The 72,089-nt window shown below is 37.7% G+C and overlaps 1 protein-coding gene across 2 annotated transcripts; it reads right to left on the bottom strand.

Annotated features, from left to right (window-relative positions):
* Positions 1 to 5,088: 5,088 nt before the first annotated feature.
* KITLG (KIT ligand) lies at positions 5,089 to 57,438 on the bottom strand. 2 transcript variants are annotated; one of them, XR_008437172.1, is made up of 11 exons: positions 57,381 to 57,438; positions 32,915 to 33,028; positions 23,869 to 23,931; positions 19,248 to 19,427; positions 17,228 to 17,390; positions 16,260 to 16,355; positions 9,505 to 9,614; positions 8,906 to 8,982; positions 7,606 to 7,689; positions 6,609 to 6,727; positions 5,089 to 6,401 (listed from the first exon to the last, which is right to left on the bottom strand). XR_008437172.1 is itself a non-coding variant. In XM_053977950.1 (10 exons), exons 1-9 carry the CDS (start codon positions 57,393 to 57,395, stop codon positions 7,650 to 7,652), a joined length of 858 nt encoding a protein of 285 aa, XP_053833925.1. In that variant the 5' UTR covers positions 57,396 to 57,438; the 3' UTR covers positions 5,089 to 6,405; positions 7,606 to 7,649. The 2 variants fall into 2 exon arrangements, 1 of the variants encoding a protein (XP_053833925.1); XM_053977950.1 differs by lacking the exon at positions 6,609 to 6,727 and having other exon boundaries at positions 5,089 to 6,405.
* Between the last annotated feature and the right edge of the window lie 14,651 nt (positions 57,439 to 72,089).

A 72,089-nucleotide genomic window follows, 5' to 3' on the forward strand; every position in this document is an offset into this window, starting at 1 on the left:
TCTTGTTAAGATGAAAACATATTATTTATTATCATTCAGAAGCTTTGGGCAAAAATATATTTAGTAACACACATTTGTTAACATGGAATAAACTTACACTGGAGTGTAGCATGGAGTGTATGTGGAGTGGGCATATATCCAGCTCATTTAAAATACAGTCATTTCATGGAAGTGTTAAGCTGTTAAAGCATATTGCTATAAAGAAACAGTTGTTTATTATAATAAGCATTGTTTTTCTGCATGACAGAAGTAGGAAAATGTCATTATTAATGCTGTCCATGATTTGGACAAAGATACCCTTTGTTTCCATCTACTGAACGACATATTTCTATTCATTGTTTTGGAGAAACTAGAATTGGAAAACTGAAGGTAAATATTTCTCTCAATCCTTTAGCACATTTAAATCTGCAGGGTTCAGATTAAGCAGTGATGGTAGTGTGCAGTTAGTCAGCATTATGTAAGGCACCAAACATTGTAAAATAGACTACCAAAAATATTATGGTAATGTCATTTTATCTGAAGAGCTGCACATTTTTACAGACCTTCCCTCTTGCCCTTTACTCCATCCGCATACGGTACAATTCATAGAATCATACATTAATTTGGCTTGGACAAGTCCTTTAAAGAAAATCTAGAACAGTCCCCCTGAAATGAGCAGGGACACCTTCAACTAGATCAGTTTGCTCTGAGCTCTATTCAACCTGACCTTCAATGTTTCCAGGGAACCTCTCTGGACAACCTGTTCCAGTATTTCACCTTTCTTACTGTAGAAAATTTGTTCTTTATTTCTAGTCTGAATCTGTCCTCTTTTGGTTTAAAACCATTGCCCTTTGTCCTATTCCAACAATTCCTACTAAAAAGTCACCATCTTTCTTGTAAGCCCTCTCTAAGTACTAGAAGGCTACCATAAGGTCTCTCCAGAGCCTTCTCTTCTCCAAGCTAATTAGCCCCAGTTCTCTCACCCTTTCTTCACAGGAACATATTTCATCCCCCTAACCATTTTTTGTCCCTCTTCTGGACTCTTTCCAAAAGGTCCATGCCTCTTGTGTGCTGGGGCCCCAGAGCTGGATGCAATACTTCAGGAGGCGTGTCACCAGAATGGAGCAGAGCAGAGGGCTAGAGTCACTTCCCTCAGCCTGCTGGCCATGCTTGCCGTTTATGCAGCTTGAGGTACATTTGGGACCACTCAGCTTGTGTTTTCTGTAAACATGGTGAGGGAGCACTTGATCCCACTAACTGTGGCATTGACAAAAGTATTAAACACTACCCTTCTCAATACAGACCTTTGAAGGACACCCCTCACCACCAATCCCCATCTGGACATTGAACCAGATTATGAGTTACCAGCTTTTGACTTCAGCAAGGGTTGTTTTGTTAGCTGAGAGTCTTCACATCTCATTTCTAGGTACCCTATTGTTACTGCTGCCTTCCTGAAATTCCAGGTCAAATTGGAGATTTTGTTGCATTAATACAGCTTGCTCATGAAGTAGACTTGTTTCCAACTCTGCAGCTACATGATGCTCATGGAGCTCCATGGTGCTCATGGAGCCTTAGCTGAATCGAGTGCCATCCTACTGCTGACCCACCTGAGCCACCAGTGCTGCTCCTCAGGGCATGACACCTGCTACAACATCAGTGAGTGCTGTTTCATGGCCTTCTTCAAGCCATCAACTCTGCACTTCTGGCTGTGTCCAGATCAGCAGCCACAGCTTTCATTCATATCTATACCCCAAATTCTGGCATCTCCAAATTCTGTTCCTCTGTGTCCCAGTCCGTTAACCCTGCTCTACTCTTCTTCATCAGTCCTGTCTCTACTTTATTCTTATTTACAAATCCCTCTGTATCTGCCTACTGCAACCCCTTTGTTTTCTGAGGCTCATTAATGCTCTCTGAGGCAGGCTGAAAGTCTCAGCAGGTTTGGCTGCTTCGTCTTTAGCTGGCATCTTTTCATTCTCTCTCAGGATTGGAGAGGTGCCAGAGCTCCCTGAGAAGCTCAGTTTTTTTCTTGCCAAACTCATCCCATCCCAGACTTCTTACAAAAAAGCCACATTAAACTGCTGAAAACTTAAAGGAAGGATGCCGTTCTTACCAGGATAAGCTCTGGTTTCTACTGAAAGATCCTGGTAAATACTACTCCCTGCAGAAGAAGTGCATCATCATGAAATGTCTGCGTCAAGTGAAGGAGTTTGCATCAAGTGGCATATGTTCTGACAGAGAATTCTTTTCAGATGATGACAGGACTTAAAAATGTCCTAACTGGGACTGACTGACACAATGCAATGTATTAATTATTTGACAGTGCATAATATCTTTATTTAGAACAATAAAGCATATGTATATAATGTAAATTCCAAATCTGAACTGGTATAAAAAGGGATCTGGGAAAACATCTATCTTTAAGAGGACACATATGTACATACACATCACATTTTATAAATTTTGTTGATTACCTTCAGTCAGAATGTAACTATGCAAAACTGTGCTGACATTTACATTGAAATAAATGAATTTGCCCATAATGCAACCAGCAAACATCTGTGTCTCTACCTCTAAAGAGTCTGAAGTTTCCATGTTCCATTAATTTGATAACAAAATAGCAACATGCCACCATTACTGTAAATCTGCATTTAAGACAGTTGAATCAGATTCATGAATTTAAAAATGTTGGATAACTCTTAAACATAAATCAAACTCAAAATAACAGTATTTTATATGTACTGTTAAATTTTCAAATTAATAATTCTGTTTTGTGTACTGAACAGTTTCAGCATATTACGTAGAGCAACAGAGAAAACAGAGCTGCTGCAGTTGAGAATCTAAAACATGTGCAGGTTGTACACATACTCCATAGTAAAGCACATTTTGTATGCTTATAAAATGACCTCATGATGAAATAAGTACCATTAATTCATTCAAGTAAACACACATCTAAAGTAGAACAGTTACTCAGTATAAGACTATCTCCTTTTTTATTCTCACAAGGCCACTAGTAATTGCATGCAAAGTTCAACTATTTCAAAGGAAACCTAAAAATGTTACATTTCTCACCAAACCACAGATACACAAAAGCCAAATTTGGTTGACTTTTATGCAGAAAAATAAAACATCCCTTTTTTCCCCAGTTTTATTCTAAGAGGGAGTGTGTTGCTTTTCCAACTCTGTTAATGCATAGGCTCTGTCGACCCAAAAAGAAGACTGAAAAACTGATCACTATTTAGAAGTTAAACTTCTTTAGAAGTTAAGAAGCAATTAAAGGTTTATTTCTGCCACCCTATCTCCAACTGAATCAATTTCCATTGATTTCTAAGATGTTCCACAAGTCAGTAGTCTTTCAGAATCTCACTGTGTCCAAAGTAAAGATCTCCTCAGTGGGCACAGAAAGTTTCCAGTAAATTCACGATGCCACTTCAAAGTGCCCTGCCACCTAGTGCATCCTCGAGTTGTCCAGAAGTCTCCTTATGGTTCGCAAAAGGATTGAAAACACCCAATCAGATCTCTCTTGTGTTCAGATCAAAGTGAGGGCAAAGAATGGGAAAACCATGTGGTCCAACAGCAGTTCTGCTACTCCAGGTCACATGACTTTTGTGCACATTCAAAGAACAATGTTTGTGATGTGAAGGTCAAAAGTATACATGAGCTTTCTTTCTGTTCTCAAATAATTTAAATTTACCTTGCTCCACGGAAGAGATTAAAATGTCTGACATTATTTGGAAGTGACTTACTTTAAGATGTTGCTCCTGGAAAGTGAACATTTTGTCATAGTCAATTTTTATTTATGTTACAATTCATAACTGATATTTTCTATAGTATAAAGATTAATAAGCCTAAAATATCATGCTTTGGAATATCAAAGTATAATTTGGGGCACACCAATGTGACCCAAATTAAATGTTATTGAGTATTTGATTTTCTGGAAAGAATGCATTTAGAAAAATGAACATTTTTTATCAACGAAGAACATTAATAAATATAAGATTTATGTTTTACTGAAGCTAAGGAAAAAACCCAAACCCTCAAATGCATAAGCTAGCCTCAACAGTACATTGTATGAAGTATTCAAGATTTTCGTACAATGTGTAAGGATAATTGCTTCCATTTAGTGTGGATACTTTTCCATTCAGTCAAAACCAATACACAGTTATTCTCTGCATTACCAATAAGGTGCAAATTTCCATCACTTAGGTCATACTGACATTTCTTTTAGGGCACCTCTTAAAAACATTTGAAACTCAAAGTCTGAGGGCCTTGTGAGTAAAGAACTACATAGAGTCAAAGGAGACTCAGCTTTATATGGGTAATTCCATTGTTTGAGGAATGCACTTGATTTTTAGAAGTGATGAGCAACCCTGGTTATTAACTGGTGAGTGCTCCAACATCTTCAGAATAAACATGAAGGCCTAATTCTGACACTAAGCTGTTTCTGATCTAGTCTAAGAGAAGTTCCTCAGGTGATGCAAACCTCCAAGTTCTATTATCCTTAATGGAATTATGCTAATTTATACCAGCTGAGTAGGATTTCAAGACCCTTTTTTGACAAACAGAAAGTGCAAAAAGGGCCTGAGTATAAATAAAAATTCCGCATGATCAAATCCTTCCATCAGTGAATTCATGAGAAATTTCAACCTTATTGCAGTAGGGTCAAAATTCCACGCAGTGCAGCTACATGCCACATCATCAATTATGGTAAGGTTCTGAGATTTTTTTTCTTTTCACAAGTCTGAAAGACAGTTTTACCACAACACACACACACACACACACACACACACACACACACACACACACACTCACGCGCGCACGCACCACATACACACATATATATTATATGTATGACATATTCTTTTTATGCATGGTTCTCAGAAAATTGAGCAGAAGATTAAAACTTCCACAAGGACTCTTAAAAAATTTAGTAACTATACATTTTAAGGGGAACTCCAACTTTACGCAAAACTTCAAAAGGGTTGGTGGGTTTTGTTGTTTTTGTTTTTTTTTGTTTGTTTTTTTTTTTTTGTTTTGTTTTGTTTTTTGTTTTTTGTTTTTTTGTTTTTTTTTTTAAGTTTTCAAGTTATTTAAACTAAAAGTCTTGCTGACCTGGTCAATATCACGATAGATGACAGTTTGTCACCTCATGAGAGCCTTTACCATTTACCCTTCTGAACTACAGCCCCTAATACAGGCAAATAATTCATACTCATTATTTGGGAAGAGACAAGATGAAAAGATGCACAACTACATTTGTAACTTTTATCGTGGTATTTTTAGGATTTACTTGAAAATGCACATCTGTACATCAGTCGTGTTCATGTTCTATGGATACTGTAACAGTAATAGATGCAGAAACAGGTGAGAAACAAAGCCTTTCTCTTTTGTTTCAAAAGAATTAACTTTCAAGAGTGGAGAATGCCAGGATATTAAAGCTTATTAATCACTTAAAACACAATGCAAACATTAATTACAGCTGATGTAAGTAAAAGCTAAATACACTTTCAGGACCTTTCAGATTTTCTATGCTATACATTTACAGACAAGGTATAAATGGCATGCATCTTCAGAATTTAAAATGCATTTCATGGGTTTGTCTTTATTGTGATGTTTGAATGCAATTCAGACTCTTTATTTTGCCTTAGCATGACTGGAAATTTCACCAGTGTTCACATACGCAGCAGTTACATTTAATTCTTCGAAGCTCCACGAGGTACATTCACCTCCTGTTTACTTTGTCTTCATCCAGTATCTGGCTCTCCTGAACAGAGACCACCAACGCTGATGAATTCTTGAGGCTTTCTGGGGTGGGCAACCAGCCACCTGGCACCCGATAGAGACCACGTGTTGCTGTGCACACAGCCTTTGACAGGCATAAACACAGCTCCTTATAAGTCTAAGTCTAGAACACGAGCTCAGGGCATGACTTTGCTTTCAAGTTTTATATACAATATTGAAGAGTATGTTATCTGTATCCATTTCTGCGTTTTCTCTCAGTTCAGAGACCTTCATCTGAAGACATCAATTTAAGGTAGAGGACACAGAATTTAAATTAAGGATGCAAAGGTATTTATGACTTGCAACGATTACACACTGTTGGAGGCATTTGAAAGATGCTTTTTTTGTTCAGGACATACTTTTTTGCCAGAGTCAGCTGGAAGTATTAATGCAATTAAAAAACCTCAAATGTCACACAAGGTAGATATTCACATAAGATACAGTCCTGCTAAGTGCACACTCCTCTTGTCATTGTTCAGTTCAGTGTTGGTTTCACAGTAACAAACACAAATTGTCCTCATTTCTGTATCATGTCTATGGAGTCATGGGCAGCAACAACAGATGCAGACTCAGTCTGTCACTCCAGAAGGAATACGGATGTGCTTAAAGCTGCTTCATTTATGAAGCAAACATAGAACTGTTACCTGCCTGAAGAGAAAAACAGAAATTCTGATTTTGCTGATTAGTTTTCCTTTCTGTATTACTAAACAGTAGATCTTTTCAAAAACATACAACATAGACATTTTTTTCTTATAATTTTGAAAATAAATGTAATGACACTTGCATAGGGATTTCTTTACTCTCAGAAGGAGAAATGTTGTAAGATGCACTTTCCTGATGAAAGAACACACTTGCCTGCAAAAGCTCATTGATGTCATCTAAGGTAATGGAACCACTCTCATGTTTTACAGAACTGTTTAGGCACTTTGGTATTGGCAATCTCTGGCAGCAAACTTCCCTTTGAAGTCATCTGGACAAACCAAACTGAGTTTACATCTTTGGAAAAATGGAACAACTTGTCCAATGTAGTGACAACTTTGCTTCTCAGTTAGCATATGGTAGAACAAAGTGGTTAAGGAGAATTAAAAACCTCTCAAGTTGTAGCTAACTCAATCATATCGAACACCTGAGAGTAACTGTAACAGGATGAACTGCAAAACTGAGATTGTCTGTTACAGACTGTTACAGTCTACGCTGCTCTTTCCACTCATGATAAAAAATGAAGAGTTCAGCGCTGTCTGAATTTTCCAGACATCTTACACAGATGCCATGGGTTAAATACAGCACAATTTCAGTGGTAAGAAGCCTCTTGTGAGAGAAGTGCTGCTCTGCAAAGGACAGCTGGGACTGAGAAACCTCATTCACCTTTGCTGCTCACTCTTACATACAAAAGCAAGACTGATGGATCTGATAAGGCTACAGAGACTACAGAAATGTGCTGACTAAGCTACAATTATATAAAAGCTCAGCTCTACTTGACCTGTTCTACACTCACCTGCTAATTTTCCCAGATTGTGTTTTTTTTTGCTTTGAGACAGCTGTATTGTAACAGCTGAAGGCTTCTCTGTATCAGCTCTAACACCAAAAAGGAGAAGCAGTAGCTGTCCTTTATTCTGGAATTCTTGTAAATTTCATTTTGAAGCATTCAAGTTAAAAATCAAAATCAAAAGTCTACATTAATGATACAGGATTAATTAAATTAGCTGCTAAAGATCTTACACACCTACTAAATGATAAATGAAACCTACTGATAGCTTTTCTTCCTGAAAATGGGCTCTGAATCACTTTATATTGAAGCATCTGAAAGTATTTAAGTCTATGGTAAAACTCTCACCATAACCAACTTACCAGTACATGAAACAGTAACAGTGTAGGGAGAGAAAAAGCAACAGCTACACTTGTAGATGTTCCTTTTCTTTTTGCTGCAACATACTAAAAAAAAAAAAAAAAAAAAAAAAAAAAAGGTACTTTATTGCTACAGTAATAGCCTTCAAAGGAAATAGAATAGAAGGGTTTATAAGTTAGTTAAAATTTAAAGAATTAAAGAAGGGACCCCAAAGAATTATAATTTTTATTTGATATTAGTTCTTCCTACTTATAGATGAATATTCCTAATTTCTCAGGGAGGAGAAATTTGCAATAGTCATCTATGCCATGTATGCCAAAACACATGCCATATATATATATGAAGACATCTGATAGAGAATGCAGTCTGGTTCAAGTTCCTGCAAGGGCCCTCTGCTGCATTTAACTGTGTCATCTTTTCTTCATATAAAAAATGTTTTGTATTTTCTGTGAAGTAAAAAGTATGTTCCATTTCACAGGTTTTAACACCTATGAGGGATGATGTGCAGAATGACTTCTTTGCAGGAACTAATAGACTTGGTGAAATGAATACACAGCCTTCCATTCTATATACTGTATATGAAGAAAATTTGTTTTAAGAATTTATTACTTTAGCAAGCCTAAACACGGAACATTTCAGCTCCTGTGACCAAACTGCTAGATCAGAACCTTGCCTATTTGTCCCTTCACCAATGGGCAGCACCAGGCATTTCACACAGTGTGAGAACACTACAGGACAAGTCCTTCTGCCACCTGCATCAGATCTTTCCCTAAATCATAGTTCAAATCTGACCAAACATCATTAAATATGAAGTTAAACAATACTCTCAAAATGCTTTAGCATGGACTATTCTTACTTAAAATGTCCCTAAGTCCTTTCTTGGATTTCACATAATTTCTTGCCCAAGTCATGTCCAAGGAACTTCAAAGCTTTGAACTGTTATTTCTAAGGTATTTTTGATTTGCTGAGAACTTTTTCTCTTTAAAAATCAGATAAATAACAACATTTACTTTATTTTGTTGGTTTTCATATAGATCTCATCAATCCTTTCTCACAGTGGGAATAAAGACAGACAAAATAATGTCCCCATAATAAAATGTTGTATGCAGAACTATCTTCCCTATCAATTTCTATGTTTAAACCAGAAAGTCCTTTAAATTGCACACTCTAAGCACATATTTTACCTCTGCATCAAGACCTTGTGTTTGGGGTTTTTTTGTGTTTGTCACACAACTAAACAGAAAGTAGTTCTCAGAGATAAAATTACATCTGTAAATACAAATTTTAAGTGAAACAATATACCTTATCTCATTTTCCTCTTGATAGTCATGACACTGTGTAGTTTCATCACTTTCTGGTCTGGATTTGGGATGTATTTTCTAGGAAGAAAATGCATTAAATATAAATATTCTAAAGCCATAAATATTCTAAAAGTATAAATATTGTAAAACTTTCTTTAGTAACCAAAAAATTGTATGTTTCAATTTGCCTCCAATGTTAACAAAGTCATCAAAATGTAGGCCAAACCTTGTCCTCTAACATACATCTACTACTGATAAAAATTTTACTATTGAAATTTTTGTATTGTAGGTGGGGGCATAGGGGCCAAAAGCAAAAAAAAAATCCTTTCTCAATATGCAACAGGAGAAATGGAAAATTGGGTGAGTCACACAATTTTTGTTTCTAATTAGAGAATGATCATGCTGATAAAACAGGATTTGCACTTTGATGGTAGAATTCAAGAATTTGACACACAGATTTACATCTGCAAGTCACAGTTAAGTGGAGATCAAAAGGGGTATCTCTTGCTTTCAAATACAGAATGGTTCTCTTATTCCCATCTCCCCACAGCTAAAAAATGAAGCATCACTATGTAAACAATTATATGTAGTATCTCTTACCTTCCAGTATATGGCTCCCAAAATAAAGCCAATAAAGAGAGACAGCAATGATGTCAGTGCTATGCTGATCCCTTGCAGGCTGGAGCTGCTAATGAAGCCAAGTGCTTCTTCTGTAATTAAAGATACTCTCATTAGTGAAGACAGATTGATAGCAGAAAACTGTCTTCCGGGCAACACTATTAGCAAGAGCACTTTCATGCACCACCTACATAACAGCATCCTAAACAGCAGAACAGATACTTCAAAGTGCAATGTACATGAGATGCACTTCATACAAAATCTTACAGGAAATTTTTGACCACAAGAATGCTCCAGCCACTTCTGAAACAACATTGTTGAAAAATATCAATACCATTTCTCTTTTTGCCATTTGTAGAGAATTATCTCTTTCTCACACCATAAAGTTTTGGATTTCTTAAGTTTTGTAGGTCTTACTTTGAAACACAAAGCAATTATTTGGAAAAGAATATATGTCAATTCATGCATTTGCATTATTTCCATCAGACAGCTTCCACTGATGGCAGGCACTCTGCCTTGCCACTAATCAATAACTAACACGAGGCTCTCAGGGGAGGTTAATTTAACAGAATAAACCTGATCATTTCTAAAGCTTCCTGGAAAGGTACCACTGACTTCAGCACGATGAAACCCTTGTACCTTGATGTTTAACTCTGTGTTATTTGGTTATAACCATTCCTTGATAGCTTTTATTGTTTTGTATAGAAGAGCACCAAATCTGATCTTTTATGTATACAAACAATTCCATTCCCCTCACTGGGAGCTGCATGCATACTGAAAATAAAATTTGTCCCTTCAGTTATTTCATCAAGAGCAGGATGTGGAAAGTCCAACAGAGTCACCTGGGGACCCTCCTTCTGAAATGCAAAGTGAACCTCAGCAGACTGGTATTTAGACGTCGTCCACTCAGGTTTTGTTCATTTCAAACTGGGTGTATATAGCTCAAATGGTGGGTGTATTGACAGATTACAGGAAAAGAACCAAACTGTAAGCACTGGATATGTGTAGGTGACTGGATACATAGAAATGAAAATGAACTGACAGCACTCAAAATTTGCGTGAGTCATGCAAACAGCAAATGTCTAGGCACATACAGTATGATAGTCTGGGTCAAACAACATGTGTTTAGTACATTATTAAACAGCCTCCAAGAAAATATGTTAGTTTAGAAAGAAGTGCTCTTATAATTAACTAGCAATTCATTTTCAACTCTCAGATTTTCTTGTTGACATTTTTCAAGTTTTAGACAGATATTCTTTTTATCTCTGAAATTCAGCTGTGTTTTCTAGGCTCAACGTAGATAGAAATAACAAGACAACATGAAGTCTGTATCTTATATATGCATATACTATATATATCTCTGTGTCTCATACACTGTTTACAAAGTCTAGGTTCTGACTGTAGGGGCTTGAGTTTCACTTATATCTGGTAGATTTGGCACACTAAAAGGAAACATCAGTCAAGCCGAACTGATGCCAGCTTACCATGAAAGAAATCTGTCTACAGAAGGGAAAAAAAGCAGACAAAGTTCTACAGAGGTGAACATCAACTGAAAAAGAGAGGCTATTGATTAGTCTGCCTCTCTCTGCTCAGACATTAAAGCCAAGTGCAGACATTAACTGGAGAAATATAACCTTTCTAACTTTCTGTCTCAGATTAGGCAGAGGATGTTTGCTCACAGAAGTGATCTGCAAGAAAACTGGGCAAAATCAAGTGGGTAGAGCCAGCCTGAACAACTCTAGAAATGCTCTCCTGTTGTTGTTAATCTAAACTGTATTCTCAGAAGAAAATTCTGATATTGCTTTTGTGCTCTAAGCAAGTAAAAAGCAATCCTCATTTGCCTAATGCCATTCTTCTCAGTGAGAGACTGCTGAGTTTTACAGCTAAATTATGTAAATCTATGGGGATGGCTATGTTTTCTGAAAAACTTCAGAAAAAAATTAAAAAGTGAAATAAAAATCAAAGGAAAGACTCTTCAGGTCATGTAGAGCATAATGTGTTTGATAGCATGTTATGGTAGAGTGTATAACCACAAAAACTCTTTGCCTACCCACAGTGCTGGGCAGCATGTCATGGCAAGCATGCTGTTTTTTACATGAACTGCTAGAGAAATGTATGCATTTCTCTATGATTATCCTGCATGCAGGATAATCAGTGATAATTTTGTACCTTTGTTTTTATCAGTATTTTTCACAAACTTAATGCAATTTAAGACAACAGAAGAGACCCCTTTACAATGAGGCATCTAAAACTGGAAAAATATGATTTCTGAAAAGTTATCTCCAATGCAGATGATTTCTTAATCATCTATGCAAAACTGAAAGGAATTTATAATTATCTTTCCATGTATGGACATGCAATACAGGGATCAAGCCTAAATACAGGCCCATTGTGACACTCTACTTAGCCTACCTTTTAAAAATCACAACAGATTTTCTTTTCCACAACCTGACAGTGTATGAATTAATTTGAAAGTTAAGTAATCCATAACTACTTTAAAAAGCAAGCAAAATCAGATTATTTAATTTCACTTTCAAGTCCAGAAAAAATTCTCTTGAAAGATCTGGGGAGAATGAAATGAGTCATGGCAGGTTTCTTCATGTGCCTTTTATTTATATTAAAATTTAAAACAGAACAGGCTGTAGAATTTTCAGTCTGGAGTACCTCCCAGGGACTTGTCTTAGTGAAGAAAAGGGAGAGAAGGAAAGAAAGCTGCCTACCACAGGGACCTTTTCCAAAGTTAGAAACTTTGGAAGTCTACACAGAAAGATTCTAATTCACATCAGTTGTAAAGGCAGAGCAGGAGAAGGAATAGCAGGAACCAGGTCTACCAATAACTTTATGAACTCTTTGGGCAATGCCAGAGGAACTGCTGACTCTATCCAGCAGAGTGAAAAAGGGGAGTGGATGCAGGCCAGCATCTCTCAGAGCTCTCACTCTGCATCTTGTGGAAGATTCCCTAAGGAAGTGAGCTCATTTGATGCTGATTTATGTATAGTCTTCATGGACATTGGGATGTTTAGCTGCAAACAAACAAAATATATTTACATTAAAAGCCACTCAGCTACACAATGAAGTTATTGAGCCACTTCCTACCTTGAGCCATGTGTAATTATGATTGAAAGCACTGGCTTCTTTTTTTTTTTTTTTTTCTTTTTTTTTTTTTTTTTTTTTTTTTTTTTTTTTTTGCCATATATGTCTCAAAGGAATTTCCAGTTTACCACTGCTCAGTTCTAACACAATTACCACAAGATCTTATCTGTAAAAATGCAGAGCAGCACTCACCTGTTCATTAGGGTTTTCCATTAACTATTAAGTTAGAACAAAGGAACAAAGGCACAGAAGGCAGTATCAATTGCATTAAGCCATGGGTGAACATTTTAAAATTGTTGTGCAATTACTGAATTAAACCATGGTATTTTTTGCTTAATTAAAAAAGGAGACCTTCTTCCTAAAAACAGTTACAGAGATCTCTGTTTACATATTCTTTGAGCTTCTCAGTACTAAATAATAGGGCTAAATTACTGTGAGGAAATTACAGACAAAAATGGAAGGAGGTAACACTGAACTCTTCATGAAACTATAAAGAACGTTATGGCATTCAATTGAAGGAGAAGTTTTACTCACAGCTAGTATGTTCAAGCTTTGATCAGAGCAACATGAAATTCATCTGATGGCTTCAACCACTGAAAGAAGAGATTAGGACTCAAGACTTCTTATCCTGAATCTTCTTCTTTACATAGGAACCATCTCATCTACATTCTCCAGACAATGTGTGGTACAATCACTCAGAGAAATATGAGCAAGACTGAAACTTTAACAGCTAATTGGAACTTCAGTGGATTACAGTCAGGTAACATAAAGAGGAAAAAAGAAAGCAGCCTAAATAAATCTGGGATGGTGGTGGTGGTCTTTTGAGAATTTTATGAGAAATAAGAAAAGATCTTTCTGCTTTTGAGTAAAGATGAAGCAGAAACATGTTACAAGTCTACATTCAATTTACAAGAATTAATAAAGCACTATTACCACTCAAAACCAATTAGAATAACATAATTGTTCTATTTTTCATTTAGCCAGGCTAAGATTTTTTGTGTATATTTAGTTGAGATTCTCTTCTATTATTGTAGTTTAATTTTATTGTTATGTAAGAGCAATGGAGTCATGAAATATGACTCAATAAAAGCAGCAGAAATAAAAATCCCTAACTTAGCTAATTTATATACAGTTTCTATGATATTTCACACATTATTTTATTGGATGATGCACTTCAGGTTTGTCTAAGTTGAATTTAGAACTGGGGCAGCTCAAGTGATCTGACTACACAGACTGTATTAATAGATTCAAAATATATTAATCTGGAGGGGGTCTTTTGCAAACACTCAATGCTTCTAAATGCTCTACTAACTATTAAACGGAAAAATAACTCAACTTAAAACTGTTTAAAATTAAAGTGTTAATTAAAAAAAAAATACCGTAGTTTGTGTCTGAAGATGCTTTTTTTTCAGGCTTCCCCTCTTCTCAATGCTTTCCTTTTTGAAATTTGAATTTAGTGGTGCTTTTCTGAGAACACTACTGAAGCCAGGAGAATGCTATGCTGGGGAGTCTTCACAGGGGAAGTACTAAGTTTTATTCACTGTTGTTCATTCCAAGAAGGTAAGGATTAACTAAAACCAAAATTTCCTCAGCAATAAAGTCAAGACAAAACTACAATTGGCACTAATGACCATTTCAGGGGAAAAAACAGTGATGTCAATAAAGATTCTACAGCTCCCTCCCTGCAAAAAACCTCCAAACGAGTAACTACAGTGTAACCAGTCAGCATCCAAATTAATGTAATTTAATCTCATTATGAGTTCAAACTGTCCCCAGACCCAGCCAGACATGCAGTCCTCATGTAATTTCTACATAAGGCTGTTAACTGATATCCAATTTTCCAATAAATTGCTTAAGAGAATGATAATCAGTTAAAACACACCTGTACAGCATATGGTAGCCAAGCAATTTACTGCATTATTTTAATTAGGCTTTTTTCCTACTTGATTACCAGTTCCAATTATAAAACAAGATTAATAATCCTGCTTCTGCACTCTCCTCCACAGTACAGACACAGGTGCCACACTCCACTGCACTGCTCAGCACCCCTCCTGTTACTGTACTGAGTCAAACTCCTTTCATCTGAACTGCTTCTGTAATCTGTCTGTCTTTTGGCTTCTTGATCCATTACCATTGCTTCAGGCAGTGACTGAATAGTTTTCCTCTAGTAATAGCAGCAAAAATTATCACATGTTCAAACCTGAGAGAGAGACAGGTATGAATTCTTTAACCCCTTCCTAGTGCCTCAGAGTTGGCCCTGGGCTCATCAGTTTATTTGCAGACAGCTATGTGACCTCCTGGCAAGGAATCTATGGCAATGAGTCTTCTCTTTTCCAAAGACTCAGGCTGGCAGCCAGGAGTGGAGGGGGTTTTTTAATTCCTTCTACTCTGAGGGTTCTGGGCTATGATGACTTAAGACCTACTCTTAATTAGAAAGCAATCAAGAAGGGCTTCAAATCTGATAGCAGCTGTGAGCCAATTCCAAGGTAGCATGCATGGTGCTAAAAGCCCAGAGGGTAACTAGATTACATTCCAAAGAGAAGGAGCATGAGAAAAAACTCAGGCCTAGTAGCAACTGTGTCACCACCAGAAGCTACCATTGTGCCCACTAAACTGCATCAGGCTGCCCCTCTGCACGTGTTTCCTTAAGCACAGTCACATACAGTACCAGTCACATACTCCATCATCACACATTCAGATAACATAAATGTTTGTGAAGTGAAAAGGGGAAATTGTAAAGAGAGCTAGATATACACATTGTCATCTTGATGTGTCTGGGAAATGAGAACAAGGAAACAACAAGGTTAAACTTTGATCGCCATTTCAGCAACCTCTGAGGAAAATCCCCTCTTGTTCATGTGGGAAGCTCCAGATAGTGTTCACCTTGTTGTACATGATGTCACTAAAAGCCCCTGAAACTTCACTGTGTCCTTTCACCTCAGTTGCCTACACCCTTTCTGACCTCATGACAGGTAATGTTGAGGCTCTTACAGCAACCATTCTGGAGTCTTATCAGGGAGGTGTCATGTAATACAGTGACCAAGACAGATAAGAAAGATGAACATGAGTATGGCAAGGAGAAGATTACAGCCGGCCAGAAAGGTACTGACTTTGTCACTGACCCCAAGCGAAAGCATGCTGTCAGTGGAGGTGGTCCTACTGCAACTACACAAAACAAGCACGGGGACTGTCCTCAGGGCTGGTGTAAAGCTTGGTTGGGATTGACAGCACTCTCAAAATGCAATGTACAGGTATCCTCTTTGTTCACATGAGTGCCCTCATCCGATTAGGATAGCTATTCTGCTCACTTGGAGCAACTTCCTTTTCTGAGAGTTAAAATGAGGTGTCTGGCCAAATTTTCTGAGGCCATATGACTAGTGAGACCTCATGACAGCCAAAACGAAGAGGCCTGCCCTCTCCAAGTTGTAGATTGCTGTCACATAATTGTAACTTGATAGCAACTCTATATTTTGATTAGATAAGTTCATTGCATTTCAGTATGACAGCTGAGAAACACATGGTACACCATCAGGAACATGTAACTTCCCATTAATTTGCACAATTAATGACATTCTTTTCCTCTGAGCTCTCACAACCAGCTACCAGAACAAAATGGAGACATATATTCAATCACTTGTACTTACTGTTATTGCTAGTGCTACTGCCAGTGCTGTCATTCCTAAGAGAGCTGGCAGCAACAGGAGGAAACAAAAATGTTTTTGTGACAGCGACTCTGGAATCTAAATAGAAAATGAATGTGTCAGAATTATGAAACTTAAAATACAGTTCCCTCTATATAAGACGATGGCCTACAGGACTACTCTGATGTGGCCATAGGGCTGTTTCAAAAGCTGGCTGTAGGACAGTTCATAAAGTGGATTAAGCCAAAAAAGGCAGTTTTACTATGAGGCAGAAGTGTCTACATGCTGAGCTGCTGCTGAATAGCTAATCTGGAAAAGCAGTTACTGCTTACAAGTTCTTAGGTTATGGCACTGATCTGCTTCTAGCTACTACTGATGGAACTGTACAACCCTAATTAAAAGGCTAATATCAGTCACTAGAGAGAGTAAAAGAAAAGGTAATACAAACCCTCCATTTACTGGAAGGATAAGAAAGAGCTGCAGGAGCTTGACCTGAGCTTGTTAAAATGTTCAAATGAAGTAAACATTTCCCTGTTCAGGAAAAGTAGGATGAAATTAAAGGTGACTTGAGGCTGCTGCAATTTACAACTTATCCTAACTTCCTCTCCTTTCAGTTGTGCAATCTTAGGCTCTTTTACCGCCTTATAAAACTAAATAGAGCATTAAGAGAAGATAAGAAGAACAGTGTAAAAAAGACAATTCAGGATATATTTTGGATGAATAGAAACAGAGCAGCATAATGCAGGTTATTTTGATTATACTGAGAAATTATGTATCTAGGAGTGATGGCACTAGAACTTGACTTTGAACCTTCAGTGAACAAAAACCTTCAGTGTCAGTACTCACTTTAATTTGCAGTAAAAAGGTGACATGGAGGCATGGTATCAGATCTTTAGCATCTCTGAAATCTAAGGAAAATCACACATTTATATCTGCCTAGATTCTGCTCCCCCAAAGGAGACCCTTCTTACCATTCTCCGGTGTTCCTACTGTTGAAGGCAGAATGCAGTCATTCTTATCCAATCTGTCTGCAGACTCTTTGTAGACCTCAATGGTACTATTAAAGTGCCTAAAAAAATCCTCAGGAATGAAGTGACCCTCTTCATAAAGGTGACCATTTTCTTTCACAAAATCCTAGAGTAAAATATAGAATTCAGCTTGAAAGAAGGTCAAGGGAGATGTTCATTTCAACACCTCAATAAATGATAAAAATCCCCAAAGATGATACAAAATCATTTATATTTTTAACCTGCAGACAACCAGATTCGCTGTATACAATCTTCATAAAACAAAGAAGCCTTCTTATCTGAGGATTCCAAATTAGCTTTGCAAATAGAAATTAATTATTAATACAGTGTTGCAAAATTGCTCAGGAATGAAAGACAGTCTCCCATCTTATAGTGAAAACCAAGAGACTTTTTAAAATTCCCCTCATTAAAAAAAAAAAACAAAACAAAACCTTGGTTTCACAGTACTTTGCAAAGTTTCACATGAGTCTTTTAATCTGAGCACACAAACACAACAATCATTGGTATTGTCATCAAGAGAATGGGGAACAGAATACAATAGCTGGGGTACACCACTGCTCAGAAACAGGCTGAGATCCCTGATAACATACCTAAAAATAAGAGCAACGATAAACAAGGAAGCCCAGTCCCTCTGAGGTCTAACTGACAAGTTTGTTATGACAGACTAAACAACATGATCGAGATCCATGGTGATGATTGACGGTTTTCTTCTTCTTTTTTTTTTTTTTTTTTTATGTCAGCAAGTCAAATTTGGCCTGGGGTTACTCTGTACTTTTAAGAAGGAGGACAGTGGGAAGAACATGGTCCAAGTATGTCCTAAGGAAAATCTCTTGGTGATGGCTCCAAAGTTAGTTTATGTTTGATGCTAAAAGTACTAGACTTAAGATCATCATTCTCTAAGGAAAACAATAGCTAGTTGTTTTACTGAATGACAGGATATTTACTTTTCCATTCTACAAAATAAAATTCCTCTTCCCCAACCACATCCCAGCTGAATGCTTTGAATCATCTGGACAAAAATAGAAAAGAAAAAAAATATATACACTAAATGTTGGAGATAACTCAGTTTGAAATGGAGAAGTAGGGAATATTTAAATACTCACAGCAAATACATGGCAAGCTTACAAGGTTATTCCACTCTAAAGGCACCTGAGTGTTTTACTTATTTGATTCATTCTGGGTGTTGAAAAGCTGCAATTACAAAAACTAAGGACTTAGCTGATAAAAATAACTGTATATGGAAGATAAACTACTTGCTCTGAAGGACATGATGGATTTTACCTGTTTTATTCAGTGGGACAAAACCTTCAACTACAGAACTTATTTTTAATTACTGATAGTCTAGTCAGATCTGGGTAACAGACTATAAAATTAATTTCTTCCCCTCTTCCCTGCCTGCACAGATAATCAGACATCTCTTGAGCGAGAATCCTTCCAGCTGCTGTCAGAATCCAGAAACACATGGAAATGGACAAATATCCTCTGGTCTTTGCTGTGCCTTTATATAAAAAGTTAATTAAACCATGGAGAAGCTTTCAGAGCTTCACACACTGTGATACATACTAAGAGTATATTAATAATTTTAACCAAATAATTTTTAAATTTACATTAACATCACTGGCAAAATATATAATTTAACCTGGATACACAAGGAAGATTTCTGCTAGTTTCAAAAAGATTAGGATGGATTAATTATCTTGACTTTAAATACCTGCATACAGATCATTGTATATACTGCAATGCCTTCTAAGCCATTTTTCTTTGAAACAGGAGATAAAAATTAACCAATGTTAGCACAGTGCACTCAGTGCATTTCTAAACAAAGTGGGATTTCAGATGCACAGGAATAGAAATGAAAACAAATCTAATAAATCCTTGGAAATTCCTAAACTATTACTGAATATTGTGCAACAGAAAGTAAAAATAAGTATCTAGTACAAAAGCTGAAACTGTATAAAATTACCTTGTTTTTATCAAAAGCAAGGCATGCCATAAGATCATTAATTATCCTTGTGAGATTATTGATGATTGAATAGTTGCTTAAAACATCCGACATATCTGGAATATCTGAAAATTTCTGGAGAAGATTATGTAGACTCCTTGAAAATTCAGGCACCATCAAATGCAACCAACAGTGACTAGGCTGTCAAGGGATAAAAAGAGAAAGAGATGTAAATTAAATATCAGACATTTGTAAAGACTGGTTAAACATCTCAGTGTGCAAAAGTAAATTAGACTGTTCTTTCCAATTTAAACTATCTCAAAAATATAAATTACAATTCTTCATTTTTAATGTGACCAATTTTCTCTTCAGTGCTTTTGGTAATATTTCTATTCTCACTGATACTGACATATCTATGGTTGTCTGTTAAATGCCATCCCTTCATTAAATTCTCAATGAATGCCAAGTGTCATTGTGTTGAGCATTTCAGCATTGGAACATGTTACTGTGAACCTTAGTCCATGCTTTCATTAACCTATTTGTTTTCTTTTCAATTCCTACTGCCTTAACAATTATTTAAATAGCAGTTTTCATTTATTGCTGTTACCTTACATGACTCAGTTAACCCCAAAGATCCTTGATTTAAATTTCTTTTCAGGAGGGTTTCCATAAAAATTTTGCACGAAATCTCTGTATGCTTTATCCACCTTTAAACTAGTTAGCTGAGTTAATAATTTTTCTTCAGCTTTTTCACTAAATGCCATTACTGGGAACAGTTTCTAGATCTAAAGGCCTTTCTTCTTCCTGAGTCTTTGATAACAAAAGTGTTCTGCACAGCCTGTCACTGTATACACTAACACCTATGCAATTAGTTTGCAGACAAAGTTTGTACAGCTGTTCACATGACTGAAACCTGGTAATTCATCTTGCTGTCTTAGAGGAAGTAAATAACTTCATAAGTCAGAACTGCAATTTGTGTCTGTAAATACCTTATCAATAAAAGCTAATTTTTTAATGGAAAATGTTATGAGAATTTATTCCATAAATAAATATGACATAATTTTTCCAATACTGAAAATGTCTCATTAAAGCCTTCTAGATACAAAGATCTTGGCCCAACAAACCCTAAGTACTCTCAGTATCACTAAACCAGTTTCCAGTTGCTGCCCAGTGGATAGGCAGCACCCACTGAATCCACTTTCTGCAACACACAGCAAATGTTTGGCAATGTACACACTTCTAGGCATAATCTCATTTACTCAGTTTCTTCAATAAACCTGCATACAGATTCTTAAAAAAAAAAAAAAAAATCCACAGGTGTTGTTCTGCTTTGATGTGTAAATGTTTCTGACAAGAAAAAATACACTTCACATTTCTGAAGACTAATCAGACTATTAGGCTTCCAGGCTTAGAGAACCAAATGTAAATACATTGTTCGGCTCCACCTGAATTTCCACTTCTCTGTACAACTCTCTCACACAATGATAACCTGTGGCAAGTCAGTGATGCAACCTTTTGCAATTATCTCAACAATGACTTAAAAAAGAAAGAAACAGAAAGTAAAATGGATAGCATTTGGCTTGAGTCTGCTTCCCCTTTTTCCTTCGAGGACAACAAGGTGAGGCAGGGAGGCAGAAGCAAATAAATCAGAGAAAGCTTGTTGAAACATATTCTGTTCAAGCAGTGTATGTTGTGCTGCATCCCACCGCCCCCACAAGACAGGCAACACATTTTCTTTCCTATGCTTTGGAGTAGGAACACTGATACAGAACTAACTACTGTGCTTCCCTGAACTGGAAACCTCGAAAACCTTTTCCTTTGAGGTTTTGTGGGTGAGCATTCTCCTATGGCAGGGACTAGCATAAGCTTGCTGTTCTCCTAGTGAGCATTTGGCAATTCCAGCAGGGAGTCTATTTTGTTGCTCCTGTGGTTTAGCATGTGTGTGGGAGTCTCCTCTAACTGAACTGTTCTGACCTACAAAGCTGTATTTCATAAAAGCTCTAAGTTCTCTTTTCAGTAATGTCAAGCTGTGCAATCATTTGCTATGTCAATACCTACCAAACACAGGGATAAAACTGCTCTAATTGAAAAATATGACATTATTTGCGAAGAGAAATTGAGGCTCAACTCTGATATTTTGTGTAAACTTTGACCAAGATTAATATTCTAAGGCAATTGCAAATGTGATTTCCCTTGTACTTCCGTGTAGCTCTCATTTGGCTTTTACTTTCTACATCTGTGTAAAAGTTTGAATTTTATCTCCTCTTTGCATTCAACCCTTTGCTCTCATCTCTGCCTTTTAACCTTCAGGTTCGACTACACAGTTTACTCTATACAAGACTACTTTTAAAGCCACTCAGTTGCCTTGAGCTAGTGCATAATGCAACAACCCTTCTGTTTAATGGATGGGTCAGTCTGTTCCTGTTACATGCACTACACTGGCTTCCCATCTGCTTTGCGTTCACCCTTCCTTCCTGCCTTTAGTCATCTACATTTGGGACTTGCTGCCTTGGGTACACTTCCCACTTTATGCATGCACTGAAGATTGAAATCTATTGAAAAAAATTGCAGAGCACCATTTCAATCCCTTCAGAGTTGAGCAAGGGCATTTACTTTAGGCAAAGCCATGGGTTTCCCAGCTTGTGTGGACCAGAGCAAAGCCTACGTATTCAGCAAGCCTTGCTGTTGTATGCATAACACAAGCTGAAATTCCCAGAGAGGAATTTGGCAAAGTGGGATCTGAATACTGCTGAATACTTTCTCCTGTGAGAAAGTATTCAGCAGTATTCAGATCCCAATACTTTCTCCTGTGAGAAAGTATTGGCATGTAGCCAAGAGCTGTACCTGACATTACTATGACTGAAAGTGGTGTGCAAATGAAACACGGAAGTCTCAGCTCAACTTCTCTTCTTCCTTTTTATTTCTTGGCTGCTTATTGTAAATGTAAACTGGATCTAAATTTCTGAATATGATGCATCAAGATGACACAGCACTGAAAAGAATGGAAAAGAATCTGCATACTGGCAGTGAAACCTGAACCATGGAGAGAGGCAAGAGTGAGAACAACTAGGACTCATTGCTCAAGCAGGTTCCCTGGCCTTCTTCATCTGCCAGCACTCCCAGGAGTGTATTGTAGGGAACAGCCTCAATCCAACCCAAGAGTGAATGGGCTGGAAGCTGGGGAAACAGCACTCAGGCTACAGCTGTCCTCCACAAATGTGAATATCATCACATCAGACACCAAGATCAGTGAATTTCAAAAAGCCCAGCAGTCAGGGAATAGTGGCAGCCAGTCTGGCATCCTTTTTCTCTAAATATCCGATATTCTAAGAAATGGAAAATTTTCCATTAGTTTTATATATAGAGGATCTAGTACCTAACTTCCATAGCATTTATTCTGCAGAGCTTTCCTGTCTAAAGAACCAACTTTAAACTGGATTTTCCAAAGTACTCTAAGTTTTAGTGAAAGTCTCAAGCTTCCAGCGAAACTCTTAAAAAAACTTCTACATCTGACATAACCCTTCATAACCTCATAACTCAGGACCCTTCACCATCCTGCAGCCTCCTTTTCCTCCTCCAATCTTCTTGTTATTCAGGACTGAATGTTGCTTCTGGCATCATTTTCCAATATCAATGGGGAATATTACTAGATTTGCCACATTGTTGTAGGGTAGAATGCATTTTTATATGTGTATCACATACAACTTGTTTTTTTATGGTGAAAACTGTACAGACACAAAAACGGCTCCTTACATCTAGCAGATAATTTTCAGCTACTGATGTATGTGTACAATGATTAATTCTTAAGAGAGGCACAGTGTTGTTCAGTTTAACTGACAAAATCATAATTTTCTTACTTTTTTAAGTAACAATATAGCATTCAGCATAATTTGTACTTTCACCTTGTTTCCTTTTCTTCTTTTTAGTGCAATTGTATGCAACAACCAAGTTTTCAATACATAATTTCAAATTATTCTTTTGTTAAATTGAGGAAAACCAAAAAATATTTAGTAGATTGAGCAATAAAATAATGTGACTTTTAAAGAAAAAATGTTATAAAATTTTAAGATGTATAGATAAGGCTTATTTGAAACTACCACTATGTATTAAATATGGGATTATATAGAAAGAATAACACAAAGTACGTTTGAAATCCTAATGGTTTGTTTAGTTACTGACGCCACCATTTGCTGAACTTGGCTGGCTACTGGCTACTTAGTATTTATTGTGCTCTAATGGCATTTCCACTGGCTGAAACAAGAAGAACTTCTACAGTATGTTCCAAAGTACAATTACAGAGAACCTATTTCTTTAAGAAAGCAATATTTTTCAATTGACACAATGAAATAATATTGATGAAATAATAACACAATGAAAATTTGACTTTTCACCAAAAAAAAAGTTAAAAAATTTAATATGAAGAAATACTTTCCTAGAATTCCTGTAATTAAAAAAGTTTTAAGGGACTGCAGGAATTTCTCTACATTTCTTATAAATAAATACTTGGGAACCATATGAAAAGTGAAATAAACATTATTTAACTGTAATTTGCTAAGACATAAGATTAGGTACAAAATGTTTCAGCCATCACTGGTTCCAGTGGGCTATTTTATTGGGAATAACTTGAAGTGGTTGTACATACCAGACTATCCATCTTCGGGACATATTTAAGGGTTATCATATAATCATTTGGGAGATTTCCAACCTACAATAAACAGAGAATAAAAAATTATATTACTTAGTATACAAAGTAAGACTTCATTTCCATTACTCCATTCAACAAAATCTACCAAATATTCAACAGAAATTTTCAGTAATTTACCAGGTGCAGGCAAAAACGGTTACTTACATACTCACTTTCCTGTGGAACTGCTATTGACACTTATTTACTCACAAGTGAACCAACCATCTTTCCACAGCTCTGCAATATGCCCAGATCTGATTTGATCACGGTCAGTGCTACTGCTTCCCAGCAGAATTAAACTCAACAATGGCTTGAGAAGAAGTGATCTGACTTTTTCATTACTGCAGAAACTCCACTGCTCTTCCTACTTTTAATGCCTTGAAGTGTTCATATGACAACTTCTACTGTAGACAGTAGAGGACCCAGAAATATCTAGCCCTTTTTCCTTCAAATAACATCCAACTTCAACATGCATCTGAACCTAAATACTTGCCTTGTGCTTAGTTATGTACCAGGTCAGAAAAACACTTGAAAACAACTTTAACTTTGGAGTTGTGCTTCTTACTAATGATGAGCAATATCATTATATCATAGCAATGTCCTGGGGCAAAGGAGAGCTTCCACACATGCAAGCTGCAGCTTTGCAGATGAGGTAATCATGAAGTGTGCTGCAGCAAAGACAAGGAGTGGAAGAAGGGTTCTCACTGAATGATCCTATACAATCAGCCACAGGTGGGTTCGAACACTACTGTGAGACACGGTTGAACATCTGGGAAATGTGCTGGCTTGGGAGATGAACAGTCCAACAGTCACTGGACTGCCACAAATCCACAGTCTTTTGAAATATTTTTTTCAAAAGCATCATAATATGATGCTTAATGATACAATAAACCTATCTTCTATCAATGAAAATGTCAATTGATATTTCTCATCCTGGTTTGAAATCCACGTAGTCAAAAACAATATGCACAGATGTAGCTCCTTTGGTGCAAAAGCATTTCTGCTTCAGGTTAAAGATCATTCTGTTATGGCTGCTTTTGATTCTGCTGCTATAGCAACCAGCACAGGGATTTCTTTTCCTCCTGAGCAGTTTTTAGGTAGTATTTTGTTTGGCAAAACATAATGTTTTCTTTCTTAATTAAAAGTTTGTTTCAGTTGAAATTAAACCAATTATTTCAAAACATTATGGTTCTAGAAATGATCAAGGGCAATGCTTATACACAGCCAAACACAAGTGAATTCCAAACATTTTTTAATTTATGTGGGCTAAGCTACAATTTTTTAGCTCAATGACATCTATCTTTCTCCTAGAGCTTTAGAACAGTTACTGCATAAATGATCCTTAAAAATTCCTTCACATAAATCAGTTTTGTTTCTTCTTTTATTTTTATACCTACACATTCCCAAAGCAGAAGCGCCACTAAAATTCTCTATATCAATTTCTATTCACCTGGCATTTTGGGAAGTTGATTCAAGATACTATAAATACTGAAAAATATTTCAATACATTGGTTCTTTCTTTAGAGCATCAGATATTCTAAATCCTCATCCAAAATTTTTGTCTATTATTGCTTTCTTTAAAACATCATGGCATACTAATAAGTATTTAATTTTTTTTCTAGCTTCCTTTGCATGCCTAGAGAGGTAGGATTTGTATCACTTTAAGCAGCACAGATAGTGAAGATGCTACTCTATGTGCAAAGTTTCCCATATTCACTCTAGGGGGATTCCACACTTAGCAATGCTAGCAAAACCACTGTTCTTTAAGAAAGGTCACTGGAAGATTAAATTTGTTCCATATCAATGAACACTACAAGAATTGATATGCATTATGTATACAATCTACTTTCCTGGCATCAGAGCCTTTCAAGCACTTTTCACGCACAGTTAAAAAAATTTAAGTGCCCAAGAGCTCTTACACCTTCTCAATCAGAGCTGGAGCAAACAGCTCAGCCTCAGATATTTCTCTCCTTGACAGACTGTGAATCAGATAAGATATTTTTGAATTTACTACTAAAAATGAAGAGCACTGGGAGGAGGGTGTCAAAGACAAAATACATGCACTGCCTCAAGACGAAACTTGTTAAAGTTTTGTTGACTGAAGTCCACATGTCAGATGCTGTGCTGGTAAATGATGGATCTCAGTCAAAGCGAGGGAGTTACATTTGCGTTGCACTTGGACTTCCCAACTCATACCCTCAGAAAATAGGGTAAAGCCCCTGATGTAAGAGTGAAAGATACGTCTATAATAAGTCTGCATTTTGTACTCCCTTGCTCTGCTGAAATGTATCTTGAAATTTTGTTGAACACTAACCACCAAGACTCTGATCCAAGCCCAACCACTGGAATGAATGAATGGACTCTGCACACCCACTTGGTGCAGGGTGCCTGACTGCTGTGGCTTCCAATAAGGAGCAGATGACAAGGTGGCTCTGACCTGCCTGAGCAAAGGTGTTTGGAAAAGAACTGTCCCTTGAAACCACCTGAGACCTGGAGTGGCTTTTTTATTATTCCTCTGCTCAACTCCATGAGTACAGTAATAAATCTGGGGGGCCACAAAACACCTGCCTGTACAACTTACCTTGGTTTAGACAGAAGTTAACAGTTTTGATTATTATAGAGAATGTCAACTGATAATCTTGCAAAGGAACATATAGAACCAAAAGCATTGAATTGCTATTAAAATGTAATGAATTTTTTCTCTGATTTAGTGGCTGTGTGTGATTGCAGATATTCTAACAGGTTGAGAAGAGTTGAAGAGCAGGGAATCTAGACTTATGTCTTTAAATCCATATAAAACCAACAGAAAGTGCTGTATTCTCAGTTGTAACAAAATCTCAAACTGGGGAATGTAAGATTACTTTTGTCATAGAGAGGTCTGAATATTTAATACAGCACTGTTAACATTGCATAATCCAAACATGTTTTAAAAAATGCTCACGGCCACATAGATGTGGAGATGAAAAAAGGATATAAAAGTGATTTGGGTTCCATAAACTACTCTTTCATTGCAACAGCAGACATGAGAGATGACCTATCTGCAGTCACATCCTTTGAAATGAGGGCTCCTGCTCTTGAAAATTCCTTTTATTGTGATTGTTATGAAAATTATAAGCAGACAAGCACAGATATATATTTTTATACACATATAAAAGATAAAATATGTTAATAAAGTAAAATTACTGTTTTCCATTGTCATTGTTTTCTTTTTTACTCTGAAGCATATGATGGGAAAAAGACATATTTTCCTTTTGGATATAATATCTACCTTGAATTTCTCTCTATTTATTTCCCTTTTCCTGTTCTTTTCATAGAATAATATAATGGATTGAGTTGGAAGGGCTCTTACAGACCATCTGCTTCCAACTCCCTACCATGGACAGGGACATCTTCCACTACACCAGGTTGCTCAGAGCCCCATTCAACTTGGTCCTGACACTTTTCCAGGGAAGGGCCACCCACCACTTCTCTGGGCAACCTGCTCCAGTGCCTCACCACCCTCACAGTAAAGAATTTCTTACTTTAATCTAATTTTTTCCTCTTTCAGTTTAAAGCCATTTCCTGTTGTCCTAGCATTACATGCCCTTGTCAAAAGTCCCTCTCTAGCTCTTTCGCATTGCTTCCCTGCCTTTTCTTTTCCTGCAGGAGCTTCCACTGTCTGTCCTTCATCTCTGCAATCCACTCTATCTCATCTGCTAATGAAGCAGTTAATAAAATCTTCATCATTTGGCTTAAGACAACATGCTAACGATTTCCGTTCACACTTTTTACAGTCATAGTGGCAGATTATTTGCAGCATAACAACTCTGGATCATTTTTTACAACCCCTTCACTCAGGAGAGTTAAATCCATTTAAAAATAAAAATAAAATGTGGCAGAGAGTACATATTTACAACAAAGATGTAATGTGAAAGCAAAGTATTTGACAGCATGTCTCAAGCAAGGAACTGGTCCGTAAATCCTGACTATTGTTTGGGCTTCCAATATTCCAAAGAAGAAAATTGCTTTAGAGAAGTAGTTCAAGGGAGAAGAGGTATTTTAGATTTTGTTAATGTCGAAACAAAAATATGTAGGTATATTCTGTAATTACTGCACAGCTCAGTGAAAATTCTATTTATATGTAGGTTTCGATGTTCATATTTAACAAACATATATATATACAAATGATTCCTAATTCTTATGCAAAATCAAATGCCCAATTACAGAGATGCAGCTTTCTGCCGACTTAGTGTGCTGAAAAGAACAACGGGGACAGACTTTATTGACAGATACTGCAATTACAGTTTCATAATATGGAACATTTACTCATCAAGTAATGTGCTTCCCTCCAGACATCTTCTTTTGTAAAAGAAGCAGGAGATAATGTGATGAGTAGTGCAGAATGAATACTCTCTAAATACTTTCATTCTCTATAGATATGAAATTATGCTCCTTTAAACTTCTCACCATTAAAAACCAAAAATGATTGTTCAATTGTTCTTTGCTTCTCAAGATCATTTTACTTAGGATATATTCTTCATATGACAAAATTATATTACCTAGATGTGAATAAATTTTATCTTAAAGTATATACAAGTCATTTTTTTATGAAGAGATACTAGTCTGGTTTGGTCTTACATTGATTAATGCTCAGAAACCTTATAGTTAATTGAATTCATTTCTCTCCAATTCTTTCTTCTGGTGTGAGTCTAGCATGGTGCTAGATTACGACCACTGAAAACAAGTTGCACCACACATCTGTCCTCTATTTATTACTCAAAACCAAGTTTATTAGGCAAATTACCCACATTTCCAGGCACTGTAAAGCATGCCTTACTTATTCTCCAATAGCTGAGGCTTAGTAGACATCTAACGTCTATATTCACTGAGGGTCTTGACTGAGGCATGTTCTCATATCCCTATAGTACAATAAAGTTGAACAGAACATAACCACAGCCATGCTCAGGAGATTTCTACAAGTGATGTAGAGGGTTTACAGTACTTGGAGCAAGCACAGTACTAAATAAACAAAGACTAGGTAGGGAATTGTGGCACTGTTTAGCAAGCTGCAGGTGCACTGCAGTAGAAGTGTGTCTGTGGTGGGGAAAACATACTGGACAAAAAGCCAAATGAGGGATATGGATTCATACTGCAAAGAATTTTAGCAGGAGATAGGAAGAGGATGGGAATCTACCTGGAGTTCATCAAGGAGCATTTTTCCTGCGACCACAAACAGTGTAACAGAAAAGAAGCTGAGGGCAAACTCAGCATGTGTTATGACAACACAGGCAGTGTTAATAGTACCTTTGAAGATAAACCCAAGAAGCTTGCCATTGATAGTGGGGAAAAAAGGAGGAACAGCTTGAAGGAAATAAGTAGAAGATAAAGGGTCAGAGCAGCATGTGAACAGACAGAAGAGCAAAATTACAGAAGCTGAAGCTAGAAAAAGATTTTTCATAGACTGGATTTTTATCCACCAAGAATTTGAAGAAAAATATACTTGTTTGCCCAGAGAACTACAAAAAAATTTTTTCTCATATTATGACAAGAAAAACAATGCAAGTTTTAAAAGTGAACTTTGAAGGGTCTGTGAAGTATCATGAGCCAAATCAGACACCTTTGTTGAAGACCTGAATAACTGGGGAGAGATGGTGATGCAACTTTACAGTGAGGAGAAATGGCCCAGGACAGACTAACATTCTGAGGAGATGAAAGAGGAGAATCTTCCTCTGCCTCTGAGGAGGATTCATGCCAAACTGAATCTAGGCTCTAGACTAGTTATGTTTGATAATTTGTGATGAGACAGGAGGAAGAGAGGCCAATATCCTTAAGTGATGGGATTTGTGCACTACCACTGAACAGATAGTTTATTGCACACAAAGACGGGACTATACTCACAAATGTGGACAAAAAGGGTTAAAGAACATGACAGTTTGGCTGAGAATAAAGCATTTAGGAACAACTACACACTGTGTCCAAATGTGACAGTTTGTGGATAACATCATAATAACTATGAGCAATAACTGTACACATAACACTTCTGTGAAATCCTCCAGGCTACAATTTATTCTCAGTGTGAAAGAGAAGGATATTTATTAAAGACCCTATGTTCTACAGGCACAGATTCTTTGGATGAGCAAAGAAATAAAACTTTTACTTAAAGGCCCATAGAATCTCCAGACAAAGGGAAATGCTCTGGATGTTGTCTACCTGGAATTCAGTAAAGTCCTTGATATTGTCTCCCACAGCATACTCCTGGAGAAGCTGGCAGCTCATGCTTTGGACAAGTATACCTTTCACTGGGTAAAAACTGTCTGGATGGCTGGGCCCAGAGACTGATGGTGAATGGTGCCACAACCAGGTGGTGACTAGTGTTCCCCAGGGCTCATTATTGGGGTCAGCCACTATCAGTTTATTTATTATCTTTATGGATGATCTGGACAAGGTGACTAAGAACAGTCTGTCATTAAGTTGGGTGGCAGAGTTGACCTCTCTGCAGAAGAGAAGGCTCTGCAGGGGAAGCTGGACAGGCTCCATCAGTTGACTGGGACCAGCTGTCTGAGGTTCAATAAAGTGAAGTGCCAGGTCCTGCACTTGTCACAACCACTCTACCCTGTGCTACAGGCTAGGGGAACAGTGGTTGCCTGGAAGAAAAGGACCTGGGGGTGCTGGTTGAGAGCTGGCTGAACAGGATCGAACATGCGCCCAGGTAGCCAAGAAGGCTGTTGGTATCCTGGCCTGTATCAGCAATACTGTGGCCAGCAGGACCAGGGAAGTGATTGTCTCCCTGTACTTGGCATTTGTGAGGCCACAGCTCAAGTCCTTTGTCCAGTTCTGGGCCCCTCACTTCAAGAGGAACAAGAGAGAAGGGCAACAAAGCTGGGGAGGGGTCTAGAGAGTGAGTCATAAGAAGAGTGGCTGAGGGATTGGGTTGAATTTTGAAGATATATATAATCAGAATATCACTCCTTAATTCAATGTGTATATTGTGTTTCAAAAAGCAGAAATGGTACAAAATTTTTACTTCTATTTGCAAGAGTTATAGGGTCTCCTGAACCATATTTTTAAAGTAATACGTTGGAGTCCTTTTTATATGTACTAAGGATATAGTTCATAGAGCATAAAAAAACCTGCACTAGCTACAAAGTAGTGTGATCAGTCAGTATTCTCTGTAGGCTTCTCCCTTCTCATATTCACACTGTCAGCTAACAAAGTTTTGTTTTAAAAGTACTTTAAACCTTATTTTGTATTTTTAAAATTTTGTTCTTAATGTATAGTTGCCATGTAGAATTTCAAAAGAGAATGATCAACATGCAATTTAGTCACATTAATTGAAACAAAGAGTTCTTATAATAAACTGATGGTACTAAACTTATTTTCACCTTATCCTTTTAATTCTCAAGTGACTTCATTGAAATTATTTCTGCAAATATTAACATAGACAAAACATGGAGACAGACTTTCCTCAAAAGACTGTCAGAACAACTCATGCAACTCAAAACAGAGAGAATCTATGTGTCTGGGGCTTTGTACTTTCTGCATCTCTCTGTTATTTCTCCAACCCAAAGTATCTTTGAACTTGCTTGGAAACTTGACCTCAATTTTGCATTTGTAGGGTGAACTGAAAGATATGGGTCTAAATCAGGAGAATGACCACACAGCATCCTCTTGGAGGAGTGTCCAAAGAAGCTCAGTTCAACCTCACTCTACTCAAGCTTGGCAGTAGCAAAAGAACAGTGTAACCTGGACAGTGTGATTATTCAAGCTGCTTGCACATTTTTTGTAATCTGTATTTATAGAACTTGAAGTTTAAATTGTACTAAAGGGAAAGTTAAAGCATTTGTTCTCAGGACACAAAATTGACAAAAAGTTATTTCTATCCCTGCACTACACAATTTCACCAGCCCTCACAGGAATTCTGTTGTTCTTGCATACTTTCAACAGGTTTACATCAAAGCTTAATACTCTTCCAAGAGAAGAAATATTACCTGGAATAAATATGCCAATACTTAAAAATTCTGCCTAAAGCGACTAATTAAGCACTAAACATTTAAGTAGGACTATAGAGCACCCCTAGAGATTTACACTATGTGCCAATGTATATAAAAAAGGACTAAAGAAAACAAGTTAATAACACTGCACAGGCAGCAAATGCTAGGGGTTTTAATATAAGTGCTTGATAATAATAACACTGATGTTGCAACTTTTTTCCCACAGTGAAGCCACAATTTTCAGCTAGATTCAATATGCAGATGAAGATATGTTTGCTAATGTATTATTTCTTAGAAACTTTGGTGTTATATCCTGCACTACTGTAAAATAGCATAATTATTAACTTCAGTGGAGCTAAACACCAATTGACTTCACAAGCAGATGCTGTTTTTCAGGTTAATGCAGTGGTAAATTAAGTAACAGTTAAAACTTCATTAAATGAATTTTTATATGAAGCTGTGAATCCTTCAGACTTAAACTTCTGGGTACAGCAAGCAGAGAAACATATAATGCGTGTAACCCGCTCACACCCAAAGACTGCAAAACCTGTTCAATTGTTATTGCTTTGATTGCTACAATGATGTCTAATATCACACTATTTTTGTATATGGCACTTGTCTTTCATATATCCGAGGTAAAGACTTCTGCTTCAATTCAGCTCTCTTTGCTGCCAGTCTCCTCCATGCAAGTCAGTAACACAAAGACAATAATCTTTCATTTGCACAGGGAACAATCTGCTCTGAAAGAATGTTTGAGGAAATAAAGATTTTTGGCAATTTTTACTGAAGTTTGGAGTCAGGAAACTACGTATGTACATATACTCCATTTTGGTCAAGGTAATCTCTTCAATTAACACTGGAACTACTTTCATGGCAAAAAATGGTTTTGTTCAAGTGACAGGTGTTGTTGGATTTTCTTTTAATATTCCCCTAGTTCCAATACAGATTTACTAGCTTTGCTTAGAAATGTAAGTGCCCTTAGACACTGACTGTTTTTTTAACATAGAGAACAATGTAAAATAAAAGGTCCTTACCAATTTTGCAATGTCATTCACATCATCCGTGACTGGATTCCCGCAGGAACTCTGGGCTTTGACAAGAGGATTAAGTAGGAGGAGTTGAAGACAAAAGCAAGTGATAATCCAAGTCTGTTTAGTAAAAAATAAACAAGAAACAAGAAACCCCAAGTAAGCAATCACCAAATATGAAGTAACAAGAGATTGTAGTAATGTTTTTTATATGTGCAGACTAGAGGCAACGATATTCTTTATCCTTCATGGAGGCATACTTGTACTATTACAGTATCATCTTCATAGCAGGACTCCACTAAAATGCACTTAATTGATCTTTTCTGGAACCAAATATCTTTAGAGTGTTAATGGAAAACCTAGTGTTGAGCCATTAGGTTACTCACACAGGATCATGCAAAGCTGGGTTTTTGCAAAATTTATGGATATCAAAGAAGAGAAAGATACAAACCTTGCAATATTCTTTATCATCACAATAGAATTGATTACATACTTGTCATTCACTTGATAGATCTGTGGCTCTAACGTGATAAATGATAAGGACAAAATTATACCAGACTACATCAAGACAAAAGGAGAAAGTTCATAATCACAGCCATTTCATTTGAGTACTTAAACTGCAAGCAAACCCACAACTGGACTCTGCCCAAATACTGACATCTCAAGCAGCAATACAGTACATCTTCTCCGAGTGACGTGCTCTGGCCTCTCAGAAGTGCCAGCTTGGCTTTGGCACTACATTCCCCTCCTAAATCCTGTTGGAAACAGCAATGCAATGTACTTACACAGGCTTGTGAGACTCACACAGAAAAGCACCAGATAACTAGCTGCAATGCACCTGGGTGTCTCCTTGGCTACACTGCCTGAACTTCCTCGCCTTCTGTTGTTCCTTGTGCTTCACTGGTTTCCCACAGAGCCCTATGCCAAGTTTAAGCTGCAGATCTTTATTTCCAGAATGTTAAAGCATTTAAGTTATGGATAATCAAAAGTTGCCTCGGGTTGTGAAGCTGCTTCTGCCAGCTGACTGAAGCTGTCAGCAAAAGCCGAGGATGGTGTACATTTATGGCAAGTATGGAATTTGCCTGTGCGGGCTCCTCAGCCTGCATAAGGGCAGGACTGAGATCAGGATTTGCTTTTGCACAAACTAAGATACAGCTCAGCCCCATCTGTTCTGCATGACAGGTAGAGAACTCCAGCCTCCACCCTTGCCTTCATGTGCTCTCCAACCTTTCAATTTAAGACCAAAGCAAATGAAACAAGAGCAACACAATTCTCGAGGGAAAACAAGAGAAAAATCACAGATTAAAAAGATGTATCATTATAGTAATCTAGAGGGCCTAAGAAAGAATGGTAATAAAGATTGCTCAGGAATTTCATTAACTTGACAAACAGTGCCAAGCACTTCAACTAAAAGAGCTGCTAAATGACAAGAGTAATCTCTTTCTTGTATCTTTTATTTCTTAAATCTTGTATCTATCCTACAAGTAAAACTGGTCATTTGCTTTCTTAGAATACAGCTTCCTGACATATTTAGGTAAAACCAGTGTGGGCTTCTAGTAGAAAAGACAATCCAGCTTCCTCTCTCTACCTCTTGCAGTGGCAGTGATGGTTTAGTCAGTTGTACCAGGCAGACAACTTCCATTTTCATTTTCCTGTAGTATTTTCAGCTTTCTGATCCAAGTAACTGACACAGATGAAATGCTCTGTCAAAGATGAGACAAGCCAGGACTGCTGATTTCAGTGGAGCCTGCACTTGCCTTTCCCTAAACTGTACCCTCAGACACCACAGAGAAATTTTATTTTAATATTTGTACAAATAATTACTGAGAATAATTACCAATGTGAAGGATTGAGAATAATTAATAGTTCATCTTACAAAATTTCTGTATTTTAAGCTATAGAAAGTTTGCAATTATATATATATGAAAAATTTGAGCTCTGGGGAAATGCAAAGATGCTGCGAGTTTTAGAGAGGACCTTCGAGAGCTTCTTGCAGTGTATTAGAGCTCAAAGCCTTTTAAAAACTGGTTTCAAGTGATCAAGAGAAACGTCTCCCTCTCTTACATAAGCTCCAGAATCACAGAGGAAACAAAAGGTGACATCAAGTTAACAGGCTACCTCCTAATTCACAGTTTTTGGAAATAAATGGCTGTAAAAAAGGCAAGAGGTTAATGACAACTAAATACTATAACTATACTATAATATAACTATACTGCTTTTGAGAACGAAAACTGAGTAGTTCAACCTTTGGAGTAAACCAGTGCATTAGCAGTTACACTGGCAGGGACTTTTCCCTGACATGTTCGTTGGAGATGGAGTTCACACCAGGAACTGACAATTTCTTTATTGCATTCCTCAGTATTGATTAGTATGTAAAGATGGAATTGGTTCACTGAACTGTGCCATGGTCATAGGATGATGTTCAACCCAACAGTCTAATAATCAAAAAAGTAACAAAATTCTTTAACTAGAGATGCTTTTTCAGTAGATCAGCTACGTGATATTAATAAACACAGTAGCACACTCCAAATAAAACCAGAACTTTGATGCACCTTGTCAATTTTTGAATATATAAAATAATTCTGAATATATATAATTCTGAATATAAAGACCGTCCATACATGAAGCTTAAAATCACTGTACATTATATAATATGTAAATAAATAAGAATACTTTTTCTCCTATGTAAATAATGGATGGGATTTAAGAGCATAATAATTTTATAACTACTATTAAAACCAAATGATCTGTAAATTTTGAGATTATTTGAGGTTTTTCTTGCTTATTTTCTCCCTGTGTCATCCAAGAGGAACTGAAAAATCGTCAAAATACTGCTAGTTTCAACATGCCTATTATACAAAATATTTTCATTATTTTCACTTACAAAATATTTACATTACGCATGCCTTCAGGCACATTATATGTAAGGACTCTACAGATCAAAGGGTTGAGCTATTTTCGTGTTATTTACTAATGACCAACCCTGCTGTTTGAGCAAAACTTGAATAGACTGAATTAAATCAAGGACAGAACAAATGGGAACCATAAACAATAGCTTTATAAATAGAGATGCCCATTCTATACTTTACTAAGCATAAATAAAAGTTACCTACACAGCACTCATAACAGATTTCCATATTTAATTACCGCTAAGTTAACATGGGATTTTTCAAAGCTGGCCTCAGAATTTAATCACGTATCATTTATTAGCATTAAATTGAAGATATATAGCAGACAGAAGGCAGACCTGTATACCACAGTGCCTCTTCCTATTTTTGGCTCAAAAATTATTCAATTGTCTTTAGATTCTGAAATCTCTTAAATGCTGAATATTTAAGTTTGTGTAAGGGAAAAAATAATTATGAGACTCAAAAGGATAATTAAAACTAAGGATTACAAGTATACATATTTGTTTATTCTGCAAATGATTTGCACTATTGCTTGTAAGCCATAATCTAGAATTTCAGCAAACAGCGTTTTAGAAATGTAGCTAGTGATCCAATGTGTTGAAGACCACCCTTTCAGTTGTAAATCAACATCCTTTTCATTTATTCACTTCATTTACAATCTGAAGTGTTGACAAAGGCTGCTGAGTGAGTGGTTTAGCATCTCTTTCACAGTATGCTATGAAAGATACTCAATCACGTTAATGTTCAGCTAATTCCTTAAGTGGAAAGCAGCAAGGGGAATACCACATTGCTAAATAAACCATACTTTGGAAAGTCTGGACATTCCCAAATATCTAGTTTGTCCTGATAACACTTCTAATCACAAGAAGGGAGAAGACATTTAAAAAAAAGCAAATAACAAACCACAAAAAAAAACATTAAGCACAGGGAGAAGTAGTAACTACATAGATGAACAGGCTCTTCATTTTTCTTGTATTCAAATCATATTAGCCATGTAATTTTTCAGCCCAGTTTCCTGAGAAAATCACCCAATTAACCACAACCAAGCCACAGCTGAAGGAGGTTAGCTGACAATGTGGAACAATGTCCACCCTGGGCTAGGCTTCCCGAATTTATTTTTCACTTCTGTTAATGTTGGAGTAGAAACATGTTTCAATATTAGCCCCTCAGACAGTGTTTACATGCTGCTTTGCTGAGACACAACTTATGAACTTCTGCCACAGATAACACTGGTTGGTCAGTCATGGACAGCTAACTTAATGTTTATACTTATGCCTTGAAAAACCTTTTGTAAGAAGATTTAGAGAAAATGTAAATAGCAAAACAAAACAAAACCAAACCAGAGAACTCTGGTTTTGTTTTGTTTTGTTTTTTTAACCACAAAGCATCCAGATGCATAGAAGCACAGAAATTCTGTCCTGTGTCTATTTAGTTATTTAGCTGTGATAGAGATTAAATAATTAAAGTCATGGAAGAACTATCTTAAACCAATTAAGAAATTAACTGCCAGCATAGAAAAATCTTTAAATGAAAGAAGAGCATTTACACTGAATGTAATCCAATTACCATTTCCATGGTATTCAGTGACACCTTCACACCTGCAAATGGCAGTGCTAACTTTAATACCCAACATGGCCACGCCTAAATACTGCTTAAGTGCTAAACATTGCTCAAGCCCTCAAAAAAGTGAGTTAAGTGTGGAAAAAGACGTCATTCACTCACGACCACCTAGTTCTGGAATAATGAAGTACTGGGCAAGCACATTTGGAACTGGCAATGTCCCCTGCACACCCCAAGTACCCAGGAAATTACTTCAGAGTAGCTGAAGGAAGCACTGCTGAATAAAGCACAGTTAAGGATTAAGTCTAGTGTACACCTTCTGACCATCAAAACTGGCACTAGTCTCACCAAATACAATAGCTTATCACCTAGAATGCTCTCTAAGTGACAGACCTGGGCTACATCTCCTGCAACCAAGGTAATTCCAACTCACAGGAGTTGAGCTGTGATCCTCTGATATATCTACCTTGTAATTACCATAGAATCATAGATTCATTTAGGTTGGAAAAGACCTCTAAGATCATCAAGTCCAACCACAAACCCAGCACTGCCAAATCCACCAGAAGACCATGTCCCTAAGTGCCACATCTACACATCTACCACTGGAGCTCATTTCCTGTCTATCATGGCTTCCTGGCTAAAAGGGGCAAACGAGAGGTACACTGGTACTCCTGACCCTTATGTTTTCACAACATTTATGCATTTTACATTGTCAAGCCAATATGTAAAAAAATAGACATGTTCACTGCACAGGCATCAAATCTCTGTGTGTATCCTTGTCTCACACATGCTTTTCCATCTGGGCACCCTAATTTCTGCGAAGCTCCCCAGTCAACTTGTGAGTTTTTTTGAACAACCTTTTGGAAGTCCAGTGAACAAAATGCATAACTCCAGCTCAGTGAGTCACTCCATAGGGGTATGACACCTAAAAATCTCTGGATCACACCCTCCATGCTTTGTTATGGTTACAAAATACAGATACATACTTTTCTAGTGACTGATACCACTCTTTATTTTTTTAACAATGATGTGTAATAAGGAGTATGGTGATAAAAGTAAGCAACAGAGAGTGTCAGAGTTATTTTTCTGCACTTTGATTTAAACACAGACTATAGAAATACTAATCACTCTTTTTCAGAGTCAGTTTTAGAATGTTTTGAACACAAAATATTTGAAAATATATTTGGTTATTTACAAAACACAGTATATTCTCTACTCAGTTCTGCATATAATATCTAAAATACATAACATGAGGGTTAAGGGGAAGGAAATTAGCAAGTTCATGCTACAAATATAACCAGGGAGGTAGCCATTGTTACCTATATTCAAATGAGTTCAACAGGCAAGCTGCCTTCATAGCTGTTTGATCTTTTTGTGGCAATACTGTATTTGCCTTTCTGTGACTTTCCCCAGCCCTAGAAACTCTTCCCCCATACCTTTACAATCACTTGAGTATCCACAGGGGACTCCAAGAATGACAAGAATGGGAGGTTTCATCTAACTTCATTTGGTGGCAGAATGTTAAAGTGGCACTTGCTAGACTCCACCAGCCAATGTGCAAAAGCAAAGCCAATTGCTGCATTCAGATGCTTATAGGCCAGTTCCCTTCCTAAGGTACACTCTTAATGAACTGGAAATAATTATATTCAAGTCAGTGGACAAAAGGTAGTCCCAAACCTATTAAGTGCTAACGCAGAACTACTTTTTCTCCAATATTTTTCTTTTTCAGCTGGAAGGAAAAACCATTCTCTAGTTCTGCCAAGTTATTCACATCTATTTCCTGAATCAGACAAATTTAAGATACATAGTCTTAACAGTGCTGAGAAAATGATGAGTCACACCATCCTTTCCCACCATCCAGACCTTGGGAAAACAAGGAAGCTGCTTAAGACTATATGACAACTTCATTTCATATGACCTCCGGCCAATTGCTATTATCCTCTACCCCTTAGAGCTCTTCTTGACAGATGTAGCTGGCTGCTCCAGCCAATGTGTTACTGTTGCACTTGGTAAGGAGCACCCAAACTCCTGCTGAGTTTGGTTTGTGCATTTCAGCTGAAACCAAGATGAATGTGATAAGCAAGAACTGTAAATTGATAGAGAGTTTGCCTTGCAAATCAATGCAATTCAGGTATTTTGCAATTACATTCAGTAAACTACAAAAAAGTCTTTTTAATGTGTAAATTAACATATTTTTTTTTTTCAATCTCTATAAGGATACCATTGCAAAATATTTGGCTGTTCTAAAAATATATTTAAAAATGTTATCTGATCCATAATAAATTTTGTCCACTCTTTAATCTCACTTGACAATCAGGGATTCAGGCAGTTTCCTAAACTTGTCCTGGATGACAGCCAGTTTGTTTAGTTCCCAAGTACTGGGAAGTGAAGTTACCAAGAGACAGGTAATTATACATGAATGTTGCCTCTGGAACCTGTGTTAAAATGCAAGAGAAATTTTGTTTTCCACTTGTAAAATTCCACAGCAAACATCCAAGATTGATACTGAAACTTTTCATCTTTCTATCTGTAGAGATAAAGGCCAATACTTTCTGTTCTGTAACAAAGGCACTGACACATGCACAATCAAAACATTAAAGAGTAAAAAGAGTAAAAGATCAGATTTCAGCTGAGAAACAAAAATCTCAACAAAACTTTCCACAAACTTCAAAGAGGAAGTTGTCTTTTTTTCCCCTACTGGGAAATTACAAAATTCTAGCATAGATCCAAAGGCATTTTTAAGTAATTTAAAGGGGAAAGCAACTTAAGATACAAGATTATCTTTGCAGGGAGGACAACCTCCTCACACTATATGGAGGTGGATGATCTGACTTCCTCAGGGCATGAAAACAAATTCTCTTACATAAAATACTTAATTAAAGATTTTTTCTAAAGATCTATTTCAGAGGTCTTCCTTGTTTGCCAAGTTCATGCAAAAAAAAAAAAAGTCCACTATATTGAATATTCTTTTGAATTATAATGAAAATATATATCAAGCAATCTTCTTTAATCTTGGACTTTCAAGCACCAGTAAAGGAAAGGAAATAAGACTTGTTACAGAAATTCTGTACTGGATCTTTAATTCTTACCATCTGCTACAAATTATATGGTGTTTGAGTTGGAAGAACTATTACACTGGCAAAATAAATTAAATAAAATCAACTAGAAAAGTGAAAACAGCTATTTTGATACTTGGCATATACCAGAACCCATGTACATGATGAAAATTAAAGTGAAAAGGAGTTTAGGTACTTTTTTTTCTTTCTTTTGAATTTTTTATACTTCTTTATATAAGCAGGGGATGATTTCTGAAATGTAAATCACAGAATCGTCAACTTGGTTTTAAATCAAAGATGTTCTCAGAAAGACACACTTCTGTTCCTGGACTCTGAAATTTTTGATAACATCCCTGACAGGCTGTATCTTTATAGGGATATAAATCCAGAACTAATTTCTGCTTGATATGAGTTACAAAAGGGTAATTGCTGAACACAGACTGAAAGTAGATGCCAGTATAGTCAAGACTGTGTTTCAAGCAGCTACCTTAACTGTATTACATTTTTACAATTACAAGCTTAGCTGTGATTAAAGAACACTGTTTGGAGCTCTTTGATATGCCAACACCAGTATAAGCTTTGACGTGTTGATGGATTACAATTTTTCACATCAGTATTGTACTGCATATTGTAAGACTTTTCATTTCCTGACTTTTTATAGTTGCTGTCTACATCAGTGGTCTACAAGAACACTCTGAATAAGGTGAGGAAATAGAGCTTGCATTAATGATATGGTTTTTATCATGATAAAGATCATGGGATCCAGCCCCAGAAGCTTTCCTCAGTCCCTCTCTCATTGTGAAGGTCTCATGACCAACATCAGGCAAATGTGGTCCTCTGCAGTCCATTCAGAATGGCTTTGGTATCATCTGCTACTAAAGGCAAATGGTATCAGTAACCTGAATTCCAATGTACAGGGATAGGTCTAGCCAGTCCTCCTTGAAAGACATTCAGAAGATTGGTATTATTGGAGCATCAATCTCTGTGCTGACTTTATCTGCGCCATGTCACAGCAGGTATCAGTTTTCAAAGACACTGTGCGCTTCAGGTAACTCCTGGGATAGGTAGGCTCCAGAAAACAGTTTTTTGTATCCCACTCCTTTGATAAGATAGCTTATATTTTTAATAGGACTGGATAAAACCAAATAGAAAGAGTGGAGTAAAGTGGGATTGGAGGGAATAATCACAGACTCATTCAGGCTGGAAAATAAGATCAAGTCCAACTGTAAACTGAGCATTGCCACCACTAAACCATGTCTCTAGGCATCACACCTATACATCTTTAAAATACCTCCACAGTTGATAACTCAACCACTTCCTTGGGCAGCCTGTGCCAGTGCTTGGTCACCATTTTGGTGAAGAAATTTTTCCTAATGTCCAATCTAAACTTTCCACAGCACAACTTGAGGCCGTTTCCTCTTGTTCTATTGCTCATTACTTGGGAGAAGAGATCAATTCTCATCTGGCTACAAAATCCTTTCAGGTGACTGTAGAGAGCTTATCACTCTCCTGAGCTTCCTTTTCTCCAGGCAAAACATCTGCCCAGCTCCCTTAGCTGTTTCTCTTCAGACTTGTGCTCCAGACCCTTCACCAGCTCTGCTGCCCTTCTCCGGACACGTTCCAGTACCTCAGTGTCTTCCTTGTAGTGAGGTATTCAGGACTGGACAGAGGATCTGAAGTGAATCTTGGGAAATTATCCCAGATCGTTACTGTTCTGATGGTTAAAAGCCTGGTACTGTTCAGTGTAAGTGACAGTGGTTTATATCAATGCATTCTCATGGAAACGCTGCTCCTTTGCTTGTGCATTTATACTCCCATCTTTCTGGTGAATTGTCTTCATGCACTTATGAAAATCAACCCTACTATTTGAGTCTTTGCTATGCATCATGAAAAAGTCTATTTGACTTTCATTGCTTCATGACAAAAAAGCAACATAAACTCCCCCCAAACCTCATGGAAATAAACAAAAATTTCTCTCTTACTTCTTCTCAGATAACAAATTTTACTTATTTGCTTTTTATAGTACCTTAGTTTCACAGAGTTCTCTTCTCCAAAAAGTGTAAATATAGGACTGCCCTAACTCTTACTAAGTATTGTTACAACTGTCACAGTGGGTGCAGCATCCAACCAGGTGGTTGCTTCTGAAGCGAAGACAAACAAACTAACACTAAGTCACGCAACCTTTAAATAAGATCTCTCCTCATTAGTCAGAGCAGTTTCTCCCATTGATAAGTAACTGTTGACATAAAAAGTACACCCAATCTACTTTTCACAAAAGCTGGCTTCTTTGGATATATTCCAGACAGCAGCACTGGTGTCAACTTAAAGGTTTGAAACAGGAAATAAAAAGTTTTCTCTTTGATCCCCCCAAAAAACCCAGCTGAGAACTTTCCATATTATGATGTAACATGTATGTTGGTGAGGAAAGTGATTTTGTATTTTGAAGACTCTTGTGGTTTAAGCCCAGATGGCAACTAAGCACTACACAGCTGCTCATTCACTCTTCCTCCCCACTGGGATCTGGGAGAGAATCGGAAGAGTAAAAGTGAGAAAACCCAAAGGCTGAGATCAAGACAGTTTAATGGGACATAAAAAAAAAGAAAATAATAAGGGTAACAATAGTAACAAAATAATTAGAATATACAAAACTAGTGATGCACAATGCAATTGCTCACCACCTACTGACCTGCCAGTTCCCAAGCAGCAGTAGCCATCAGCCAGCTTTCCCCCCATTTATATGGTTAGCACGATGCCATATGCTATGGAATATCCCTCTGGCCAGTTTGGGTCACCTGTCCTGGCTGTGTCCCCTCCCAGATTCTTGTGCCCCTCCAGCCTTCTCACTGGCAGGGCATGAGAAGCTGAGAAGAAGTCTTTGACTTAGGGCAAGCTCTACTTAGCAACAACTAAAAACATCAGCATGTCATCAATATTTATTCTCATACTAAATCCAAAACACAATGCTATACCAGCTATTAGGAAGAAAATTACCTCTATCCCTGCTCAAGCCAGGACAAAGAGATTTAAAAAAATAAAACAACTAACCAATCAGAGAGTTAGCCAGGCCTGTGGTGAAAGTTTTCAACACCAACACTGATGAAAGAAGGTCATTCTGCTCTACAGCTGCATTAAATTTGGATCTTTTGGGAAATAAATAAGAGATATTTTAGGTTTCCTTCTATCATCAGTAGTGACACCTGAAATTTTAAATATAAGTAATAAAAACTGTTATTTATTCTTTTGGAATTCAAAAGATGCTTTTACAAGCATTATTCTAAACCTAAATTATTACCTTGGGGCATTACCTTTTCATCAAGGATGAAAAGTATTTTGAACACACTAATCTCCTGTAGCATGAGGGAGTGCCATTACACAACTCAGCTGCAGAAATGGGGCAAAGTTATGGTCTTCCATAGTGAAGCCTGTGTTTCTGCTCCTTTTCACTAATTTTCATCACAAAATTTACTTTATCCCACATAATGTCTATTAATGATGTGCCATTCATGACTTAGAAACATGACTTAACAGATTGAATGCTATATTTTACAAGTACCTTGTACATTGTGCCATAAGAGAATGAATGAGGAAAATTCAACAAAACAGTGCCTTCTTTGCCAGAAACAGTTTGTGATTTGAATAAAATACATAATCCTTTCCACATCATGTTCTGTCTGTTTTGAACAAAACATGTTGTTAGGCAATGAAGTCAGCTTCTGATCCCACAAACAGCCCCTGTGGACATTTTAACAATTATCCATAGTCAGTTTTTACAAAAACTGCCAAAGGTTTTAGTAAGATACTTTGGTAGGGGAAAAAATTAAAAGCATTTACAGGCAAGCTGCTTAACAGCCAGCATACTAAAAAACAAAAAAAGTGAAAAATGAAACCCACATCTCCTATCCTTGGTGTTAAGTTTTCATCTTCCTTCATCAAGAGATACAAGAAAACCCCTGAGGACTTTCAACATGTTGAACACCTTTGTTACAACAAAAATTCTGTTCTTTGTACAGAGCATTTCTTGGTACAGTAGTAACCTGACCATTAGCCAGTGTAATGTCAAGGTATTTCCCTGGGAAATGTGTAAGTTTAAACCTTACCATTCAAAAACTTGGACCCCATGATTCCATATTTGTCAATAACCAAACACAGTTTCATTGTGCTGACCACAAAAACACTGCTAGGCTTCCACTTCCCCTAAAACTATACATTTCTGAAGTTTCACTAGATCTTGAATATGTACTTCTTATCAGTTTACCTGAGAAACTAAGCTGCAGTAGCAGTGCTCCAAGAAATGTTTGTGAGAATCACGCAAGTTTATCTTAGCTGTTTCCAAATAACACAGAGTAAGAAAAAAATCAGGTTTAAAACACTTTCTGACTGGGAAAAAAGCCCCACAAAATGCTATAACTTTTTCCAGATCCCGATTTCAACTCAGTTCTCTCATATGTCAGACAGCATTTTATTTTGTACATAATTTGAATTGCATGTCTTGCTACACATATACAAAAACAAAGTGAACAATTTAGCTTTAAGGTAATGATTTGTAAAAGGATACACTGTTATTAGAATATAAGTACATTAAGAATGGATCTATATTTTTTTGTGAAAAGAATATTTATTCAAAGCAATAGACCAACGTATGAGGTTATTCTCAAATGCCTTGAAGCTTGTTAGACTGCAGAAAAATCAGGTAAGAGATACATCAAATTAGAAACTAATCTTCAAAACATTTAAGTATGCTTTCAAGACAACGTAGTGGGCAGCCAATAAGCCATTTACCTCAGCAAGCTGGAATTAAAAACACATTATGCCTTGTCTTAAAGTAATTACATTAGTATATTAGTAAGAAAAATCAACTGTATTTTTTTCAGGTTTTCGATCTAAACCAAAAGCATTTTCATATGCCAAAAATACTTTAGTTGTTATTATTATTCTAACTATATATTTTTACAGTAGAAAACAAGCATCAATTCCTTTTTCAAGATGAACTAAAATGCATAATGCCATTGTTAATTCTAAAAATTCTTTCTGAAATTATTTCCTGGGGCATATGTTGCTGGGTTTTTTTAAGAAAGCAAATTGTCAGAATGGCCATTTTAAGAATTTCAACCCATGTATAATGTTTTTCCAGGAAAATGTAAGTTTAAGATGGCAAAAATGGGGTGGGGCTGATCAAAATGCTTCCCTTAACACAAAAATTCAGCAACTGCATTACTGCATCAGAAACTCAAGCATATTTTTAATTCCTACACACCTCTAAAAGTGGACACACTTTTACGTGCTTTTTCCTGCTAACACTGAAGTGCTGTACAAGAGTACCTTTCAGGAACGGTGCATGGAAACTCCACTGGTTTTCAATGGCTAGAGCTGTGCAACAACTTTACACAAAATTTTGACTTCTCACCATTGATAGTGACATAGTAAAAGAACAATCTTTCAGTATAAACATCTCAGCTGTCATTGCTTTCACATGTAGTTGAAGTTCAGCTACAATACATCTTAAAGTGTTTTCCTTTCCTCTAAGCTAAAGGCTGAATTGTTACAGATGGTAATTTTGGCAGATGGTTGTATATGAAACTGAGTTTATAATTAGGCCAAACCTGACTTGTACAATTAAGGCAATGAAGATTTGGAAAATAAGAAGTGTCAGATCAGTACATGATTAGTCTGGTGCCCACTGAAAACTGAAGAAAGCTGATCATTCAGATTTACAGAATACATTGCCTATATGAAAATTTCTTCTGAATTGCATGAATTAGAAGATAAGAAACATTTCATGCACAGAGTGTAAACTGAAATAACCATGGTGTTTTACCTACTTAAGTGTATAATCCCTTTTTCTTCAGTCAAGGCTAATGAGATGGTCTGAAGCCATCTAACAGCTCTGACAGCATCTAACAGCTCCCTGCTGCTGAGGGCTCCTTCTCTGCAGCTTCCCTCCCCTCTGACATTCACCTGACCCCTAAGCAAGCCAGTAAATTCAAAGACAGTGACTAGCCAATTCAGCTGAGATACAAAAAGTAATCCCTGAGGAATGAGCAGAGGAGGAGATGAGAAGTGCAAGGATGAGAAGACCAGGACTACCCCTTTCTGGATATGACCCCTTGGGCTTGCTCTAACATATATCAAGCTGCATTTCAAGCCATATTATATCTAGTGTCAAAAACCTTTCCAGACTGGTAATTTTGTGTTAAGGAGGCATTGCCAGTTTTAGCCTCTTCTGTTAAATATTTATTTATTCTTGTACCAAGAAAGGATCAGTAATGTCCAGCAATCATCTCTCTACTACTTTCTGCATATCATTCAGTAGTTTCTTGCAATCAATTTTCAGTCTCTCTTCATATGCAAATTGCTCCCTTATAATGCTTTTGCCTGTTTTAAGACCCCTATTTCTGTTATACTCTTTTTTTCAATGGGAAAACCAGAACTTTTTTCAGCATGGCTGACAATCACTATCATAACAGCACTCCCCTTTCAAATTTCTCTTTCTGCTCCTACTGCATCCTGATATGCTATCTGATTTGTTCTACTATGGGTACAATATAGGGATTTTTCATTCATTTTCCTGACCAAGCATTGCTACAAGAACATAAATAAGAGCTTGTAAGTAGCTTTTAGAAGTAATTGAAATGGCCGTTATTAATTCAGTTACAATTAGTTCAAAACATTCCTTCCAAAATGCATCCCCCTTGCTCTTCAATACAACAAACTCCACTTGCCATCAAGCCATCTGTTCTCCCATCTCCTCTAAACCTTTACAAAGTTCCTCAGAATCTCTTTTAATTTCAATTAACCTGAGTAATTTATGTAGCTTGCACATGTTGTCATCAATCTGTGAACCCTATTACCAGATTGAACTATATGAGGTTACTGACAATTAGAGAACATTACCTTTTAGGTTTTTGCCATGTTACAAATTAATGACTTGTTCCTATACTTTACTTTTTGTCCTAATTAATTTTTTTTCCTCAGACTGTTATGATAAGAGAGATACTCTATGGGACTACTTAGGTTTTTTTATTAGGTCTTTATTTTTTAAAAATCCAAATAAATAATTTCCATTCTTTCTCATTCATCCATTTTGAAACACAAATATAATTTGTGCATTGAATGCATTTCTTTCAGAGGAACTGGGCTTTTATATTACCTTTCACTGAACTCTATTAATACAGAGTTCCCATCTGCCTTCCACCAAGCGAATTAAATACAGCAAGATCTGCTAGCAATGCAACAATAGAGGCAAGCTGGTAAGAAAAATTCTTTTCAACTCTGGACATATTCATTAATTCTAAAGACAAGAATAAAGAGTTAATGTGTTCAGAGGTACTGTATATTTAAGAAAATGAAAAAAACACCATGTTCACCTATTTCTATGAAGTTATTATCACCTTGTCTTTACCTTAAAATTAACCTGACTTACAATTTATATCCTGCCCTTAACTTTACATCTGTTCACACAAATTGTATTTTTAATATGCTGGTGGTTTGTGGGTGGGTTTAGAGGTTTTTTGGGTTTTTTTTTGTTTATTTGGTTGGTTGGTTTTGGTTTTGATTGGGATTTGTATAGACTAACAACAACAAACTCCATCAAAGTGTTTCTGGTATTCCACTGTTTTCCCCACAATTCTTCTATGTGTCCAGGAAGAACAGGCACATTCCTATGATATATACCAACATGCAAGTGCTCTCAGCTTGCAGTTAAGGGACATAGGATAAATCCCAGCTAACTTCATCATCACAGAATTGTGACCAAAGAATTAATATGAATGTAATTCACATGATAACTCAATGTTTTTATTTGAGTTATGCTAACTAGAGAGAACTGTAAATAACTAATCTTAAACCTGAAGCTTTACTTGTGGCTTTCCTTAAAAAAAACCACAGAAATTGTGGGGTAAACATTCCAAAAAGAAGTTAAGTCATTCAGCTTACACTACGGAAATGCGCACATAACTGGACAAAAAAAAAAATCTGACCAAAAAAGCCCCCTAAGTCTGCCCAATTTTGAAGAAATATAAATGCCTCTTAGATGCAAATGCCTATAAAGCATAACTCTTACAACAGTAACACAGTATTATGAATCTAGTTAAATAACTGAGATTAAATGTTAGGTATCCTCACTGCATCTGCAACAATACAACAATACAACAAAACACAACACTTTGAAAAAACAGCTATTTTACCTTACTTTTATTTGTAACTTTCACAGAGGTTGCTCATTAAAAAATGGAATTGCAAACCGCGTGTAGTGTGATAAAGAGCTTTACACTTGGTCAAAAGTATTCATGTGAATTAGAAAGAATGGCAGCTGTCAGTAGTGAAATTATTCTGGTACATGTTCAACAGCATTCTTGTTATAGATGTGCTGATAGAAAAACTCATACAAATATTGACACAATATATTATGTTTTCTAGGATTATTTTTACAGCTAGTTCTCAAATGTTTCCTAGGATCATTCTTATTAAAGAAGACACATTAATTTGCCTGGCCTATTATGAAATTTCTTTGGCTTCCATAATTAATCTCACAGCAAATATAACTCATTGTTGAGAAGATTAGTGTAAATATCCTCAGAGCATATACTTTTCAAAGAGTCTGCACTCTAAAATTCCAGTAAGACTAGTTATGCATTTTCATAAATGAGTCAATTTTTTAGCAAGTTTGCTTGAGTGACACATCAATTTTTACAGGAGAAAAAAAATCTTCCCTGTTTTACAGGAATTGCGCCATTTACTTTGAAATAAGTAATGGAGTATGTATGTTAAGACGAGACTCCATCATAGCCAATAAAGCAAAAAAGAACATAATTGCTTGACAAATAGCATTTTGGACAGGTACTAATTCAACAGTAACTGAAACTGTTCTTGGATGCAATGGACTTGTTTCAATAGAAATAAACCAGATTTTAGTAGACTAAAAGCAGATTAACTTCACATATGTCTCAGGCCATTTGCAAATGTCAACAACATTCTGTTACAGTGGGAAATGACCAACAGTACTGTAGAGAATCTGACCATTACTGGCAAATGTTTAGCTGATCCCTAAAACCTAGAAGTAGGAAGAGATTTTTTTTTTAATGCACTGAGGAGAATGAGAAGATAGAAATTCACTTCAATTATTTAAAGAACTTATATAGATCAGAACTTTTTAAAAGTAAAATGAAAGCCCTAAATCAGGCATTTCTCACTCAGTTAGGTAACAGATCTGAGAGGCACAGGGGAAAGCAATAACAACTACTTCTAAAAGGATTTGCTTAAAAAAAAATTAAAAAGCAAGAATTTTCTTAATATATTAAGAAAATTACTGACTTTACAAAGAAAAAAAAAGTATTATCACTTCTAGAAATGGCAGGCCAGTATTTCTTCCAAACTGTAATATTCTTTACCAGGGTTTACAGAAGATCAAAGCATCTTCCATGACAGTATTTAAATTTACAGTTTATAAGAAAGGTTTGCATTTCCTAGAAAATAAAGCAATGCCCATCAGAATCATTTAAACTGATGTCAAATACAGCACTGGTAGTTTTTGCTGTTAGAATACGAATGCAATCCAGACATTGCTGAAGCGCAGTAACTTGAAAAAGACACCAATTATGAATACTGAAGATACATTTTTTTCCACTAATTTTTAAAATAACTACCAAAAAGCTCTGTTTATTCAGGAGCATGCTTTTTAATCCAAACGAAAGAGGGTGCCAAGCGGTGTTATACAAGCTTCCTAAATTCATTTGGCTGACTAATGCTCCTATTCCTGCATGCTTCAAAGTAATAAAAGAAAAACAAATCTCAGGAAGAACTGACATTCAGATCTGTATCAGCTTAAAGACATAATGCCTAATATTGTCTGCTTGCTATTTAATGCAAAAGACAAATTTTGCTGAGTTCACTTAATAATGAGCAAATGGAGGGTGGAAATTAGAGGCTTGGAACTTACAACAGACTATTAGCATGTTTAAATTTCAACCTCCCTAAATTTCTAAGCACTTCTTTTCATTTAGTGAATTATTTTGCATACATACAGCATATTAATTTAAATGTATCATGACTGACTCCTTAATATCTTACTTCAGTTAGACCACAAAAGCCAGCACCTTGGTATCATACTCCCATTTTATACAATTATGAAATCCCCATAAAGAGACAGGAATTTTTTTGGACCAACATGAAATGGAGGAAGAAACTTTCCTACACACTTTAAACCCTTCACATTTACAGGCACTTTACAACATTAAACATTACATATTATTTTATATCAGTATTATACACTAATATAATAATTAAAGTTTAAATATATTAATTTCTTTAAAATTAAATTTTTATATCAGTGTACATATCAGTATTACACCACATTTTCAGAATGTGTTATATACACATCATCAAGTTCATTCTTTTGTCCTGGAAACAACTCTTACAAAAAGAGTTGCTGTATGCTTTGCATAGAGTTAATTTTGTGTTTTAAAGAGAGATAGATTGCCAGGACATGCACAACTTGGTTTTACAGTCTGACTTATACTGCCAGAATAACTTTTTTCCAAAAGTAATTAAGAGGTCATGTGGTACTAAACAGAACAAAGAATCCATCCAGTAATGATGTATCATGCTGCAAATATAAAAGGAAGACATACCTTGGTCTGCTGATACAAACTAAGCATAAGCTAGTGAGAAAAGTTATAAAACAGTGTAATTCACTTAGGAGGAAAGACACCGGAAGGTTATCTATACAAGTCATCCTGACTACATCAAGTGCAGAGATACCAGCCATAGCAAATGCAGAATTTAGGTCCACAATAAATACACCGCATACACTTCACCTATCTCTAAAGCTGTATTTAGGGTGCTTCTAAAAACTTATCAAATATATCTAAAGAAGAGATGACAGACTAATTGGACTAAATTTATCCTTGGCCTTAACTGCCAGTGAACTGATGTCCTTGGAGCTGATGGCAGCAGAACAAATGAAAGGCAGAAGATCTGCTAAATAAGACACCGGATAAGGGTTTATTGTCACTAAGACATTTACGGTGACTGAAGCCAGGTTCAGTCACATGGGATTGGCCAAGCTACAAGAACAGATATGTCAGACAGACTGATATTTTCAGACTCTGACTTGAAAATACTTAAATCTTTCTGAATGGAGGTTCAGAGGGTGGCATGATTCACAATCTGTGAATTAGGAGTTGTGGTCTGAAATAGTCTCCCCCACATTCTTAGCTCATGTGTAAGCCACCCTCAAGACTGAACAAATAAAGCTTCAAAAGAACAGCTTCAACAAGATTAACTAGATAGTCAGAAGCTTCCCAGAGACTTAGTATGCTACCCAAGAAAACATGTGAACGTGTGTCTCTCTCACTCTAGTGCGTATGTTCACGTAAACTTTTCTAGACTAGCTTTTCAGTCTGGATTGAATCTAAGTTGTTCACAAATTCAGAGTTAATTGCTGTAGACCATGCATGCATCCTTTTGTGACAGCCCAGGCTAAACCTGCATACTTTGCAGAGCATCGGTCTAAGCCGAAGTGTGTAGCCCATTGCCTGGCCCAGCTCCAAGGCTGCCAGGACACAACATCTCCCTCTGACTTCCCAGCTCTGCTGCATAAAACCAGGGAGAAGCCAGTGAGGGTAGAAGAGGACTGAGATACCCAGCTGGACTTCTAGAAATTCTTCACTGGAACATTAACAAATACATGCGAATGACTGTTATACAGGTGCCAGATCACGGGAGAAAGGGTGGCTCTTGTGGCTTGGGCTAAATATGATCTTGAGGGTCCTAAACTCGATTTTCTCCATTGAGTAGGTTTTGCAGCAAAAGTGAAGGAAAAGAAAAATAAACAAGTGTTCTTTAGCAGCAGTGAAAGATTAGGGCTGGGAGGTAAGTGAAAGGTGACTTTTCAGAAGACCTGCTTGAGAGATCCTTCCAGGAGCACTGACCACCATGAAGCAGCAGTTAGCTATTGTCCCTGCAACAGAGGAGCCTGCACTCAGTCCCCCAAGCCTGCACCACATGGTCTCACTTTCACTGTAGCTTCAAGTGATGATGAAATAGCTTGAAGCGAAGCATTTACCTCTCCACTTTGCAAAACAGTGTGCTCCACAGTGTGGCTGCAAAGCAGTGAGAACCATAAGGGACTTCTTCAGGCAATATCTGCAGTGGTATCTTGCTGATGCTAGACCTGATGCTATTTTCACCTTGCGCCCCAAATTAGGTCTGCTCCACACAACAACAATAATGGCAAAACACATATAGAGCAGAAAATTCCTAATGAGATTTAAAATCATTACTGTATCCATCTACCTTGTATAATTTAAACCTGGTTTAAACGAAAATACAATCATTCACCCAGTGGTTATTAGATAAATCTAGGAAATCAGATGACAATTGTTTCCTATACTAATATGACCCAAAGTGTTCATAAATCTGAACTCCTAAACTGGCTTTAATTCAGACATACAGTAGAATTAATGTCTTCATTATCATACTATGAATGATCTCTGATATTGTACATGCTACCATCTTTAATAAAATACAATACTTAACACCATTTTTGTTTTCTCGTATTTTCATTCACATACTAATAGATGTCTGATACTATTTACATTTGTCAATAAGTAAAACCATCCAGCAAAGAAATCTGTATTTCATGTGCTCCCATGTGCAACCAGTTATTTCAGCATCAGTAATATTTACGAAAAGTCAGTTTTGTAGGTTTACATTTGCCTACCTACATGTAGGTAGGCAATACAAACATGGGCCAAACAACAAAATTAAAAGAGCAGTGCTACCCCTTGCCACTCACCTTACATTCATCCATCTCCTTTTCCCACAATCACATGGAGAAAAACACAACCAACAAAAAACAAGCAGTTTTACAGTGTGTTTAAAAGGCTGACTAATCTCAGGTTTGGCACACCAAAGACCAGGGCGAGAACAAGCACTTTCGTTTTCATGTCAGCTCCCACAACACTCAAATGGAATTGCGTAGGGAGATTTTTCCTTCCTTCGCTTCTAATAAATGGGTGTTGTGTTTACATACTGCATACTGAGCATTGCCCATCCGAAGCCAAGAGCTGCATCTTGCCAACTCTTAACTTTCATACAATATGGTGATTACATGAGCCAGCATACCATTAAATCACATAACAAAACTTGGAGAATGGCACTGTCAGCTTGCAGAGCCGTACCTGAAGGACTGACATGCAGTGCATAAAGCGAAAAACCAGATTTCAGTGCAATGGCAAAACTGGGTCAGGAGAAGACTGGGTTACTGGCCTCACTTTAAATGACAAAGCCAAGTGCCAAATAGTTCACAGAGATAAAAGCTTGGAAGGCACATAATAAAAGCAGGTGAAGAAAATAAATAAATAAAATATTTAATAATAAGTTAATATATAAATAATATTTATTTATAAAATAAATATTTATATCTATTTATATTTATTTATAATAATAATCTTAATAAATTATAATTAAATTATCAATATTAATAATTTAATTAATAATTATAATTAAATTATTAATATTAATAATTATAAATAGTTATATTTATTTTTATATAAAATATAAACTTAAATAAATAAAATAGCCTCTTTATTCCAGGATGTTCTTTACAGCTGCAGTACTTGCAAACTGGCTTCCCTTGAGCAGAGTCAAAACCAGGGGAACAGAGACCTTAATCCATTGCTTAACAATAGCACAGCATCTTCCTGGCTACAGCAAATTCTCTTTTTCTATTTAATGAGCAGCAGATCTATACCTGCCATGAGCTCCAAATATCTTCCAGTTCCTAGTGTTTATTTTTTTGCAGAATGAGCAAGAAAGACTGATGATCAGAAGTCACTATTTCCCCTAAAAGCATGCTCACACCAAGGTATCAGGTACCTGATTTGCATTTCTGATTTAGCCTGCTGATAAGAGACTAGAAGTGCCAATTTAAGTACTAATTCTTTTTCCAGGTACCGGTCTGCAATAATTTCTACAGAGGCTTCCACTTTAGTGACACAAACATACTGATAGGACAACCTAAGGTGATAATTTAACTGCCAACAATAATGCACACATTCAGAGGTAGAAAGCTGCACTGAAATCTAAGACACTTTCAATACTGAGGTTTCTAAGAGGATGTGTATCTAACTTACTGCAGAAGATCAAGTGCCTCAACCATGTATCTGTGATACCTTATCTGCCTTCAGAGCTACCCCATAGATGACCCCTCTTTGCAATATATTTCTTAGTAACTTAATCCTATTTAGATTGTCTTCAAATCAGACAAAGAACAAGCAAATCAGAAAACTGCTACATGTTTTTGCAAGATCATATCACACTGGCACCACTAACCCTGTTTTATTCAAATTGTAAAAAGCTGTCCAGATGTCAGTGACATTTTATTTGTTGTCATATTAGCATGCAAAAGGACATAAACTCACTTCTGATAATAGTTTTAATTACTAAGTATATAAGCCTACAAATCCTCTCATCCAAGTAATCCTTCAACAATATTAAGTCATGGAAATAGTCTCATTGAAAAAGGATTTGTATGACTGAACCCTAAATGCTTAATCACTTCTTTAAGGAAATCATGACTTACAAAGAAAAATCCAGGTGTTGGTATGTTTAAAACAGGGGGGTTATGTATCCATCAAACCACGTAGTTTCATAAACATCATTTCTAGGACTGACACTGTTGGGGAATGTGCTTCTGCAGTTCCTGTGGTTTCTCAGGTTAAGACTGATTTAAATAAACAGACCAACTTGCTCACATTGAGTCTAGTGCTCAACACGACTCTTCTTTCAGCACTTTCGTTGTACTGACGTATGACTCATTTACTCCTCCAGCTGCACTAGTTATATATTATCACTGCGCAACATTACCTCAAAATCAAAATCCCTGATTTATTTTAAACAATATCCAGGCATTACCAAGTGTTTGCAAGGCTCAGTGAGTTGTGTGGTTCTTGCTTTCTGTACTACGTCTATTGCAGAATATTTTATTGTAAGAAATATTAACATCTTTCCCAGTTTTCCGATCTTGTTCTTTCCACTATGACAGTTACCAGTCTAGACAATGACTAAAGTAGCCATAGGAGAGCATATAGATTAAGATTTACTTTTATGTGTCGAGTGCCCTCATGTGATTAAGTCCTCTTTCTTGTACCCACTTCACTTGCTCTCTCTCTCTCTTCACAGGGTCTTCATGGCTTTAATTGCAAGTCTTCTTGAAGTATCTCCTGCTCTGATCCCCTTCAAATGATTAATGGTATGGTATCACGTTTGTCTGCTACTCCTTAAAATACAGCAAACAACCCTTTGGAGAACTAGGAGTCTGTCAGTGCCTCCAAAAAGCAGGAAGTATAACTGCTTGAAGGCTGACAGATGCTTCACCACCATGACAAGAAGCTGTTCCACAGGCTACAGCTTGTGAGCCCCTGAGTCAAGCCATATGGTCCTGAATGCCAAGACTGCCTGTCTTTCCCAGTTTACTGGGAGAGAGGGATTGTTCCTGCTTTGCTCTGAATTTGCAAAAGTAGTCTGTTGACTTTTATAAGTTTACAGTTCAAATGTAATAAAATGCTTGACTGCTTCCACTCATAAATCTTCATTCGTAAACACATAAACACGGCTCTCAGACTTTAAGAGACCCTTCACAATTAATAATCTATTCAGCATGTTTAAATAATTGTGTATACAGGGTCTGAAACATCTTTGTTCAAGGCATCTATAGTAAACTAATGTGAATAACAGCAATGGATATACATCGCTAAAATTCAGAGCTGATAATTTAAGATAAAACTCCGGTGTACTTCAGCATCACAAAAATTAAGTCTCCAAGTTTTAAGTTCTCAAACATGGGTACATTCTCCAGGGCTTTGGCCAGGTGAAATTTAAATATTTCAGAAAGTGAGTACTTCTAATTCCTCTCATCTGTTGAAAAATTATTTAACTACCCAAAATACTTTGGTAAGATCTTTTTTTTTCAATATGCTTTACGTCTTTTCCAGTGACTGTATTCTGAATGTCTTCACTGGTGTGTAGGTGACCCAGCAATTGCCAAGAAACAGACGAAGGCAAAAAGTATCTCGCTTCTAACGCAGAAATGTAGAAGGGAAAAGCCCCCAGCGCAGAGGCAGCGGTGTGCGTGTCCATGCATTGTTCTCTCCCGGAGCAGTCCTGGCTCTCGCTGGGGTTTGCCCGGATAGAGAGTATCGGCGGCACCTTGCGAAGTCCGGCCTTAAACTTTCTCCCGTTAGAGTTTCCTTGAGCCACTTCTTGTTACAATTTTCCACTCATGTCTGCCCCTTGCTTCCTTCTAAAAAACGCACAGCATAGTGACCGAAATATCTACACAACCTCCAGAAATAATGGCAAGGGCTCCCGCAGCGGCACTGAGCGGCACTGCCCGGCGGGATGCGTGAGGACGAAGGGCGAAATACCGGGGTTCCCACAGCACCCGCCCGGCGCCGCACGCTGGAGCGGCGTGCGGGGAGACACCGGGAGCCGCAGCCAAAGCACTGCTGCCCCCGGTTATTTCATGTTCTCGCACTCGTCAGGGTAAGACAGACAACTGATTTACTACGGCAATTTTTCCCAGCGCCTTCCGAGATCTCCCAAGACTCGGCCGCTGGTCCGGCCGTCTGTTGCAACTTTTCCACGGGCTGCGGAACGCCGAGGGCAAGACCGGGCGGTATTTTATTTTTTTTTTCTCCTCCTCACCTCGCTCCCCCAACCCGTTCCCCAGCGGCAGCGGCTGCCACTCCCGGCGGGTATCCCCCACCTCTCGGACAGCCCGGGAGCCGCCCGCGGCAACCCCGCGGACGCGCACTCCCCGCCCGGCGGCTGCCCCGGCCCGCGCCCCTCTCCGCGCCAGCGGCCCCGGCCCCGCTCCGCCGGGGAGCCGCGGGGCAGCCCCGCCCGCGGGCAGGTGGGTGCCCCCCGCCGCCGCCTGGCCGCACTCACTTGTGCCTTCTTCATAAGGAACGGCAGCGCTGCAGTCCAGCCCAGCCGGCCGTGTGCAAACTCCCTTCAGCGGAACTGTAGCTCCAGCATAATGCAGCAGCCGATAGTCCACGCATTGGGGTTGCCCACGGCGAGCCCCGCGCTGCCTCCGCCCGTCCCGCCGCCCCGCTGCGCCCCCTCCCCACGGCCTGAGCGTCCGCGCTCACTGAAGCCACCGCCGGCCCCCGGCCAGGTCTTTTATATCTCCGATCTGCCTCCAACAGCGGCGGCGGCGGCAACCCAGGCAGGACACGCCTTTCCCCTCCCTCCCGCCCTCCCGGAGGACCAGGAGCCCAGGCAGACCCTGCGGGCGGGGGGGGGGGAGGGGGGAGAAACCCGAGTTAACTCGGGGCAAGTTGGAGGCAGGAACAAGCCGAGCCTGCCCCTCGCCAGCGCCGGAGGGGAGCGGGGCCGCGCCGGGCCGCCGCGGGGAGCTGCGGGCGGGAATGCAGAGGGGGGGTGTGGGCATGCGGGGCGGGGGGCGCTGGGTACCGGCCCCGGAGGGGTGGGTGCAGAGGACGCCTCCCGCCCGGTGCCGGGGCTTCCGCGATGCCCGGGACGGGCGATCCCAGCCGAGCGCGGGGAGCGGGGCGGGGGTCTCTGGCCCTGCCCGCGGTGGGCTCTGGCAGCTTGCAGGGAAGCCGCACGCCGCCACGGCATTTGAGGTCAGCCAGGCTGCGGGCGCCGTGCCAAGTCCTTGGGTTGGGTCCCCCCATCCACGCTGGGGAAAAGGGGGGTGCCCCCCGGCTGAATCCGCCGCCGGGCGCCGACTCGGCCCGCGGCGGGGAGGGCAGCGGGCTCAGAGGCCGGCGGGGCTCCCAGCCGGTGCCCGGTGCTCCCAGCGGAGCAGCCGCTGCAGCGGCGCGCACCGCCGGGGTGGCAGCCCTGGGTTTGCCATTGTCATTCCAGTGCTGCTTTCCCATACTCGGTGAATGCAAGTTAAACGCTGGGATAAGCGTCTCAGCTGGAGCTGAGAAACTCCTTTACCTGCTCCAGACAGAAAAATTGTTGAGCAGTGCCTCCTAACGCTTCTTCAAAGGTGATCCTGCGGGTCTTTTTACATGCTGTTACAATTTGCATCCCGTGTAAATAATGCATTGGTTTTGGGTGTGGAAAAGCGACTTGACTTACTGCTTGGAGTCTTCTGGCCAATCCATCACAGCAGTAGCCACAGAATTTGAGTCCTCTTTAGAGAATACAGCTCCCAAGGTTAATATGAATTAAATTTTGGGCGTGAATCAAATGGAATGTAGAGCAGTTCATGGAACTAGTATCTCCTGAAACAGCCATATTAGGTGAAAATTTAAAGAACATTAAAATGAAGAAAGAATAGTCTGACCCAGTCAATGGTCATTTCCTAAAGGAGATGAGGCATGCTCAGAGTGTACAGTAAGAGATTTCATTAGAAAAGTCAGTCTAATTTTCACCTAGAATTAATGATAAGTTTTGTAAAGACTTGGTTTCTGCCAAAGTAAAGGTGAGCTGTTCAGGTACAGAAAGGTTTTGAACTCATCCCCAACTTTGCTATATATTTGGAGTTCATCAGATAAATATTGAATATAATTTTCCAGATAAAAATTTAATATCATTTTGCTTCTGTAACAAATTATGCATCAAATCAAGAAAAAATGGGCCAGTAATTTTCTTTTACAGCATGACAGTACTGATGGATTCATTCCCTTTTGTCAAGTTTTTTTTTTTTTTTTTTTTTTTTTTTTTTTTGGTTTTTTTTTTTTTTTTGCATTTCATGATTATTACTGAGCTGAATTTTTCAGACTTTGATATACCTATAGTAATAGTCTGTTCCTGTAAAGCTATAGATAAGCAGTGAAAGGGAGGAAGCCTGTAACAACAAAAGAAATCAAGGACCTGATTCACTGAAAGAGTGATTTGTGTATCATCTAGCAGTGATCAACCAAGTCACTTTCACTGTCTACACATTTAACCAAATAGGACCAGGAAATTAAAATGTTATGGTGTATTTCCTCCTTAGAACAGATGACCAGTTTAGTCTCCTGGGGAGAAGGCCTGGAAAGTGTGAAAGAGCAGTCTGTGGCAGCAGTTACCTGTCTTACGGAAAACACTTCTGGTCTTTCTCCGTGTTGAACTCTCACAGTTCACAGTTAGTCATGACAGGAAAAATTTTGTGGATGCCTTGTATCCAGTTACATTATTGGTAATTGTGTAGAGTGAATAACTATTGGGCATAATTAAGTTTCTTTATCACCCTGGCATCATTCACCTTTTCTGTCCATTCCCAATCTGACTACTTGAACTTGCCCTTCTGTTTAATACTCAACCATAGTGAACTAGTGCCCTTTTCATCTCTTGTGTTGGCAATTTTCAAGTGTATTACTGCTGACACTGTCCTCAGTTTGGTTTGGGAAGACTTTTCTATGAAGTTCAGAATTTAATAGTTTAAACTCATTAATACCTTGTGCCTGTATCCCATAGGAAAGCATGTTTTTATTGGTCTTGCCCATTTCCAACATAGTACCCACTTTTGATTTCTCAGAGATGAGAACTGATTAGCCATGGGCTGTTAGTGCATTGACTGGTAGCTTTCCAAAGCCCACCTGCAAACCACATTCAGTCTTCTATGGCCTACCTTATTTGCATTTCTAAATGCTTGTGGGTGAACGCAGGCCCTGTCATTGTTCTGTGCAAACCTGTTCCTTCACAGGGAAGATATGGAAAACACTGTTAGTTATCCCAGCTCTTCACAGGATTTAGTTCCAACCATTCAGCAGGATTGTCCTCACCAGGAATACTGTTTGGCCTGTATGGAAATACCAGCAACTGAAAATTAAGTCTTTCCAGTCTAACATGAATGGAAAAGACTCATCATCTTTACCAGCTGAGAAATGGCTGTTAAATGGCTCTTAAAAGTTTTTTTATTCTGTAATTTTGTGGAATATCTGCTATGCCTTCCATAGCTTCAGCTCTGCGCTCAGTCTGTTGATAGCTTGGCTGCTGGCTGGAACAGCTGGAATTTGGGAATATGCAGGATGACATCCAGCCTCAGCCACTGAGATTGCTGGACTAAAAAGTGTTCTGTGTCAACTTGGAAAATTGAAAAAATTTCTCCTATGAAACCATTTAAGCTGTGATGGCAAACACCGCTGTGTGCATATTAGAATGACAGCACACTAATCCCATCTAATCGGTTACAGACTGAGTATGTGGGCGCTTTGCTGGTGCAGAGACCTGGCCTGTAGCATCAGCTTAGTTAAATCCCCTCTCACCAGTCTTTTTTAAGGACATAGAGTACTAAGTACACACATTCCTAACCCACTTTAGACACACAGAATTGAAAAAAATATATTTAAAATTGAGGCATGTAGAGCCAAGAAACTCAAAAGATGGCCTCAAACTTCTTTAGGTTTTATTTACAGAAGTACATGATTGTAGAGGAATGACTTTCTTCAGAAAAGACAAGCCTTGCAAAATTTACAGAAAATTATATTAATTACTTTGACATTGAGAAGTACTTTGGGATAACAATCTCCTTAAGAGGTCTTTATCTTTGATACTACAAAATGTTCTAGGTGTTATTCTGTGGTTGTGAACTTGTACACTTTAATTTCAGAGCACAACCAAAACCAATAGTTAGTATTCTGTCAAAGTACATATTTTGAATTTTTAATTGAGCCTTATGCTCAACAGTTACCAAAGGGACTGTTAGTTTATTCTAAGCATCATACATGTTTTGTGCTGTATACAAGTGATAGGGGGAACTTCTGCAGAGATTCAATATCACTGGTAAATGAATAAACAAATGACTCAATCAATACTTAGTCCATGAGGACCTGCACACCACTACAGAGCCACTTATTATCTCATTGAGCACCATAAGAGCACAGGATTCAGGTGTATTTTTTTCATTCACATGACCTGCCCCTAAAGATTGATTTGAGATGGAACTGATGGAACTGATTCTTCATAATATATTAGTACAGACTCAGATTTTAAGGATAATTTAGTTATTATATGGTAAAATCATACTCCATTTGGCAGAGTAGTTAGCAGACCAGCTGTAAGGACTTAAAGAGCACAGTTGCCTGTCTCAAACACTGTTAGGGCCACAGAAGGACTTTGTCATGAGATAAGCACAGAATGAAGGAACAGGATGGCACTAACTCCAGGCCTGATGGAGATGAGATCCTGGTTAATACATGGACAAAAATTCCCACTGTAACAAACTGTGTAAAGAGGCAACTGCTCTTACACATATCACCAGCCAAACAAAGATCACCTCAAGTTGTGGGACAGATGGCATCTGTGACCACCAACAGCCACTGAAGCCCCCCTGAATATGCCTTCATGGATGTTTGGAATTTAGGCTGTAAATTAAGCCACCACAGGGAACTTGAGATAAGAAAAAGATGGTTTTATCTCAGACCTAGGGGGGAGGGTACCAGGCTGGGGGAGAAGAATCTATCACTGATAATGGACATAAAGAATGCAGAATTTACAGACCACAAGGAAAGCCAACTCAGCAGCTGTGCTGAAATCAACTCAGACTGGGTAAAAGTTAATATTGGCAGAGGGAGGTAACGATCACTCACAGCCCATCGACCCAAGAAACCCACTTACTCAGAAAAAAAGACTGAGTATGGGACTAAATAACTTTAGAAGTGAGGAAATAATTTAACTAATAGAATGAGAGACTTTTGTAGCCAATGAGTATTAATTCTTTTGCTTGTTAAAACATATAAATAGTGAAGTTTTGAATGACCTCAGAACCCCCTCCAAGGAGAAGCCCAGGGTAAAGAAGGACAAACAGAAATGCTCATTGGATCCATGAGTGGTGATTATCTTCTGCTTGAACTGTCTCTCCTCCCACCCCTTGCCTATTTTCTGTTTCTTTCTATCTCTCTAATTTACATGCATTGATAGATCAAATCTGTGTTAATGACTTTGGCATATGTTCTTGTTTGTACCTTAATTCAGGCAGGGGCATCTCTCACTTATCAGATCTTAACACCAGCTGAGGGAAAATGCAATATTCTGGATGAACAGAGATATCTCCAAAGGAAAAAAATTGGATTGAAATTCAATTATTTATTAAAATTATAGAATTTGTAGCTCATTATCTCATTATGATGCTTCTCCAAAACCCATATAAATGGAAAAAGAAGAAGCAAGCAGTACATCATAGGAGCGGTGCCAGGGAGCTTCAAACTACTAGAAATCTGTTCAAGAAGTGCCAGTGAAGGAGGCTGGAGTTACATGATTGTGTGTGAGATTTATTTGCCCAGAAGCAGATATGGAGACAAGAAGGTAGAAAAAGCTAGATTGTAGTCTTTGTTGTCAGTAGAAGGAAGGTGGGCTTTGTTTATTTGAGTATGATCCTGGTCTGAAATACTGATGGAGTGAAGGAATGATGAACTTCTATTGGAAGTTTAAAAGTGCTTCTGTCTATTGGTGTCTTTACTGGTTTACTTTCCAGTAAAATGACAGTTTAATTAGCATGCAAAGGATACTCTGTTTTACTAAGAGAACTTTTTGGCAAGGAAGACAAGCCCAAAATAGGAAGTTGCACTGATGCTGTTAAAACTCAATCAGAGCCTGTAAAAATATAGTTGTAGATAATAAAAAGTAACCATTGTCTGACTTAGGTGAAATCTTATTTCTACTATTCTTTCAGTATGTTACAGTTTTAGCCTCTGAAGATCTCACTGGTACGGGTGGCTTCTCAGCTAGGAAAAAAAATGTTACTTGGAGAACAAAACCTGGGAAAAGCTGATGCTGCTCAAGTTTTGTGATCCTTGGCAATCCCCTTTTGGCTTCTGGTGACCCTCATGATGTTCACAGATGTTAGCAGAAATGTGAAGCTCCTTGAAACTCGTGTAAAATTTTGCAGCCACTAAAGTTCCAAGAAGATCAGAGGACAGCAGCATTTCAAAGATTTTTTTTTTGGTCTTAACTCTCAGGGTTTCACTTCATATGTGTGCCAACAGGGGTCTGGATCTGGGATTGCACTAAAAAACACTATTCTTTTGAAGAATTACTTATATGTGTGCTCCTGAATGATCAGGGAGACTGATGGCGTGCCTCTCTTTCCTTCTATTGGGGGGAGGTAGCAGGGATAAATGGTGCCCATCCAACTCTGATTCTTGGCATTCAAAAAGAGACTGGAGTATACCTGAGGATGGGCAGATCAGCTGTTTTCCAAGCCTCAAGGCTGTGTATACCATGCTGTGGTAGTTGCTAGTGGTTATGTTCAACAGTGTTCAGCATGGCTCAGTTTACTAGAGTACAATCAATACCTTTTTTCTTTTTCTAAAATGATGGTATGCCAAGACCACAAGGACGATTTGCTCTTCCTTGCAGAGTTTTTTGTGTTGGGTTTGGTTGGAGTTTTGGAGAGCAGTGCTCAAATCTCTGATCAGCAGATATAGTTATTAGCTGTAACTCTGAAAGATATTCTCTTGCTGAAGTTTACTTGCTGCCATCTGCTGAGGGGTGTCCCCAGAGATGTTGAATAAAGAAAGAGCAGTTATTGTATTCTACAGATAGCTATTTCTTCAGAATGCTGTAGTTAATGTGACCACAGCGCATGCTTCCAAGGAGCATATCCAAGGAGAGTGTTAAACACACTACCTACAGCAATAGCAAGGACTTATAGTTACTATATTAAATCATCATTATTTCCCCAACATTCACATGATTTTTCACTTTCTTGGCATTTTGCTCATTTTCCAATTCGGGAGAAAAATAAGGTAATTATGTGCTACAGTCACCAAGCCAGGCAACGTTGGAGGTAGTCAGATTTAAGCTGATACATCCCCTTAAACAACTACAGTGCAACTAGATGTTTATTACAGGACAGGACAACCACTGCTTATTATACCTAAAATTCATGTTTTCTGCCTCTCATGAGATCATGCCTAATGCATAAATTATGGCTATATAAGCTCAAAAAAAAAAAAAAAGGTGTTACTTTGCTTGTACAATTCTTTTTCCAAAGAAAATAACAGTTTATAATTTGTACCATAATTAAGTAGCTCCTTGTTATATTCACATTTTGATTCCAGTAATTTGGAAGTGATAAATATATGAGAAATAAATATCTCTGCTCCTAGATTTGTTGACTACATCTCTTGATTTGCATTAGTCTATGTCATCCTAGTCACAGTATTTACAACCCTAGGGAGTTTCACAATAAAATGGGTTCATTTGGAAACAAAATGCTGTGTAAGTGGTATTGGATGTACATATTCACTGTTTACAGGGAAAACTGAGACTTTTCTCTTCAATGAAAAATTGACATATTTTTTTCATAAAGTGCATTTAGTCTGAAGGAAGGGAGAGGTACAGTATCGGGTAGAGTGACTTCACAGACATATTATGTCATCCCTTTTCTAAAGTTTATAAAGTCTGGTTTTGTTAGAACTGTAGCAAGGATTAAACATAGGTAGGAGTAGAAGAACTTCCCAGGCTGAGATTCATGTCATCAAGAAGAACTGCATCATTCAGTCCTTGATTTGAAGGTTTATCCATTTCCAGCATAAAATGAGTTAACCTTCTTGCTCTTGCTCTTCTATGGGAATGTTGCTTTAGAATTTGACTCATCTTGTGGTTGGAAACCATCTTTTAATTTGAAGCCTAATATATTCATTGTTAATTTATACCTGTTTGTTCTTGGGCTGAAGTTATGCTTTACTGTAAATAGCTTTTTCCTTTCTCTACTGCTTTTTGATCCTCCTCCTTAGCCTACTGACAATATGTACACTAATAAATGAAACAGAGACCAAGCCTGAGCTCAAGTACTGGCATGCAATGGTCTCTGCAGCTTAACTTTTAGCACTCATTTTGGCATGTGTTCAGTCCAGCCAGGATTGTGATCTCCAGGCCTGAGCTCAGAGGAAGAGTACAAGCCAGGACCTGTTTAGAGCAGGCAGTTTCTGGGGAAGGAAGAAAGTTTTGTTGTGTGGATGCAAACCATCCTCTGCCACTTACCCTGGGGCCAGAGAATGTGTCCAGGCCTAAAACTGTGGTTTGGACTTTCTCTTCTAGTGCAAAGACTATAAATAGTATTTGCAAATTATATTGAAAAAAAAAAAAAAAAAGGTTGGTAAAACAGATGTTCAGGAAATACCCAACCACAGCACCTGTGCCGTAAAAGCCAACCTTAATTCTGGAATTTCCTCTGTTTTGAGGTTTGGAAATTCAATCAAAACATTTTATTAACAAGAAGAAAGGGAAGAATGCAGAAATGACCTTATGCTGAAGTATTCTCTCCCATAATAAGATCCTCTCCTCTTGGAGCTCACTAAAGGAATGAGATCTTGCTGTACCACAAGGTGTTATGGTGCACTGAGAAACTGTCATCATCCTATATTACTGCAAGGAAACACTTGCCTAAAGCTTCTAAATTGCTGACGAAGGGAGGATGGGGAGACCAGTCAGTGAATCCACACCGTTTGCAGGATAAAGAGAGAGGAAAGGTAGAAAGTTAAGGATTTTTTCCATTTACAAGGAGTTGCTGTCACTTGGGTGTTTTTAGTGCTGCTCTAGAGAGGCAACCTCTACAAAACAGGGGTCCTGGTAAGAATGATGAGAAATGTTTGAAATGAATTTTTTGTCCAATAATTTAAATCACCCAAACTGATGGTTCTGCTTACAGCATAAGGAAATACAAAACTAAACTCTTTTACTTTGATTTTCTTTTTCATTAAGATGGCAGTACTAATCCATGCAAAGCCCTGAGATCTGACAGGATACATCAGCAAGAAATGTGAAGATGACATTTTTCTCCCACCATTCAGTTTGGAAATAATGCAAAATGTAGAGTTGTGATACGTGAATTAGCCTAAGTCATTCCTCAGATGGATTTCATGTGGGGTTAACCACCATATTTCATAAAAAACGTGCCACCTGTATGTTGAAAAGATGATGCATTTTCCTGTTCATCTTTCTTAAGATTTTGTGTAAGAGTGGTAGTTCTCATTTAATACATTCAATCTGTGAAATGTATTAATTTAATATATTTAATAAGTAATTCACTCATTTTAAAAAGTGGTTAAAAAAAGGAAATGTAGTTCAGTCTGTTTTCATTTATGACATAATATGAATTCAAAGTATTATTGTTGTAAGGACAGAATCATGCTGCAACTCTTTCCCCAGAGTTTACAGCTCAGGTTGACTGTATTAAATGGCTTTCTTTCTTTTTCTCCTGCAATGCTCTCTGACAGTCATCACCCTCAGCCATTTTCAGAAAGGTAGTTTTCCATATTTCTTCTATAGTCATAGATTTAGTAAAGGGTTATTTCAGAAAGCATTAGGAAAGCATGAGTGAAAAAGAGAGGAAATGCAATGCAAATATTTTTGTTATCCACTTAATTTTAATCCTAAAATTTCCTAAAATTAGGAAATTTTAATTCCTAAAAATTTCTTCCGAATTTTTAGATTCTGGAGAATCTAAAATTGATTCTTCAATTATTGTATTGCTATCAATTTCACAAGCTGACTACGCATCTTGTAAAACATAAACACCTTTCTATTTTAATCCAACTGCCTTTCAATATCATTTAGTTACCTTGTGTTCTTTAACTATTGTAAAATTTGCAGAAGTGCACTTAGTATACTTTTGGTGCTTAATTGTTTGTTACACATCTAACAGATCTGTTTATATTTTCTCTAGACTAATAATGTAACCTTTTAGTGCCTTTTTACAGGAAAATCACACCATGACTTAGATAAATTCAATTTTCTACCTTTTATCATAGCTTACCCTCTTAAAAAGAGGCTGAATGAATGCATGCTTTTTCTGTCAGACAGGAAAGGAGTTCATGTAGTGATGCAGACAGCATACTTCAGGCTGGTACTGGAAATGATGTGCTTAAATCTGATGGGAGCCAGCAGCTAAAAATTGCTATCAACAAATTCTGCTGCTCCTAATGTCAGCCTTTCCTCAGGAGCTTTGGCCCTCTGTGCTTGAATGGCCTTTCCTCCTCCTTCTAGCCCTAGCTGTCCCCACTTCCCTGTATATCCATTTGTATAGAAGGAGGAGTGTATCCTTGCCAACTTCTTGCCTCCCAGCCCTGGCACAGAAAGTAGTTGCTGTTCCCTTGGCAGTGTGTGATCCTGAGCTCTACAGCTGTATACTGCAGCTAGTGACAAATAGACAGCTTTGAGCTGCCAGCTTTAACGTCTCTAAGACATTTACTTTCTCAACACATTTCTTTTCTTTGTAAAATGAACTATTAAGTCCAATTCTAAAAGACAAAAATCACAAATATGGAAAGCAGAGGTTTTTTCAGCATTTGGAATAAAATTTTTCAGTGGACAAAAAAGCTTTGTAAAGGAAATAAAGTAAGATCATCTGAGCTTTTAAATATTTCGGAGTCATTTATAGATGTGGAAAATGTAGATAAGGTAATTGGTCCCCCCCATACACCCTGCAGCAATACAGAACTGTCGAGCTATGAGGCTCTCCTGAGTTCTCACCTTTAATAATGAGTGAAGAATTCTATTAATACTGTCTTAAGAAAAGTTTATTAATTTTATTTTAACACCCGTGGAGAAGGTTTATATTGGAGAAATAAAGACATTGAGGTGCTGGAGCAAGTCCAGAGAAGGGCAGAGATGTTGATGAAGATCTGGAGCATTTCAGTGATCTGGGGGTGTTTAACCTGGAGAAAAGGAGGCTCAGAGGAGACCTTATTGCTCCCTGAAAGGAGGGTGTAACCAGGGGGATGTTGATCTTTTCTCCCAGTTAACAAGTGACAGAGCAAGAGTAAATATCCTTTAGCTGTACCAGAGGACAGTTAGATTGGATATGGAAATATTGCTGCACCAAAGGGGTTGTCAAGCACTGGAAGGTGGGCTTTGTTTATTACTATTTGGGAAAGTGATTGAGTCAGCATCCGTGAAGGCACTTAAAAGAGGTGTTGATATGACACAAGGCGATGGTTAAGCGGTGAACATGGTGGTGCTGGAGTAATGGTAGGGCTTGATGATCTTAGAATACTTTTCCAACCTAAATGCTTCTATGATTCTATGAAGGGGATGATATGTTGTGCTGGTAGGAAAGAATAATAGGTGACAAGAGCTGGAGAACAATGCCATCTCCTGCTCTCCTGCCAGAAGGGTAATAATCATAACTTTCTGGTGAATATTGGTGCATGAAATTCTTTACCATCTGGTTTTTACTAATAGCAGGTATGCCTCTAAAGGGTGCTGTGTAATACATCTCTACAATGAGAAGCATTTCCCTCTCAAGCATTGTCACTGATGTCCTTTATAATCTTCTGGTTGTTCTTTCTACAACAGCACCACCTGATGTGATTTTATGCGGGATGTAGTGAGTGAAAGAAAGGAAATAAAGTGTAAGAGTGTTCTCCCTAGCCTGCACAAGGTAGTGGCACATCTCTTGGCTGCTGTAAGGATCAGTATGTGTTCTAAATTCTTCATGTTACAAGTTGCTATGCAGTGAATCAGGAAAAATACCTAATCAGACAGTAAAGGTAAGCTAGAAATGAAATAAATTGTGTTGGAAGGAGCTAGGAATATCTTAAACTTGTCTTTTTACAAGACAGTGATGCCAACAAGAAGTAATCTTTCAAAACATGTATGAGTGTGTCAATATTTCATATTAAGAGAGGCTGATGCTTTGCTGGTGCTGTGACATAAACTAGATCCTCAGCCTTCTAAACCCTTCTCTCTATGCTTTCTGTTTGTCTGGGGAGACATGACATCTGCCAGGCTTTGGATGTTCAGACATGTTCCAGTATCTTTAAGCAGTCCTGCCTATTTCAATGCTCTTTGAGGGTGGAAGAGTACTAGAAAACGAAGAACTAAGAAAGGTGCTGGAAACTGATCTTATCTCTGATCCAGGGTAAAATGTTATGGGCAGATTTATTAATGGGTCTCACCTCTGTTCATTTTTTAAAAAGCCTTCAATAATCATTGGCCAACATACAGGATTAAAAAGGACTGTGCTCAGTTCTAGATCATAATTGCCAATTCTCTTGGATTAAGGGAGTAGTGAAAAAACTGCAAAACTAAACTAAATGGTTTACAGTAAAATATATTCATCCTATTGGAAAGTTCCTTTAACCAAATGAAGTTTTTATTTCAGGCAGTTTAGGCTTGATATTGGATTTTCTTGTAAACTATTGCAGAATGCTGTCATAGTCTTTATCTTTTGCCATTTGCTTTTTAAGAGAAATCTAATATTATAGCAAGATAGTGTTATATATTCTAGTCACTGTATGTGTGTCCATGTGTTTATTTCTAATTGCTATTTCTGTGAATGCCACAATAATAAATTAGATCTTTGGCCAGCTATTCCAACAATTTCATCTTACTCAGTGGAAATATTCTTTATTTATATACATAGTCACATGATTAGAATTTGACCTTCTGTTTAGAATTGTGTTATGCTGTATGAACAATAACAATATAATGAACTTCTGCCATTTCAATGGCTGCTGTGACATTAACAAATGATCCTGGAACACAGCAAAGATTCCTCAGCAAGATAAGATACGATAAATTTAGCTACTAGAGCACCGCTAGTGACGATGCTGAGGTTTGATTTTTAAACAGAATAGCTGTGTTAATCCAATCTCTGTTGAACGTATGAAGGAAGAATTCATGATAATTAGGAAGAGACAAATGGCAGGATTCAGTTCTGGAATTCTGTGCCCACATGAGCATGCAGTAACCGCTTTAGGTCTTTCAGTTTCTTACTTGGCAGAAAAGGAATTATATACAAGGGGAACTAGCATACTGGAAGGAGGCTCCACTCCGTCTCCAGACATACAGAACTTCTACAGGATGTGTGGAAGCAAATTTATAATAATTATACAGGGAGCTGAAAGCAGCCTGGTTGCCTGATATGTCCCATTTAAATTGTACATTTTCCTTATATTTGTGTTAAATGTTCTAATATCTTCTCTAGGGATGCTGCAAATCAACAGTTAAGCCTAGAAAAATGTGTTTTCCTTTGTGTCATGAAACTCTCTTTGAGTTAATCTAAATTAGAAGCTGCAAAAAATGCAGATTTTTTTCTGGGACTCGTATTCCCCAGGAAAACCCTAGCAATCTGGTAAAGTGCTAGTTGAACATGAGCAACCTGGATATGAACCTGTTCTGCTCTGTAGAGGTACATGCAGAGCTGCAACTGCCCTAAAGCTTTCAGAGCCTAGATAATGGAAGTGGAAAGTGAAGGAGAAAGATGGATTTATTGTCTCTGCTTTTCAGCCTCAACAAAGTACAAGATTCTAATTATGGGACAGAAGAGGAAACAGGATGGACTTGGCCTTCAGGAATGGTGGTGGCAGTGGTGGATCATTTTCTGATGTGTAGTAGAAACTGGTCTTGGCTGCTAGCTATTCAAATTAGACCGGCAACTTAAGCTCAGGTCTGCTTGTATGCTGAAGAATTGAGTTTAGGGGTTTTCCCTGGTCATGTTTCTTAATTTGCAAATCAGAAAATTATTCATCCTCTCCTTTTAAATTAAGGATAGAAAATTCCCTAGAGAAAGTGTGACCATTAGACTGTATTGTATCAAAGTTCCAAAATTTAATAAATGGTACATATACTGTGTCTGTTGAAAACACACTTCTGTGTCTTTGATGACTTAATTGTACTGAATCCCTAATTATATGTCCATTTACTTCTCCTTTTCATTTATCATGTAATAGATGCATAAAGAGATAAAATGTCCTGACTAACAAATGCAAAACTAAATATTGATTTGGCATTTCCTCAGATTCTTAGTCCTTTTGCATTCTAAAAATATTTTAATAAAAGCAGGATAGCTTTGGGTTTAGTATTTCATAGGCTGGGAAATGCTTGCCAGAACAGCTGTAATCTCTGCATATGGTTTAAAGAGATAACTCAAGCTTTGTGATTTTGGAGGTTCCTTATATACTGACACTTAGTATTAGTGTTTCTTGAGGGAGCAGACACAACAAAGATGTTTCACTCAGAACAAATTTTCCCTCCCTGTGTATGTATATATAACAATTTAATACAGTCTCAGAGTATGTATCACTCACTACAACCAAATACTAAAAGTATATTAATTATTACATAGATGTATTAGTGATTTTGAACAGAGTTAAAACAGAGAAGAATAGGAAAATTGTCACCTTAGAACAAGTATCCCCTGGAATCAGAGCTAAACTTCATAATTTTACAAATTTTTACACAGGAAGAATTTCTACTACATCAGGTGTCAAAGAGCAGAATACAGTAACATAAATGCACTGAAAGAAATTAATTGCCTTGCATGTCAAATGAAATCTGAAACGCCTCCTGAGCACAAAAAGAGTGCTCTATTGCCAAAACTCATTCAATTTATGTGTTCTAAACCTTGCTTATGTGTTAATATTCATATATTTGGGGTTGAATCCCATACTTTGATCCTGGTGTAGAAATTCTTTGAACTTCTAAAATGCAAAATACTAAAAACTGACACTTTAAAGAATTCTGTTGAGGGCTTATATTCATGTAGCCTAAATCCCAGTACCCTGTTCATGCTTGTACTAGGAAAGAGTCTTTACATGTGGAGTGTACAGCAGCTTAATGTTTGGTCTTGCTTGCTCTTATATTTGGGATTAGATATCTCTTAAACAGCCAGGAAGGGAGGATGGGTATTTGTCCCTGTACTTTTCAACACTTATTAATTGGGAGTAATTCTTATGTAACTAC

Source organism: Vidua macroura, chromosome 5 (genome assembly GCF_024509145.1).
Source record: "Vidua macroura isolate BioBank_ID:100142 chromosome 5, ASM2450914v1, whole genome shotgun sequence".
NCBI classification, from domain to species: Eukaryota; Metazoa; Chordata; class Aves; order Passeriformes; family Viduidae; genus Vidua; species Vidua macroura.

Coding starts and splice junctions, on each gene's coding strand:
- KITLG (XM_053977950.1), bottom strand. Junction 19,428..23,868: donor TCCCGAAGATGGATAGTCTG/GTATGTACAACC, acceptor ATCCCTTGACAG/CCTAGTCACTGTTGGTTGCA. Junction 7,690..8,905: donor CAAGAGGAAAATGAGATAAG/GTATATTGTTTC, acceptor TTTTTTTTTTAG/TATGTTGCAGCAAAAAGAAA.